We start from the raw sequence: 72,089 nt of genomic DNA, 5'->3' as shown, positions 1-72,089 counted from the left end.
ATTTATTCATTCCAAAGTATTTATTGAGCACCTAATATAAAACCATGCACTGTGCCAATTTCTGGGTTTCCACAGCTAAGGAGATAGATAAGGTCCCTACTGCCCAGAGGGCTTGAAAACGGATTCTGAATGCAATTTCAAAAGGGGTTCCTGATGACAGGTAAGTTTGTTAGTTTTAGTTAGACTCCGCCTGTGCCTTGCTTTGCTCTCTTCTCTGTATTAAGTTGTTTTAGATTTGTGCATCCAAGTTGTAGGAGGACGCAGCAGGACTAGGTTTACACCTAAGACCCAGAGCAAATTTCGTTCTTTCTCTTTGTTCCTTTCTCCTTCTTTCCTTCCTTCCTTTCTTCCTCCCTTTCTCTCTCTTTCTTTTTAAAGATTTTATTCATTTATTTGAGAGAGAGAGAGCGCGAGTGAGACAGCACAGCAGAGACAGAGGGAGAAGCAGGCTCCCCACTGAGCAGGGAGCCCGAGGAGGGGCTCTGTCCCAGGCCCCTGAGATCATGACCCAGCGGAAGGCAGCCGCTTACCTGAACCACCCCGCTGCCCCACGACCCAGAGAAAACCTCTATTACCCTCAGGAAATGATAATGACTTACAGTGTGCTTTCAGGGACCAACTATCTGAAGAATACTGTCACTGCCTTGTGTCCAAACTTTTCAGTGATAAGGAATCACCTCAGCCGTCGGGTAAGCCGAAGAACAATATTGACAGCAGCTTCTTCCTCCTTAGCCAAACCATGAAACGATGTATGCAACAAAAAGCAAAGTAGTTGCCTTGCATTTACTCCTCTTGGTTTTAAGCAACAACACTCCAGTTTTCTTCTAGGGACATACCGCCTCTCCTCTGCTACATGATTCTGGTGGGGCGGGGCGGGGGGGGTGTCCCTTCTCCAATCCAGGAATAGGCCCCAGACTCGGGCTGGCCAATCAGGGGACCAACCGCCCTCAGTCAGTCTCCATAGTTGGCTGCCGGTGGTGAACCAGAACTCCAGATTCTCTGGGTCAGGTGGTTGGCGGAAGCAAGAGAATGGGTTGCGTCTCTGTAGTCAGAGTGAACTCCCACACTTGAGTGTAATGTTTTCTTCTGCGGGGTTGCCGGGAGGAGCGTGTGTTTCTGGACTGCTGGTAGCCTGACAGAGCAGGCCTGAAAATAGAGACTTTCAGAGGAAAGCCACCATGAGAGATGGAAAGAAACCACATCCTGAGGAAGTTGTTTGTGTTACTTGATTCATCTGGGCCTGAAACCAGACTAGCCCTGAAGTTTTTTAGTTACACAAGGAAATAAATCCCTGCCTCTATCTTTTGGTCCTAACTCATTATCCAGTTTGAGTTTTTCTTTATAAATCATCAGATACTGAGAAAGTTTGAACTAATACCATACCCTAAACATTCATTCCAAAAATACTTATTGATAGACAAGTATATAAGGCACAGCACTATGACTGGGATAAAATGGATGTGCGAACAGGAATATATTTATGTAAAATGGGTGATTCTGACCTGTGGTTGTATGTCATCTGTGTTTGTTTGGTTCCTTAAAAGGTACAGTGGCTTAACATGGGATGGCCTCCAATCTGTGGATGCTTTGTGGGTCACAAAGTTTAGATTAATTATATAGGTATGCAGAGAGACATTTTGTTAGCGGCTGTTTTAAATACTTGCACATTGGTTTGACTCTTGAGGTCTTGGTTTTTAATAGATCATATCATATGAAAGTTTCACATTATCATTTGGAGGAAATTCAGATATTTTGAGATGGAGTGATATCCAAAGACATTCTCCATTTCTGGGAATTTTGGTTTCTATATCCTGTGTCGGTTTGCAAGATATGTGCAGGAAGCTCTCTTCAGGACAGACCTGCTGTACTGCACAAAACTGGCTCACAAACACTAGTTTTTAAAAAAAAATCCGAAATGACAGGCAGAAATAGCTGCTCACGTGAGCACCATTCAAAGCTCTGGAGACGTTTGAGTTCATGGCTGGTTCACTGATAACTGCCGTGGACGTGATCTCCTTTCTGAGTGCTCTCAGCTTGCTGAATTGGACCATGAATTTGTACTGGACCAACTGTATCTCATCCCAAAGTAACATAATTCCTCCCGAAGTGTTCCCTGGTGTTTCCTATCATAGACTATGGAACTTTGTCCTGTTATGTTTTGTCACATTGTGTTACATTTTTCAGCATTAGCTGATACTTCATAAAGGACGGAAACAGGATGTAGGACAACATAGATGAATAAAAAACATACATTAGCATGAGTTTGCTTGTATATTTTAAAATGAGTTCCATATTATTTAATCAAAATGCTGTTTTTGTTTTAACATAATCACAAGATCATTGTCACACCCACCACAATAAACAATGTCCTCTAAATATCATGGGTACACACTTTCTTTTAAAATTTCCTTATTTGTCTCCGAAATGTCATTTTACAGTTGATTCATTCAATGAAGATCCACACAAGGTCCACACATTGCATTTAGTTATGTCTTACGTCTTCTTCTACACCAGTCCCCCCCACCCCCTCTTTTCTTGAACCTGCATCCCCCGTGTGGTTTATTTGTTGAAGGAACTGGGCACTTTTGGTCTGCAGAATGTCTCACATTCTAAATTTGGCTGATTGCTTACTTTTGGTATTCTTTAATTTATTATTTTATTTCTTTATTTTCCTATAAACTGGTAGAGAGGTCTAGGATTAACTAGATTCATTGTTCATTTTATTTAGGCAAGACTGAAAGGTGCAGTTGTTTTTCTTTTAGTGGAACCAAGATTGAGCAATGGGTTTGTGTCAGCTGCATCCATTCATTATGACATTCACTATCACCCATTTAATTAATTGTCTTAAGTTGTTGCCTGCATTCATTCTTTCATTAAGAGGCTTCAAAATGGAGCTTTATTAGCTGGACATCTTCCATAAAGAACTTCCCTTCTGTCATGGATGCTGTACCTATATACCAGGAAAAGGGAAATAGTGAAACATTTCAAGTCCTGATTGACTTTGTACCTGGGGACCCAAAGCACCATGATAGCCTGCTTTTGGAGTAAGGACACATAGGGGCTCAGTAATAAGTGGGGTCCTATCCCAGATTTTGTTCACAGTGGGTCCACTGGGACCGTGAACACACCTGGATAAACTTAGTAGTTGGCACAACCTACACATTGGTTCCTTGGCTTCTGGGATAAGAGCTCTTGTAGTGGAGAAAAACAAGTGGAAGCCCATGAAACTGTTCACTCCCTCCAGCCAAGATAGTAAATCAAAAATTATATTGCCTCTCAGGGGAATGAGAGAGAGTACTTCCACCTCTCAAGGTCTGACACATGAAAAGGTGGTGGTCCTATTATGTCTGCATTTAATTTCATCAGTCTGACCCTTACAAAAACCAGATGATCACGGAAGATGACAGATCCCCACACACCTAAACCAATTAGAAGCCCCTACTGAGGTTGTTCTTCCAGATGTGGTGTCTTTGCTAAAGTGGATTGACCTGGACTCAGGTATATGGTATGAGGCAACTGATCTAGTGATCTGGAAAATATTTTTTCCCCCACTTATATCAGAAAGGAGGATTGAAAACAGTTGGTATTCGCTTGGAATGGACAGTGGGGCACATTCACGGTCTTTCTCAGGGCTATGGTACCTATTCTGTCCTCTTCCACAATATAGTTGAAAGAAATCTAGGCCATCAGAACATTCGGAGCCTAACCCTGATATACTCCACTGAAGATGACAGGCTAATTAGACCAGATGATTAAGAAGTAGAAAGTATATTATTGTTAAGATATGTGGCCCCAGAGGGTAAGAGTTAAACCCTAGAAAATTCAAGGGGCTGCCCTATCGGTGAAACCTCTAGAGGTCCAATGGTCTAGAACAGGTCAAGACATCCTCTTCAAAACAGAAGACAACTTACTGCATCTGGCACTTGAACATAATGTATTTCACACTTAAGAATTCTACTCCCATGATGCAAACAACACTGCTGAAAACATTGCAAGGATTTGGCAACTGGTCAGATCTACTATGTGTATTGACATGGAGACAAAGATGATGCTGAAGTTTCCAGTCTGAGAGACAGAGATGATGGTGAGGCTAGAAACAGTTTTTGCAAGAAAGATAATGAGTTCAGTTTTAGGCCAATTAAGTTTGAGTTGCCTGCAGATAGTCTAGCAGACAATTGGACACATCAAGCTAGAGCTTATAAGAGATGTGAGGGCTAGAAATAACATGACTCCACAAGTCCTTTAATAATTATTTACTGGAAACCAATAATGTGTTTAAAGCTGGAGCTAAGACTCAGCTTTGTGGCACCAGAAAATGAACAAATGCCATATTAGGAGACTAAATTTTTATCCAGGTGGGGAGGAAGTTATATTTTATTTGACATGGGTATCATCAGCATATTAATATTAATTAATTTAAATTAAGGAGTTAACTTAAAAACCAACACTAAATATTAACATTTGAAGCTATCATTCCTTCACTTACTCATTTATTTATTCATTTACTTGAGTTCTTAGGTAGAGAGAGAGCAGAATAGTGGTTTTCATCTTAGACGTACAGATGGTCCCAAACTTACAATGGTTTGACTTGTGGTTTTTTGACCTTATGATGTGCAAACATGATACACGTTCAGTAGAAACTGTGCTTTGAATTTTGAATTTGGATCTTTTCCAGGCCAGTAATATATGGTACCACCTTCTCTCATGATGCTGGGCAGAGGCAGCCACAGTTCCTGGTACAGCAGGCGATCGTGAGGGTAAACAACTGATACACTCACACCCATTCTATTTTTCACTTTCAGTATTTAAAAAATTACATGAGAGTCAACACTTTATTATAAGATAAGATTTATGTCAGGTGATTCTTTCTTTTTAAGGTTTTATTTATTTATTTAGCAGAGAGAGAAATCTCAAGTAGGCAGAGGCAGACAGAGTGGTGGGGGGTGGAGGAAGCAGGCTCCCCGCTGAGCAGAGACCCTGATGCGGGGCTCAATCCCAGGACACTGAGATCATGACCTGAGCCAAAGGCAGAAGCTTAACCCACTGAGCCACCTGGGTGTCCCATGTCAGATGGGACAACTATAGGCTAATATAAATGTTCTGAGTGCCTTTAAGATAGGCTAGGCTAAGCTATGATGTTTGGTAGCTTAGGTCTATTAAATGCATTTTTAACTTATGATATTTTCCCTCTATGATGGGTTTATCAGGACTTAACCTTATCATAAGTTGAGGAAGATCTGTATATTAAAATCAACTGGGAGCTTTAAAAAAAATGGCTGCTCTCCATTTCACACATACTGAGTCAGAAACTCCAAGGGCTGGACTTGACACATATTTCTTTTCAAAGCTCCACAGGTAATTCTTACGTTCAGAAAGAGTTGAAAGCCACCAAGGGAGTAAAAAATACACCCTTGGTGAACAGCTCATTTAAGAAGGAAGAAGAGCTGGAGAAGGAGTAGAAGGGAATCAGCAAAATACAAAGTGGTTTAAAAGAGGATAACATTATGGAAACCAGAGGAATACTCTGAGCGCGCGCGTGCGCACTCACGTGTGTGTGTGTTTGTGTGTAGGGGATGGGTGGAGGGTAAAGTGAACATAAAATTAACATTAGTAGGGAGATGTTGTGGAGGAAGGAAAGAGCAGCATCGGTGTGGTGTGTGTTGGGAGAGAAAAGGGCAGAGGAGTGGCGGCAAGGAGGCTCTGTGGAAAGCAGGGTGAGTATTATTTTATAGGGACACAATGCCTCTTTCATCATATGAAATTGTACTTCTGGCCTCGGACATGGACTCCCAGTGGACAGGTGTACCATGGTCTGGAAAAGAGGTATGGCCTCTGACTCCAAACTAGAACCCCAAAGCAAGACCCTAGGTAAGTATGGGAGGGCATTCAGCATCCCTTGATGTTCCTGAACTCAAGCCATCCCAAGGGAGCTTAGGATGGCCTCAAGATGATGCCTGACATCAAGATGATGCCTTCATATAGCTAAGGCATCTGGGTTGGTGGAAAGTTGTGGTAGGATCCGTACCCTGCCCCATTCCCTGATGGTTTATCTGAGTTCTGTGTGTTTTTCTCTTGTCATAAAGGAAAGTCTCTTTTGACAGCTGTAGTCTCTTGGCTGCAGAAAGGAAGAAGGAAAAGCATTTTGTTCTCTTGATTCAGAAGATGAAGCACAGGGTGCCAGCGCGGTGGTAGCATTACGTGATGCAGCTTCCCTTCCCCTCCAGGAGGGTCTTCTATCAGACTTTAACCCTGAGGGTTCTGAACAATGTTTTGAGTAGGAAGGCAGTATGTACTGATAGGGACCCCCTAAGTCAGGGTATTCAGTAATGGGGCTCACTCATTTCACTATGATTTCTTTCTGTCTGTATTTCTTTTTGGTTTCTTTTACGGGAAGGTCTCGCAAGAAGACGTCAGAACTAGGCCGCTATTTTTTTTTTTTTTTATCTCCAACATTCTACTGCAAAAAAAATTTCAGAAAACTTGAAAGAGCAGTATAATTATCAAGCATATTATTACCACCGGTACTCAAAAACTGTTAGCATTTGCCCAATATCTGCTTTATCTATCAGTTGAAAATTTTTTTCAGAAGAAATTGAAGAAACTGAAAGTTGTTGATATCATATCTCATCCTGAAAATAATTCATAATTCATCTCTCAAAAATATGGACAATTTCCCACATAATCACAATACCACTATTATACTTAAGAAAATTGACATTATTTTCTGATTTCATTAAATGTCAAATTTGTATTTAAATCCCCATTGTCTCTAAAATTTTTTTTGGCTGCGTTATTTAAAAAAAAAAAATCAGGATCCAGTTAAAGTCTAGGCATTACTTTCAGCTGTTGTATCTCTTCATTCTCTTTTAATCTAACACAAATCTCCATGGTATGGGTCACTAGCTTTTTGAAACAAGGACCATACCGTAATACTTTTAATCTCCAGTCTTGAACCTGACCAATAATAGGTATAATGGTAGATTACTGCTTTTGTAGCTGCCCTTGAATCTGGGCTGGCTCTCCAACTTCTTTGACCAAGAGAATGTGAGAGAGGTGATGTTCCTGAACTTCTGAGACAAGCCTTAAGAAGCTTTCCCGCCCTCTTCCCAACCATCTCTTTGCTCTTCACATCCTGACCTCAGCAGGCTTTTGCAAGCTCTATTCCCACAGCTGCCTCCCTGCAGGCCACATCCTTGCCCATCCTGGACTTCCCAGGGCATCTGATGGTTCTCTTCTCCTTTGCACGCTGGCCACCCCACACCTTCTCTGGGTCTGCCGCACGTCAGTGCTGCCCTCTCTGGAGCCAGTCTGCTGGTCTTTCTCTACACTCCTGCATTGGTTTGTCTGTATTTCTCCTGTCACATCTGTCATGTTCTGTGTGTGCTGCAGAGACTTTGCTCGTAGCTCATCAGAAAATGGAGAGTACGAACCGTGGCCTCTCATCATTCTGTTCCTCTCACCGCTCTGCTTACAATGCCTGGCACGGGCTAGGTACCCAAGACAAGGAAGATGTGTGGCTCTTCCAGTGGCTAAGTGTGGGCTTGGAGTCAGATTGCCAAGTGTCCGTCCCGCGCCTGCTCCCATCAGCTTTGTGCTACCGAGCAGGATCCCAGCCTCTCTGTTCCTTGATTTCATCACCTGTAAAATGAGGATGGTAACAGTATCTGCCTTATAAGGATGCTTTCAAAGTTAATGAGACGCTTGGCTTGCAATAAGGCTTGCTGCACAGAAAAAAAAAAAAAGGGTTTTAATCAAGGAAGTTCACTGAATTGAATTAACATTTCTTTTCCACACTGTACACCCTTCTTTTTTTTCAACCCCTCAACTTGTTTGAGGTTGTATAATTTTCTACAGGAAGTAGAATCTTATTGGATTTAGAGGGAGTGAGAAAGGGTCAACCCTCAGGGCAGGAGGCTCTTATGATGTGAATCATATGCTACACAAACTTCTGGAAAGACTGGTATCTTAAATGCCTAGAACTCTCTTTAACAATTTTTTTTTGAAGATTTTATTTATTTATTTAACAGACAGAGATCACAAGTAGACAGAGAGGCAGGCAGAGAGAGAAGGGGAGGCTACGCTCCCTGCTGAGCAGAGAGCCCAATGCAGGGCTCGATCCCAGGACCCTAAGATCATGACCTGAACTGAAGGCAGAGGCTTTAACCCACTGAGCCACCCAGGCGCCCCCCCCCCCCAGCTTTAACAATTAAAAAAAAAATTATTTATTTATTAGAGAGAACATTAGCTGGAAGAGAGGGAGAGGGAGAAGCAGACTCCCCACTGAAGGGAGAGACCAATGGAGGGCCTGATCCCAGGACCCTGAGATCATGACTTGAGCCAAAGTCAGGTCCTTAAACAACAGAGCCCCTGTATTTTTCAAAATAGATGGACTTCAGGCTGAAAAGGTATTCATGGATGGATGGGGAAGAAGAAGAGGATAGGATTAAGGAAGAGTAGAGTTCTCAGGTTTGGGCCTAGAGTGACGATAACCACTCTGAAAGGCGAAGAAAGGAAGCTGGTTCCTCTCTGCCCATAGTGGAAGTCCTCGATTGGGCTGGATTCAGCGGGGCCTCCCCCTTGTGACAGACCCAGCTGTTTATTTCTGGCTTCTTTTAGGAACCACATTAGAGAGGACACACCCTTTGGACCCCCTTGAAAGATCCTGTAAAAATGAAGGCACTCCCTTGTAAGTAAAATATTCCTGAATGCAACAATATTTGGATAATTATAGTCTCCCATGAGCATAATCCTTAAATGGCCATGATAATTATAGCATCCCAGGCCTGTGGCATTTCTCTTTTAAGAACCTAATCCCATGGGCAGAGAGAAGTGGGGACCCCAGGATGCTTCTTCTGCTGAGTCTCCCTAGCCCACACCCTATGATGGATCATTCTAGAAAGCAAGCCCAGCGAGTCTTGCAACCAAGACTTTCTTGCTCATGCTGGGGTATGACAAAGAGCCCAGCACCAAGCCATGTGTGCGAAGGAGTGCAGTTATTTCTGACAAATTGAAGTCAATCCTGTGCATAAACAAATGAGGTGAGAAATGATTCTTTGGAACTGTACCTCTGATAATTATGAGAACACTGATGATTCTTTCTGGGACATTTTTGGCCAAGGAATTGAGTCAAAGTTTTTGGTTGTTGGTGTAGCTTTTATGTTTATCTTCTAATCTACTCTGGGAAGCTAGCTGGGGGGAGTGTGGTATTTTGGCCGTGACTAAGCTTGATCTTTAAAAAAGTTCGGATAGACATACAAATGGCTAGCAGACACATGAAAAAATGTTCATCATCATTAGCCATCAGGGAGATTCAAATCAAAACCACATTGAAATACCACTTTATACCAGTTAGAATGGCCAAAATTAACAAGACAGTAAACAACGCGTGTTGGAGAGGCTGTGGAGAAAGGGGAACCCTCTTACACTGTCAGTGGGAATACAAGTTGGTGCAGCCACTTTGGAAAACAGTGTTCCTCAAAAAATTAAAAATAGAGCTACCCTATGACCCAGGAATTGCACTATTGAGACATCTACCCCAAAGATACAGATGGAGTGAAAAGAAGGGCCATCTGTACCCCAATGTTCATAGCAGCAATGTCCACAATAGCGAAACTGTGGAAAGAGGAGATGCCCTTCAACAGACCAATGGATAAGGAAGATGTGGCCCATATACCCTATGGAGTATTATGCCTCCATCAGAAAGGATGAATACCCAACTTCTGCATCAACATGGATGGGACTGGAGGAGATTATGCTGGTAAAATACTCAAGCAGAGAGAGTCAATTATCACATGGTTTAAGGAACCATAAGGAATAATACGGAGGAATTAAGAGAAGGAAAGGAAAAGTGAACTGGGAGAAATCGGAGGAGGAGACAAAGCATGAGAGATTGTGGACTCTGAGAAACAAACTGAGGGTCTTGGAAGGGAGGGGGGTGGGGGGTTAGGTGAGCCTGGTGGTGGGTATTATGGAGGGCACGTATTGCATGGAGCAACTGGGTGTGGTGCATAAACAATGAATCTTGGAACACTGCATCAAAAACTAATAATGTATTTTATGGTGACTAATATTACACAATAAAAATTTTAAAGAAAAGTTCTGATAGATGTGCAGAAAGACAAATGTGGCTGGCTCTGGGCTGTACCTCTAACACCGGTCAAGATATAAGCCAATGCTCACAGGACAGAGGTAAGGGAGTGGGGATGGTTTGGTAGGACCCATTATCCTTGATGGGAAAATAAGCCAAAATGAGTCTTTAAGAGGTGAGCAGTCAGAGGGGTCCAGCTTGTTCATGCATCCAAAGGGGGGGGCCCGACATTGCTTGATTCTAGGATGCCTCCTTCTTCATAGCCTATAGTCTATTAATTTGCTTTCGATGCACAGCAGCTCTCTGCGTGATTTAAAACCATTGCAAAGACTGTATATTTTGTTTTATTAACTAGATTATAGCCTCCCCAAGGATAGGTACCACTGTCCATAAGAGAGAGAATACTCTCAAACGTGTGACACACCATCTCCAGGACTTACCCTTGGTTCATGGGTTATGCACTTGGTATCCAGTTATGCATTTCCTTTTACAGCCTGCCACTGTTTGTTTCCCACAATTAGAAGGAGTTGTTATGACTCACTTTGCTCACAGGGCTCTTTTCTTTTGAGGCTTGGCAAGGACATTTTCTCTACATTGATTAACTTCTATGGGCCTCGAGATGATTTTTACAGATAAGAATAAGAAAACCCTCTACTGACCTCTATTTCCTAAGGGGGAAGGGACAGATCTCTTTCTCCATTCCCTTGAATTCTATAGGGTTGTTTGTTTTTGCCTCCTTACTCTTTGTAACATTCGTTCACTAGCAACTACTTGTTTCATTCCACTTTGAAGATATGTGCTGGCTTCTGGAAGAGGGAAAAAACCGAAGATATGTATCTTACCCTTTCAGAGCCTATTCTGCACAGAAGATACCTAATACATGAGCCCGGGTGTCATAAAACACAACCATACATCTGGTTGCATTCGTGTGCCTTGCCTCACAGCCCCCAATAGATTTAACATCGGCTTTCTTACGCCAGACGTATTTCCCCCCACTGGCATCTTTTTGTCACTTTCCTGCTAAGGGGATTCAGACAAGTGGGTTGATGGGGTCCTGCTTTTCCAACTTGCTTTATTTCTGGCTATCTTCTCTTTGAAGAATAGAGGCGTCACACTGGGTAGAGTTCCCAGGACTCATCTGTTGTCAGGGTGCCTGTTGCAGTCTTTTTGTGGGTTGTGTGAAGAGGCAGAGGTTGTGGCAAACAATAGCAAGACTGGAAGAAGCCCTACCAATACCCAGAACAACCCTCCAAGAAGCCTTTGGACAGCAGCAAAGACATGAATGCATGAAGAGCATTTCAACAGTATTTCACGAAGGAGCATGTCTACCGGCTAATAGACATCAAGTCAAGTTCTCCCTTAGGTTCCCTGCAAATCTGAAGGAGTCAGGAAGTTAAAAAAAAGTTTTTTTTCTGAAGATTTCTATGTGTATGTGGGTGTACATACACATACACAAACACACACACCACACTTAACACAAGATTTATCCTTTTAATCTGTAAGTACACAACACGGTATCATGAACTACAGGAGTGTTATACAGCAGATTTCTAGAACTTACCCATCTTGTATAACCAAAGCTTTGTACCTGTTTAATAGCAACTTCCCACTTCTCCCTCACCCGCCCCTGACAACTGCCATTCTCCTCTCTGCTTTTATGAGTTTGACTGTTTTAGATACTTCATCCACGTGGACTCATGCAGTATTTGTCCTCTTGTGACTGGCTTGTTCCACTTAGCATAATGTCCTCAAGGCCCATCCATGTTATTGCACTTGGCAGGACTTCCCCTTTTAGGTCTGAGTGATACCCCACTGTATGCAATAGGTCCCGTTTCTTTGGCAGTGGTCATTTAGGTTTTTATGCATCTACATTTTTACATAAAATTTTACCATCTAGAAGAGGAGTTAGTTGTTCTTCATGTGACATATTGTATTCTTATCAACACCGAGCTTAAAGTGCTTTGAAATTCCCAGAGAAAAATCACAGAGTCCCTAACAAAGTATACAAGGTCCACCAAAATTGGGCTCTGTCTGCATCTCCAGCCTCATTTCTCATCTTTGCTTTCCCCTCCCTTTTTGTTCCAACTTCACTGAACTCCGTCAGATTTCCACACATAAGTTGTTTCCTGCTGTTTGCCTCAACGTATCTTCCTCTCTCCCAGGACTCTCTTTTTCTTCCCCCAGCCTCTCACCTAGATGATTTCTATGCAAATGTGAAGACTCAGCTCATGTGTCACCTCCTCCAGGAAGCCTTCCCAGAACTTTTGTCTCCTATACCCCACCCCTCCCCCTGCTCTGTTTGTAGCACTATTATTTGATTTCCTGTAACATATTATAACTATCAGTTTCTATGTCTGTAACTCCCACCAGACCTTGAGTACCTTGACAGTGACATTTCATCTTTGTGTCTCAGGGCCTAGCAAAATGTCCAGCAGAGTGCAAAGCTCTCAACACATATTTGTGGACTGAATTAATGAGAGTTAATTTTTCTGAGCCTCAGCTACGTCGTCTGCAAAGTGCGGACAACAATATTTCTTTGCGGGATTTCTGTGGGGACCAAGAACATACCGGTAAAGTGCCTCTTCCAGAACCTGCAAATGAAAGGAGCTCAGTGGCAGGTGGGCCTCGTTCTTATGAGTGAAAGCACAGTGGACTCGCTGGGGAGAAAGCCATGGTTCAGACTGTAGCCTGGCAACCAGTGAGAGAGAGGATGTGGCTTGTTGGGGCAATGTGTCGTCAGCTGCACTCTCAAAGCCACTCACTGGGATGACACAGTGACTCTCACTGACAGGTGGTTGCCCGTGATTGGGGCTCAGAGATTCTCTCTTCCTAGAATAGAGATGAACTTTATGCTCATTTTAGAGACCCCTCACGTGACCCACAAAGGCTGTGCAACACAGTAGAGTTAGGTCAAATGTATTTACTTTCTCCCTCCCATAAGACCTGTGCCTCTCTTGAAGGTGTTGCAAATGGTCCTGGGTGATGCCGTGCCAAATGGTCTTCTAGAAATCAGGTTCGTTTTTCTGACTCACTCTACGTGCTTGGGCAATTGTCCAACGTCTCCACGTCCATCTCTGAACCTCAGCGTGCCTTTCCTCACTTTTGCCGCACACACAAAATAAGTTTAATTTGAATGGTGCTTCCCCAAGTGTAGGCTCTGAGGGGACCGTCACAGGTGTCCAGACGCTTTTTGTTCTGTGTGACAGAAAACCTACCCCCAAATGGCTTACACAATAAAGGGGAATTTTTATCTCAGCAAAGGTCCAGAGTAGGTTGGGTTTCACAAGTGGATGCCTAATCATGGCCCCACCTCTGTTGCTCTGTGATTTTGCTGTTTCTGCTGCCTCTCATTTCCTGTTGTGACTCGCAGGCTGACTGACCTCATGGTGACAGAAGTGACAGCAGTGCTTTGGGACTTCAGTATTGGCAAGGATGCGTCCCAAGATTCACTCTGGTTCAGTGAATGTCACATACACCACATGAGTCAATGAGGATGGCCGGGGAAATAGAATGTACGGGTTGCACAAGCCCATCAGACTGGAGTTGGTGGGAGGAAGGAGGAAAGGTCAGCTTCTAGCATGGACACCTGGGTAGGGGAGAGGAAATTACAGGAATGAAAATCTTAGAGGGATGAATGGATATTTATTATCACAATAAAGAGCCACTATAGCCATGAGGGAAGTTGTTATTGTTTGAAAGAAGGTATGATTTTGGATGGCTAGTTGAATTAGGCCACTTCTATCTCTTTAACCATATCCCCAAAACATGGGGAAAAAAAAATCACAGAAAGTTTCATTAATGCCAAAATAACTGTGAGATAGAGAATCACAAGCTTCAGGAGATTGTGTCCCTTCAATAAAAGTTATTATTATATTCTTTGGTTGTGGGATTATATAGAAAAAAAGAAAAACTTGGCTTCCCAACCATACCTCATGGTTTTTAAAAGAGATTGCGCCCTCATGCATCAAGTTCCAACAGAAGGTTAGTGATTAATGGTTGAGTTGTAAAATACTCACAAACCCCGGGCTGGTTCATAATGTGTGTGAATCTCTAAAAACTTTAAGTGTACAATCTTCTGCCCAGCTGCACCTCAACCCTTCCTCTCTGTTTTAAAAATAAAGCTACCAGTTTATAAACAACTTTCATACCAAAGGCTTGACCCTCTGGGTGATAAGTGACAAGAGAAGTGTACTAATGGACATTTTAAGAGTCCCGCATCAGCAGACTTACCCTGTCTCAAACTGGCTTGGGGTTATCAGTGTAATCTTTTAAAAATTACTTTCTAAACAAACTTAACAACGAAGATGATTGGTATAAGGGAAGGAAAGTTAAAGTCAAAAATATTTCAAATGTAGCTTTAGAAAGAATGATGGCACATACATTGCTGATCAGTTTCAGAGCTCTGGACATTTTCCTGTTTTCTTTGTAGAGCAGAAGAGTTTTCATCTGCCCTTGTGCCTTTGACCTCCTGCCACACATCACAATCTTAACAAAAAAAATGTGGATGTGAATTACTCCTGCACACTGTACCACACTGCTTTAGGTGTGATGGTAAACAAGAAGAACCGTTATCTCCCATGAAGCAGCCTTTATTTTAAATGAAACTTTTTGTAAAAAAAGATTATTTATTTATTTGACAGACAGAGATCACAAGTAGGTAGAGAGGCAGGCAGAGTGGGTGGGGGAAGAAGGATCCCCGCTGAGCAGAGAGCTTGATGTGGGGCTCGATCCCAGGACCCTGGGATCATTACCTGAGCTGAAGGCAGAGGCTTTAACTCACTGAGCCAGCCAGGTGCCCCTTAAACAAAAGTCGTAACGAGTCTCCTAGTTAAATTGATACATTGACTTCATGTGTTTTCCTCTTCTACCTCTACCTCCTGAGACCCCAAAAAGGAAGGAGGAAATATTAAAGGATGAGAAATTTAAACCAATTCTGAAAGATTGAAAGTAAAACAAGGACTTGTACCTGACATAGTAGCAAAGAGGAGATCATAACCTCAAGTACTCTTGAGAGAGATGCTGATGAAGGACAGAGTAGGATATTGATGGCTGGCCAATCACTTGCTCCCTGTAGCCTTCCTCCTGTAATGTTTAAGAATATAAGAATATAATATAAGAATATAATGTTTAAGAATATAAGAATATAAGGAAAACCCCAAAGGCGAACATGAGGTGTTGAACTAAAACCAGGAGACTTGTGGAATTGAAATTCTGTAAAGGAAACAAACCCCTGATGCTTTTTTTTTTTTTTTGCTGTAATCAAAGTAGAGTTAACATACAATGTTACATTACCAGGTATAGCAGGTATACAACCAGGTATACAACACAATGGTACCAGGTATACAACATAATGATTAGATGAGTCTATACCTTATGCTCTAGTATTGCACCGTTATTTACAATAGCCAAAAATGGAAGAAACCCAAGTGTCCATCAACAGATGGATAAAGAAGATGTGACATATATATGGAATATTATTTAGCCATAAAAAGAATGAGATCTTGCCATTTGCATCAACATGGATGGACCTAGAGGGTATTATGCTAAGTAAATAAGTCAGAGAAAGACAAATACCACATGACTTCACTCCTAGGTGGTATCTAAAAAAACTAAATAAATGAAGAAACAAAAAGCAGAAACACTCCCTGATGCTGTTTAAGCAGGGGATGTTAACCCTGAGAACGACACTGGAAGTTCATTCTCTGGAATTATTCAGGGCTACCAGATATAGGGAGGGCAGGGAGAGTGCTGAACTGAAGGAGTGAATTAAATAAAAACCTCCATTGTGAAATGTGTCACCCTTAGGCTGCTTCCTTCCTTTCTCCTCTAAAAATGTATATAGCCAGGGAGAAACTCCTCAGCAGGACACTGGAAAACTGATCTTTGGAGACACTGAACTAGTGCAAAGAAAATACTTTCACATACTGATAATTGGGAGTTCCCTGACAAAGAGCTGTCTGCTGACCCTTTTGCCATAGTGGAGTGTACCGGTTTATAAGTCCTGATCACTGATGGAATTTCCAAATAGCTTAATTAAAAATCTTGTACTATAGAAAATGTCAAACTTACAAAAGAAGAGAGAGTAGTAAAATAAACTCTCACACACCTGTTGCTCAATGTCAACAATTAGCAATCTACGGCCAATCTTGTATTATCCATACTGTTACTCACTTTCACTCTCTTGTCTTATTTTGAAACAAGTCCCAGATATTATATCATTTAACCCTTTGATATTTTAGGTTGTATCTCATGTGTTTCTAAAAGATACTGACTCTTCCAAGGAAACTGTTATCCTATCATCAACACTGACATAAATGGACAGTAATTTCTTAATATCATCCCAAATCAGGTCAGTGTTCAAATTTTCAGTTGTCTTATAAATGTCATAGTTTTATTGTACAGTTTGTTTGGAACAGTCTCCAAATTAGTTTCACTCCTTGCTATTAGTTGATATGTCTTTTAATCTCTTTACGTCCATGGGCTTCTTAACTATCTTTCTCTTTTTGTTTGCAATTTAGTTGTTAAAGAAACCGGAGTTTCCTTTCTGGAGTTTCTATGTGGTAGGATTTGCTGGTTTCATCTATGTGGGGTAGTTTAATAAGTTCTTTTGTTGTCTTTATTTCCTATAAATTGGATCTAATGGCTAGATCAAATATAGGCTTGATTTTTTTGTAAAGAAAAATTCCCAGGTGCTATTATATTCTTTCCTTTGGAGGTACATAATATCTGACTGTCTTTCTCTTTCTGGATGTTAGCAGTTATTAATGATCATCCATTATTATTAAGGGATGCAAAGTGTTGATATTCTAATTCTACCAATCCTTCACTTATGAGTTGGAATGTTTCCACAAAATGAAACTTCCCCTCATTTGATATTTGCTTATATACAGTGAAGATAAAATAAGTGCTTGATTCTTTCTCTTTATTTGCAGTTTTCTAAATAATGACTTGACTCACTGATACCTTCAATGATGACCAATTGAATTTTGTTTTGCCTCATTGTACTTATGAACTTGTGGATTTAAACATATTTAATGTGTTCCAAACTATTGATAATATTATTCCATGAAGCTTAATTTGTCCCATTTTTGGCTAGTGAGTTTGGCTACTGAATTGTGATAGAACATTAGTATCATCAATAACTTCTGTGCTATCAATAGAAAGGAATGACATGATGATCCAGACCTACTTTGACTTTTTTTTCTTTAAATCACAGTCATTAGAGAAAAGTGTATGTAACATGAAAACAAGATGTCAAAAGAGAAACCCGAAGGAAGCAAAGACAGTGCAGAAGACCGTAGAAATCTTCAAAAATAACTCAGAAGTTGCTAGAATGGAAGGTAAAGCCAAGTGTCGGAGGCACGCCCCTGGCCAGGGCGGCCTCCGCCATTAAAATATGGCGCTTGGTGAGCTGCCAAGAAAAGTTGCCTCATAAGACTAAGCAGAACTCCCTAAGAGGAAGCGTATAGCATTGGTTGCTGGCGCAATCATCTTGCTTAGGCTCCCCCTGTGATTCACCCCCTTCTGTACCCTATGCGCTCATTGGCTGTGTGAGGATATATAAGCATGTCGCTGGAAAAATAAAGAGAGGAAAAAGAGCACAAGATAACGAGGCTGATTGTCGTCCTTGCGGGTCGAGGGCGATAGCCAAGGTAATTCCTCAGGGGAAAAAGAATAAAAGAATAAATAAATAAAAATGATCAGCTTGAGGTCCAATGTTCAACCAGTTCTAAGACCAGAAGAAAAGAATAGAGAAAAATCAAAGAAAGAGAATTACTGGGGAAAAAACCCCAAAACTCAAAATCCCAAGCCCAAACCAAATAAACACAAAACAAAACCAACTCTGTTCTCCTTCTTTAAACTCTCCCAAGGCTAAAACTATGAATCTTGAGACTGAGAGGATCCACTAAGAACCGAAGACAATGAACGAATATTGACCCATATTAAATGCACCATCATGAAATTTCATGAAGTTTCAGAACACCAGAAATAAAGAGATCCTCTAAAACTAATTACATACAAAGAAACAAAAATGAGTAAAGCTTTCAACCTTTCAACAGTAAACACACTAAAATACAATGGAGAGACTTTTGCTTTCATCTAAAATAGCATAATGGGGCCTGGGCTCATCCTCCTGCCTGAAACAATTAAAAAACCAGGCACAATATGCAAAACAATGTTTTCCAGACATTAGACACTAGGCAACAAAGTACGGTGATCCCTTAGGAATGGGAGACAAACAAGGTTGCCTCAGCTTGCTGCCTTGAGAATTTTCAGGCCACAGAACTGAACTCAGGGAGATTAAGTTAAGGGTTAAGGAGATTAAACAAACAGTGTGGCAGCTGGAGTTCACAGGCAGAGCCTGGGAGAGAACAGAGCCATGCAGAGAGATATCCAGACACCTGTGGATGAGTTCCTTCAGGTATTCGGCAAAGCAGCGATCAGGGACCTCACTGAAGCTGAGCAAAGAACCAGCCTAGAAAAGAACTGGTGGGAACAGTACCTTGAGCTCACACAGGTCTGGGAATAGTTCCTGTATCCACAATCCAGACTGGAAAACCTCGTTAGTTAGCATAGTCAGAAGGATCTCTCTGGTTAGAAGAAAAGAATTAGTTGTAAATGAAATGCTACTCTGTTTTTGCATAGTAAATATTAAAAACAACATCCAAACGGATCAAACTATTTCTAAGTCACTTCTAGAATGACACTCAAGAGTATTTATATGGATGCAAAAATACCTAGTGGTAGAGTAATATTTTAAAAAATAATGCAAGTTTCAACCCAGACTTTAAGACCCAAAGTGCTACAAACTAAATGTGCCCCCTCCACATTTCTATGTTGAAAGCTTCACCCCAATGTGATAGTATTAGAATGTGGGGGCTTTGGGAGGTAATGTAGTCATGAGGACAGAGCCTTCATGAAGGGCTTAATGGGATTATAAAAAGAGACCCCAGAGAGCTTCCTTGCCCCTTCTGTCACATGAGGGCACTTCTCTTCCAGAAGTGGACTACGAACTAGCAGGTGGGTCCTCACTAGACACTGCGTCTGCAAGTGCCTTGATCTTGGACTTTCCAGGCTCCAGAATGATGAGAAATGAACTTCTGTTCTTTATAAACCACCCAGTCTGTTGTATTCTATTACAGTGGCTCGAACAGAATAAGATACAACAATATCTAAGTGGAAACTGAAGTTGAATTACAGAACTTTTCAGACATATAAAAGCTAAAAAAAAAATCTATCACCCACAGACCCACATTATAGGAAATGTTAAAGGAAGCCCTTGAAGCAGAAGGAAAATTATGGGGATGGAAATATGGATCTAACTATGGTAATGATGAGCATCTGAAACGGCATCTATGTGGGTAAATATATGACCTAAAAATTATTTACATCTCTTTAAAAGATAATTTACTACTTAGACAAAATGACAACTATGCAGTGTGGAGTCTATAATGTATGTAGAAAGTAACATGTATGACTACAACAGAATAAAGGCGGAGGAGTGAGAAACAGGAGTAATACTGTTAATAAAGTAATAATAAAAATAATTAATAAAGTAATAAAGTTTATTAGTAAAGTTAATAAAGTAATAAAGATGTATACTGTAAACCAAAAGTAGCCCCTGAGATAGCAAAACAAAAAAGTTGTAGCTAAAAAAAAGATAAAATGGAATCATAAAAAATATTCAGCTCCCCTCTACCTCCCAAAAAGGTAGAAAAATGAGGAAAAAAAATGAACACATAGGAAACAATTTGTTTGTTAGGACAAATAGAAAACAAATAGCATGATAACAAATTTAAACTCAACTGTATCAATAAATATGTAAATATGTAAATGTAAATGGTATAAACATCTTAATTGGGGTGCTTGGGTGGCTTAGTGGGTTAAGGGTCCTGGGATCAAGCGAGCATCGGACTCTCTGCTCAGCAGGGAGTCTGTTTCCCCCTCCTTCTCTCTGCCTGCCTCTCTGCCTACTTGTGATCTCTGTCTGTCAAATAAATAAATAAAATTTTTAAAAGGCAGATATAAGCAGGTTGGAGAAACAAGCAAGACCCCAATTAATATGTTGTCCACAAGAAACCCATTGTAAATATAAAGACATAATTAGGTTAAAAGCCAAAGGAAGGGAGAAGATCTACTATTCTAAAACTAATCAAAGGAAATCTGCAGAAGCTATCTTCATATCAGAAAAAGTAAACTTCAGAGCAAAAAGCATTATTAGAAATAAAGAAGGTCTTAGTGATAAAGGAGTCAATAAATCAAGAAATCAGAGCAATCCTAAGTGTTCCTGTACCTAATAACACAGCTTCAAAATACATGAGGCAAAAACTGATATAACTGCAATGAGAAACAGAAATATCCGTGGTTTTAGTCCTAGATTTCAATATCCCTCTTTCAACTGCTGGAACAAAGAGACAGAAAATCAGAACAAAATGTGTAAAGACAACTTGAACAATACAGTCGACCAACTTGACCTAACTGACAATTATAGAACGCTCCCCCAACAACAGCAGAGTATACTCTCTTTATGTACACAGAGAACAAGTCTGTCAAGTACCAAGTTCGCATGGAACAAGTCAACACACAGTCTACCAAGGTAGACCATAAAATAGGTCTCGATAAATTTGAAGGAATTCAAGTCATACCAAGTGTGTTTTCTGACCACAGTGGAACTAAATTAGAAATCAACAACACAGGGAAATCTGAGAAATTCACAAATAAGTGGAATTACACGACATACTAAAATATTTACTTTCCATTCACTTTTTGGAGAAGGCTTAAAAGATGTGCTCCAAAGAAATTAGAGAATAAAACAAGGAAGGGAAAAACCTGTGCTTTGGGATATAGGAAATTCCACACAAGATCTTGCCACAAGAAAGTTCAGAATGAGAGTTATCCATAGACCCCAGGTCGAAATTAGGAAAGAAGAAGAAGAATTTCTCAAGGAAAAAAAATAAGAGTGCTACATCATCTGGTATGTTTAAACACAGGCACATGATACAGGAAGAGATTTGAGATATCTAAGGATATGTGTATAGATAATTATGAGATAAAAAGAGGTAATAAGGTAATACCAGTAAAAATTAAAAGCTGTGTGAGAAGCATAATTATATCATACTATTTGGCTGTGCAGAGAACAATATTTGTGTTGTTATAATAATGGAAATGATGGTTACTGTTTTTTTTTTTTAAAAAAAAAAAACAAAACTATGTGATAGCTGCATTGGGAAGCTAAAAGTCTGTTAGTGTAGGAGAATTTATTATCTATCATAACATCAGTAAATAATGCATCTACTTGATACATCAAGAGGTAGCACCAAACTGTCTCATTTAAAATAATGGAGGTTAATATCAGAATAAACAGTTTTTAAAAGTTAAAATTGTTGCCTCTGGATGTTAAACTAGGAAAGCAGAATGGGAAAGAGTGGATCAGGTGATTGCTAATCTCCACTAGATGCTCTCCTCATTCTTCGGTTAAGACAAAATTCTATAGAGGTATTTTTTGACAAAATATTTGATATGAAAAGTTAAAGCTATTAAGCAGGAAATAGCCATATCTCTAATGACCTTCTAGTTTGAGGGCAGAATAAGGAAAATTTCTTAGAATCACTCATTGGCATCTGAGCTGTAGAAGATAAAGCAGAATATGACCAAAGTGTAAAATGTAGACATAGTATTTAACTAAGTGTACTTGTTAGTAATATTGAATTGTATGGGTAATGACATTTAAAAAGTAATGATATTGGGGCACCTGGCTGGCTCAGTGGGTTAAGCCTCTGCCTTTGGCCAGGTCATGATCTCAGGGTCCTGGGATTGAGCACCGCATCGGGCTCTCTGCTCAGCAGGGAGCCTGCTTCCCCCACTGTCTCTGCCTGTCTCTCTGCCTACTTGTGCTCTCTCTCTGTGTCAAATAAATAAAAAAATCTTAAAAAAAAAGTAATGATATTGCAATGAATAATCAATGGATCGGGGAGGATGTACCCAAAAAACCCTCAGTAATCAAAATAACTTTTTATTTTATTTTATTTATTTATTTTTAAATATTTTATTTATTTATCTGAGAGAGAGAGACACACACACACAGGGAGAGAGGTAATACAAGCAGGGGAAGTGGAGAAGGAGAAGCAGGCTTTCCTCAGAGCAAGGAGCCCAATGCGGGGCTCGATCCCAGAACCCTGGGATCATGACCTGAGCCGAGGGCAGACACTTAACAACTGAGCCACCCAGGCACCCCCAAAATAACATTTTAATGTAATATTTAAAAAAAATCAAGATTAATGTGCAAAATGTACAATGGGAAAAATATCAAAAGTTTTCATGAAAAGACAAAACTATAGTACTTATTTTTTTCAGTGTGTTAGGCTCCAGTATGGCTCAGCATGGTACCATTTAACAGATAAGTGTTCTAGGTACTGGAAGAACAATAATCACGTCTGCTTTCTTATCCTAAAATTCTGTATGAAGATGAGCTGTTGGCATGAGGGAAAGTTTCCTGAAAACACACTGTATAAATGTCAGTTGCTTCAAATAATCTCCATCATACTTTATTATGTGTTAAATCATTAACTCTAATCAAAGATATATTGACTTCTAGCAAAGTCATCAATCCCCTGTTTTCTTCAATGCTCTTAGCAAAGTGAGCAATTCTTAGGGATACCATTTTCTTTGGTATTTTATTATTAACCATCTGTTCCATTTCCCTTACTCTTCACGAGAGAGGGGGAATTTGTCCAAATCTCCCCAGTTGTTTTTTTTTTTTTTCCTGTGTTCATAGCTTAAACTGTAACAGGAGGGAAAGGACTAATGTTTTTTGCTGGGAGACAGTGCGCCCATGAGAGCGTGAGCTCCAAGGTTTGGCAAGTAATTGGGAACTTGGAAGCTAGTGGGTAGCTGGTAGAAGAAACGGAGTTCATGCTTCTGGATAGGCACCTTTCTCAAAGACCTGTTTCTCTCAAGGTCCATCTTTTTAATTGCTGACTTTGCACAGACTCCAAAAAACCTGCATACCATAATCTGAAAGGGAAGGTCAACCTAAAGGTCATGGGTTTTAAGGGTGGTACTTCAAAGACATTTATCTCCTTTACAAGGCCATTAGTCTTGGGTAATGGTCTATTGTCTTTCATCATCCCAACCTCTTCACCTGTCTGTTTACTTTGAGTCCAACCACAGAATTCAAGGCCCAGCATGAACGGGTGCTTTTTTGCTACTTCACTCTGGCCCAGTGGAAGCTTGCTCACAGTCTGCAAAAGCAGTTGTCAACTGTAGGCAGGAAATGCAGTTACTAGGGGAAGGATATGCTTTAGCTTTCAGCTAAAACATGGGAAAGACCTTTTTGGAGGAGTAGTTAACAATGAAGAAAAGAGCCTTTTGCATTAAGATGGTATTATAGTTTTATGCCTAAATCTAAACAGGTATCAGAGGCATAAATATCCAACAATAAACATAGATAGCAACATTGGTATAGCACTGACCTACACATTTTATATCAGATGCCTCACTGAATCCTCATTGTGACTCTATGAAATAGGTATTCTTATTAGTCGCCTTTACAGATGAGTCGTTTTTTAAGGCCCTAGTAAGCAGCAGAATTGGTATTGGAATCCAGGCAGTATGGCTACAAAGTATAGGCTTTTAATGTCTCTGCTATCCTGTCCTACATGTAATTGAATAGTATAGCCATTTGGTGATGAATTATTACTCAGCCTTTAAAATGGCATAAAGTCTGTGTGATAACATAAAGATGAAATACAAATTTCATGACCTTGGGTTTAAGCTGTATAAAATATATGCAGTGTAGGTAAAGATAATCAGAAGCCAAGGAGTCCAGATGGTCAAAATTAAAAAAAAAAAACAAAAATCACAGAGTCAAAATATGGCCAAGAAAAGCCATAGTAGAATTTGTAGTATGTATATAGTAGAATTTGTCTTGGAGTATGTAGTAGAATTTGTGCATTGATACTAAGAACTCTGTTCCTGGTTCATTTCCATTTCCCAAACTCAGGTTTGTCTCCAGATTTTGACTTTTTGCAGTCTTCTGGAAAGGTTCTTAGGGAAATCACTTGCTGGTGCATGGTCTCTATCTTTCTTTGACTACTTGGGTCACATACCAGTTCACTCCTGCATAGCTGATACTCACCACATACTCCCCAGTCTCTGCCCTTGTATAGCCCCCCATCCCACAAACCACAATAATGGGAATAGTTCTTGTGGTATGCTGGTGAGATTATGTTGATCATTTTCTCCTATTAGAAATAAGAACAAAATGTCTTGAACTCAGTCTTAAGAATGATTGTGACATAGAGATTTATTTCCTTAAAAAAACCTGCCTTGATGGTGAGCACTGAATAATATATAGATTTGTCAAATCAATATTTTATACACCTGAAACTAAGATTACATTGTCAATTATACTTCAATAATAAAAAATTAGAGGACAAAAATCAAAAATAAGATAAAAAAACATACTTTGATGGATCAAATGGGTTATGTTTGATTAATACCTATAGCAAACCCAAATAGCTGGGTATGAGCCTACAAGTAAAAAAACAAAAACCTCTCACAGTTATGAATGAGATGACACTTGGAGGAACAGGTTGTATTGGGAGAAAAAGGAAAGGATGGATTCCAGACACAGTCAGTGATCAGTCTATATCAATCCATTCATCTACTCAACAAGTATTTATTGAGTACACACCATGTGCCAGGCACTGTGTTAGGTTCTGGGTATTCGGTGGTGATCACCATGGATAATGTCCCAATACTGGTAGATTTTACCATATAATTAGTAGTGGAAACAGATTTTAAACAATTAAATATAAGCCCATAATTACTAACTGTTGAGTGCCATGAAGAAAAAAGCAGAGAGTCATGAGAGAATAACCTGGGGATCTACTTAAGACTGAACACTCACAGAAGGTCCCTGAAAAGACAAGGCTTAAGATATGATTCAAAGGATGAGAAAGGACAAGCCATACTAGAAGTTACTGTGAGGACACTTCAGGTGTTGGGAACAAAAGAACCTCATAAGGATCCTGAGGTGACAGAGTAAAGTCCGAAGAGGCTAGAGTGTAGCTACCAAAGAGGGGAAAAAGCAGATGAGGGCTGAGGTTTGGGTCATGAGAGAGTAGTGGATTTAATTACAAGTACAATGGGAAACGAGTGAAGATTACTACTTGGAGAGTAAACTTGAGAGCAACAAGAATGAAAATGAAGTGCTTACTGCAGATGTCCAAGCAAGAGACAGTGGACCTTTGGATGAAGGTGTTGGTAATGAAGATGGGGAGGAGAGAAAGAGATGAAGATGAATTCAATGAAAGAATTCTTGGAATTTGGATAAGGGACTGGATGTGGGAACGAAAAGGAGAGAACACAATGTTGTATTTGTCAGGTGGTAATTGCTGTGACAGACAGCCCCTCCCAAGTCTCAGTGACTAAACCGCTAAAAGCTATTGTCTTGCTCCTATCACAGTCCGTTGTGGGTCAGCAGGAGAGTGAGGGAGGTCTGCTTCCCACATTGAGGTTCTTACGTCTTATGGAGCCTCCATTGTCCACAGGTGGCCTCCCAAATCACCAGGAACAGAGAGAGCATGGAAGACCCTGTGGAATATTTCGGGGGCCCCTCCAGATAGGGGCTGCATCACTTCTATCCACATTCCATTGGCCAGAGCTCAATAGCAGAACCACTCTTAACTGCAGGGGTTTGGGGCTGCTGGCTAATATAGTCTGGCTGCCTGTTCAGGAAGAATAGGAAAGAGGTTTGTAACATTATCTCTACCCCAAATGACTGCCTGTTTTTGACTTGAGTAATTGGATGGATGGTGCTGGCACTATTTGTGTACCAAGCTGGGGAAGACCAGAGGAGGAGGAAGTTTACAGGAAAAGATCAAGTAATTGGTTTTAGACTGGCTAAGCCTGATATGCCTAGTTCCCATCCGGGTGGAGACATCAGGTAGGCGGTTTGATACTCAAGCCCCGAGTTCAGGTTTTGGCCAGATATAGGAACCATTAGGAAGTGTCTGGATAATTTGGGTAAGTCCATGTGTATCGATTATGTATTTGGTCTGGCTATTTATTGACTTTACTTACTTACTTATTATTTATTTATTTGTTTAGTAGACAGTGTCAAATTGATGGATGTCATATCTAATGGAAGGTAAGAGGATTAAAATCAGAGAATATTTTGGGAAGGAGTTTTCATGACAAAATCCTCACCCTATACATTCCTATTAAAAAACACTTATGAGAACTTCCAATCTTCAATGTTCACATAACATCCTGGAATTAAAAAAATTGATCTAGATCTCATATTACAGATGAGAAAACAGACCTGTAGAGATTCAGTGACTCGCACAACACCAAAAAGCCAAAGAGTGGCCTTGTAAGGACCCAGTACCATAGGATGTTCAAGCCAGCGCTGTCCCAAGGGCTTTAGGAGCAAATATACCTTTTGTTCCATGTTGTTTGTTTGTTTGTTTGTTTTGACCACTTGGAATATATACCTCTTTGACCCTACGTGTATTTCCAAATTTTACTTGAGACTTTGACATGGTTCCTAAACTCTCCACAAATTCATTTTCAAACACCTGTTAGAATTGGCCTTACTACTTTCCGCTTCAAGGATTGCACCCGCCCACACTGTTCTGTAGAACTTTCTCCAGGAAACACAGCCTCTGTTGGTTCTACTTAATTTTGGGTTTTGTTCTGCTACTCTTCCTCTCTTGGTCTTAGAGAACACAGAGAACTTAAGAGGTTAGTTTAGGGCAGATATGCTAAAAGTTGAAACTAATGTTTTCTCTTTGCAAGAAACACCCCTGGGGCAGAGAACGCAGGAAATTGTGTGTCACTGTGATGAGAAACAAATGAAAGCCTTTACAGCAGAATTGTCAGTCTCCAGTCCCCTCACACATCCATTGCTGTGTGCCAGGGCAGACGCGTTGTACGGTCAACAGCCAACTGAGCATCTAGAATACGAAGTCCCGCCATTTCCTTCTTCACTAGGTTCTCCACAGTGATTCCCAGGGATCATAAGGAGGCAGTGGTTGTGCTCAGGAAAATAATGTGGGCGCTTGTGTGCCTTGTAAGATAATTAGAATAGGATGTAACGTACGACTCTTATAGGAATTAACTCCCTCAAAACTGTAGATTGTTCCTTTTGTTGCGGGAAGGCTGTGGTTATTTTATTCTACTCAGATATGGTTATCCTGATGAGATCATTCCTGTTTCAGTTACCTGGAGAAAAGGATATCCTTAGGCCAGTAACAGAAATTGAGATGGAAGACTCCATCTCCAGGGAATGTAGGCTGGAGAAAGAACTCTTGGTTTAGTCTCTGAGGACGCCTTGTGTCTGGGAAGATTTCCCTTTGGCAAAGGCCAAAGGTAGTGTCCATCATGAAAAAGCAATCGGAAGGTAGGAAGAAACCTCAAATACGGTGTCTTCCTATGCTTCGGTTAGCTGCAGCTTGTAAACCAGATTATTTAGATTCATGCTTCTCTCTTAATTTATTTTCTTTTTGTTATACCCCAGAAGCGAGGTAGATGGGGCACACTTGGCCAGTTTTAAATGAGTGAATGGCTTTTTCCTGGGGCCAGAGATAATCAAGGAGAGACCCTGATGTAGTGGTTCCATCTGGAGTCAATTTTGCTTCCCTGATGACATTTCTCAATCTGGAGATGTTTTTGATCATCACATGGGGTGCTGTTGGTGCTGGTGGTGGTGGGGTTCTACCGGCATCTAGTTATTTGATCTGTTAAACATCCAGCAATGCACAGAACAATTTCTATTGCAAAGAATTATACAGCCCCAAATGTCCACAGTGTCAAGATCGAGAAGCCCTGCCGAAAAATAAAGATAAGCTTCATGGCAACAGAGTTGGTGCCATGTGGTCCGGTTGTTGCCAACCTTCAGATTTTCCTTCCAATGCTCCCGTTGGACATTCTGGGTTTTTACTGCTACTGACACAAGTAACATTTCCTTGCTCCAGTCTTAGGGAACATGCTTCTCCTATTCCCAAACCAGAGAAAGCTCCCCGTTTCCTCCCTTCTCCAAGTCATTAATACCAAATATTTATTGAGCTTAAGCTAGTCCTATAAACTAAATTATGCACTGTGGAGACAAAGAAATTTGAGATGTCCCTTCCCAGAAATTATTAAAGACTCAGTTGCGAATTCTGAGCTGTCACTGTCTTCACAAAAGTCCTTTTATAAGGAACTTGAGGATTTGGGACAATGGGCATTATCTCCTGCAGTGATCAGGCAGACTTCTATCTTCTCCTGGGTTATTCCTAGACTCAGAAAGTCATTCTCCAGGTTTATAACAAATACCTGGGACATTAAGACATTTGTAGTCCTCTTGATCTAACCAATCATGGGATCTAAAAATAGTGGTATTAATTGTGCCCAATTCTTAGATTGTGTTCTGTGTTCATTTCTTGGTGGGATCATTTTCATCTCTCAACTACATCTTATTCATTGTTTTCTCCCTTGAGAGGCTGAGGATTGACTTATTTCTTATGGAAGATCCGCTTTAAGAGTGTTATTTCTGAATCTTATTTTCTTTAAAGGAGAAAGGCAGGGTTGGAGGAGGTCAAACGTTCCTGGGGACATTATTTGCCAATTATGAACGGACCTAGATTTTTCAGTGTGTATTTCTATTATTACCCCTCTTCACATATACACATAAGAGCAGAAAATGCTGGGCGCCTTCACATGGGGAGTGGAGTGGGAGGGCAAAGGCAAATCTATAATCCAACAATTTGTATAAATTATGAAAGACATAAGAAGAAAATATAATTTAGCATAAAATTAATATATTAAGTGACATGTTAGTATTTTAGAACTATCTGTGGGTTTTCTACAAATATATTACTTATCTCTGATTTCTACATATTCATTATTTTGCTTTACTATTTATTTATTTATGTTTATGGAGTGGAATTCCTCACTTTGTGTTACTGGCCCTGTGTAAAGTTTGAAATTTAAACTTTGATTCTGACTAATTTACTCACAAGAATGCCAAAAGCTATTATTTCTACAAGGTAAATTGTAGTATGTTAAAGACCTTATTCAGCCAAGATCTCATGAATAAAGAAGAAAATTAGACTAAAGGCACTCTTTTCCCAGAAAAGAGTTTTAAATGTGGAAAATAATCTTTTTCTTTCTTTTTAAAGAAGATTTTATTTATTTATTTGACAGAAAGAGAACAGGAACACAAGCAGGGGGCATGGGAGAGGGAGAAGCAAGGTTCCCACTGAGCAGGGAGCCTGATGCAGGGCTCGATCCCAGGACCCTGGGATCATGACCTGAGCCAAAGGCAGAGGCTTTAACCCACTGAGCCACCCAGGTGCCCCCAAAGTGGAAAATAATCAATGCTTATATGATTTTCATAGATCTAATATACTTTTTTATGTAACTTTCCCCTCTAAAATATAAACAAATACCACTTATCTTTTTCCGCAGTTGGGCCTTCTGTGTAATAACAAAATATAAAATAGAGAATTCAACAAAGAAAAAAACAAGGCTATAACATATATCCATATGCAGTAAGGAATGAGACATTTGGAGATTGGAAAGTTAGTTTGAAAATCTGATCACGTAAGATAATTCAGTTAAGATGACTTCCTCAAATATTTGAGTGCCTATTACATATATAGAATTAAAATAAAATACAATTTAATCCAAGAAATCAGTGCAATGATTTGGCTCCATTAAAAAATTCAGTTTAAATTTAATAACTCTGTCATGAGGGTGCCTGATAACATTTCCTGGTATCAGTACATCAATAAATTAAAATTAAATTAACAAACATGTAACTAACAAACTAAAATCAAGTTAAATAGCTACTATGCATAAGCAACTGCTGTAATCACAACTGAGGTAGAGTGGGGTTAGGAGGAGAAATAAAGATGGGTAGCAACAGCTCTTAATCTCAAGTATTTTACAAATTAGGTCATTTTGGAGTTAATTCAGTCCCATTATTGTAAACTAGTGTGTGTGTGTGTGTGCATGCACACGCGCTATGTACGTGTATACTTTGTGTGTGTGTGTATATGTGTGTGGTGTGTGTGTATGTTGGTGTATGTTGGTATATGTGTGTGTGGCATGTGTGTGGGGTAGGATATGTGTGTATATATGTGTGGTGATTGTGTGTGTTGGTATGTGTTGGGGTGTGCGTGTGGTATGTATCTGTGTGGATGTTGGTGCATATTGATATATGTGGTGTATCTGTGTGTTGGGTGGGGTATGTGTGTGTAGTGTGTATGTATATATGTGCGTGGTGTCTGTGTATGTATGTTGGTTCATGTTGGTATATGTGTGTGTATAGGCATGCAGGTGTGTGTGTGTGGTGGGATATGTATGTATAGATGTGTGGTGTCTGTGTGTTTTAGGATGTGTATGTTGGTATGTGTTATTGTATGTGTGTGGCAGGTGTGTGTTGGTGTGTCTGGTGAGGTATGGGTGCGTGGGTGTGTGTGTGTGTTTTTACAATGTCATTGTCATACTCACCCGTGAAATGAGTCCAGCTGAGGAAGAGATGGACAAAAGAGTAATACCAACTTTTCCTTGTAAATTCTTCCTTTAAACTATTAATAGAAGTGACAGAGAAGGTTAAAGGTCTCTGGTAAAAAAAAAATTGAGATTTGTTTATAAACCATAAACAGTTACAGATATCTGAAGAGCTGTTGAAACAAAGGCCAGAGCAAGACAGACATCCACTATTACGTATCAGGCGATAGTAAATTGCCGCAGAGGATTACTTGTTTCCTCACGGCACCCTGCGCACCCCCGTCCCCTGCCCCCCCCCCGGAAGTATGAATACTGAGAGAGAGAAGGAAGGTATCTGGCTATTTATGTGAAAAATGACTCTCGCCTACAATCACCTTCTGTCAATAAAATGCTTATTTTCTGACATGTCAATTAGGTGATTCATAATCCAGATGACCATCCCCTTCCATTTAGTACTGTTGGGCTGGGTTAAATGTCTCAAGTGTTTACCCTTTATGACCAGTGGCTTGGATCTGTTCTCAGTCAAACTGGGCCACTCTGACATGTTTGCCTGTAGGATTTCTCTTGAGGTAAAGTAACCATTATTATCAGATTTTAAACTGAACGGCAGATTAGGACAGTGGCTTTACCATCGGCAGCGAACAATGCTTGTTTTACTGTACCGTGGATCCAAAATAGGGAGTTTGGAGGAAGAGTTCAATGCAAAATAAGCCTGTAATTTACAGAACTGCGTGAAGGAGGCTTAAGAGGCAGAGCTCTGTGCTTCAAAGGGATCATCTGTTTTTCAAAAGCCAGTTATTGGCGGGGCGGGGGGAGGGGGATGATTTGTCCCAGCATCTAAAACTAATTTTAAAAGATCTGACTGATAATAAAGTGATCATTTTTAAAAAATTGAGATGCAATTCACATACCACAAAATTTACCATTTTAAAGTATACAATTCAGTGATTTCCAGCACGTGAAGTAACCATTTTTTAAAAAAACTGATGGGGATTGGTGTAGGATAGCCATGCTGCATGTTTCATTCATAAATATATCCAGTTATCCCTAACAAATATTAAATGATTGCAGTGTTAACCTACCAGAATGCTCCTTTGTATTTCTCCAAAGCAATCTACAAACAAAGAATACATTTCTATTCTTCTGTAAAATTATTAACCAATTTTACAGTTAAAGTTAATGCATTTGATGATTTAATGCTGAGGAAAGGCAGATGGAGTTTAAAACACCCTCTTTTCAAATTTCTTTACGGAGATGATGTTTGGAGAACATTTGAATGGAAATTTTTTAAATTGTTCTAGAAACTAGAGAACATAGTTTTTGATAGATAAAAATAAAGTTGTGGAAAAACATTTTTTTGCAAATAGGCTGAATTTCAAAGACTGCTTTTCATTATTTTGGAAAAGATGTATGAATAACAGGGAAATTTCAACTTTAAATTGTCAGAATGCTCTATGAGGAAAACAGGCTACACAAATGAGCTGATGAGACTTCTGGGTAAGTTAGTACCACACAGAAGATAAAATTTATTAGAAAACAGAAGATAAAAAATGGTTTTGTCTGAAAGTAGATCTTCTTAACCAGTGACTCTCAGCTAGAGGAGGAGGCTTGTTCCCAAAGAGAAAACTACAATTTCACTGAGGCTGTTTCACATTATAAGCTCCCTGCACACCCTTCATGTGTCTTCCTGGTCCACGGTGAGAAACAGCCTCCTCTCCATTGGAGACTAGACAAAGGAGGATAACCAATGTTTATCTTCTTTCTTTTCCTTTTTTACAGAAATAACTTTTAATGTTTTTTGATATTTACAGCAGTGTGATTCCTTTTTTCTTAAAGTTTAAAGGAGTAGGATAAGAGTTTTATTTTTTATTTTTGAAACATTTCTATTTATTTGTTTGTTTATTTTTTCTTTTAATTTAAATCACAGTCAAGATATGTAATTATTCAATGGGAAGTTAAGAATCACCTCTGCATTATCTGTGAAGAAAAAGGTTCTACTAAGTAACTACAGGAAACGTTTTAGAGAAAGTATTTTTATTTAACCTACTGAAGAGCCTCACTCGTTTACAAGCACATTGGAACTATCATTTACCTAGGAAAAATGCTGTCCATTAAAATAGAACTGCTGTGGACCTCTGCTTAGTCCTTCTTTTCCCACTACAGCTAAAGCACCTGGGGTGGGGGAGAATTTGATAAATAAATTTGGGACACATCAAGTTCGATGGTTGGAAAGTATTTTATGTTCTGCATGATTTCTCAGATATTTTAATTTACTGTTGACACACCAAAAGCGGCATGTCTGATGAGCCAACTTTGCCATTTCTCTGGTGTTTTATTTGTAAAGTTGTGGGACATCTTTTCATCTTGCAGTGTTTTTCTGTATGTTGCCTGTTCATCCTCCTTACCTATAATCTCTATCGTATCGTTGGTCTTCTCACTGCCTTTTTTTTTAAGCAGTTCATTCCTTTCTATGACACATGTTGCAAAAATTTTCATTCTGTCATTTGTCCTTTAACTTTAGTGTTTTTTTTTTTTAAACACAAGTTTTTATTTTTGAGTAGTTAAACTGACAGTCTTCCTTCTTGTGACTGCTGGGTTTTCACTTTCGAAAAGCCTGCCCCCTCCCCAAGATTATAAAGATATTTTTCTATATTTTCCTCTAACAATGATATAATACAGTATTTAAAATATTTCAGTGCCCACAGAGATTTCTTCAGTGATAGAAATGCTCAATATTTGGGGCATCTGGGTGGCTCAGTCGGTTAAGCGTCTGCCTTGATCTCAGGTCATGATTCCAGGGTCCCAGGATCTAGTCTTGCATGGGGGTCCCTGCTTCTCCCTCTGTCTGCCACTCCCCCCCTGCTTGTGCTCTCTCCCCCTCTCTCTGACAAATAAACAAACAAAATATATATATATTTTTAAAGATTTTTATTTATTTATTTGACAGAGATCACAAGCGGGCAGAGAGGCAGGCAGAGAGAGAGAGGAGGAAGCAGGCTCCCTGCTGAGCAGAGATCCTGATGCGGGGCTCGATCCCAGGAGCTGGGATCATGACCTGAACCGAAGGCAGAGGCTTTAACCCACTGAGCCACCCAGGCGTCCCTAAACAAACAAAATATTAAAAAAAAAAAAAAAAGAAATGCTCGATATTTCCCTGTCTAATATGGTGATAACTAGCAACATTTCACTATGGAACGCTTGACATGTGGTTAGGGGGGAATGAAAAACTAAAGTTTTATTTTTATTTAGTTTTAATTAATGAGAATTTAACTTTAAATTCCCACATGTAAGGTACAGGCTATATATTGAACAGTTATCTGAAATTTGTTTTCATGTGCACCACGGGGTAGGGAGTTTTTCATTATGAATGTCCAATTATTCTGATACTATTTGTGGAATCACTCTTACTTCAAATCAATCAGGCAATGCATATTGATTTGGAAAGTCAGTTATATCAGATGTCAAATTCCCGTGTAGGGCGCCTGGGTGGCTCAGTGGGTTAAGCCGCTGCCTTCGGCTCAGGTCATGATCTCAGAGTCCTGGAATCGAGTCCCGCATCGGGCTCTCTGCTCAGCAGGGAGCCTGCTTCCTCCTCTCTCTCTGCCTGCCTCTCTGCCTACTTGTGATCTCTCTGTCAAGTCAAATTCCTGTGTACATATAGATCTATTTCTGGACTCTAATTTGTTTCATTTATCTACTTGACCATCCTCAACCCAATATATCATGTTTAAAAGTACTCTTTATCGAGCTAGTAAAGCAGATCTTGTATCATTTTTTTTCTTTTTCAAAATTTATTAGCACTTCTTGCTTATTTCTTTTCCAGGTAAAGTTTAGAATTGGCTTGCCAACTTCTGTAAAATAGTCTCTTAGAATTTTGATGTGGATTTCAATGAATTTACAGATCCATTTGGAAAATAACTGACATATAAATGATATTAAGCTTTCCCTCTAGCTATTCTCTTTTTAGCCTATAATTCTACTCCTATGTTTATATTTTTGTTAGATCATTCCTAGCTATTTTATAGTTTTTGTTGCTGGTGCAAAGAGTCTCTTTTTTGAATTAAATTTGGAGTATAAACAAGCTAGATTTTTGCACATTGATATCATACTGACTACTTTGCCGGACTGTCTTAGTTTTAGTCTTTATTATCCTTGAGTTTCTAGATAACCATTATACTGTCTTCAAATAATGCCCATGTTATTTCTTAATTTCCAAATTTATACTTCCTCTCTCTATATATTTATCTTATTGCACTGGCTAGGAGATTGAGAACAATGTTCTTAAAGTACCAACAACTGAGAATATTATTTTCTGTTTTTCTTTTTGGAACGACTTTAAATGTTTAATTATTATATGGGTAGCTTGCTTATCTCCCTGCTTCAGTAAATGGCACCTATAAATTTTTAATTCTGGCTAAAAGCCTTGGGTATCATTCTTGACTCTAGTCTTTCTCTCAAATCTTACACCCATATCCATATAAAAGTCCCGCTGGCTCTACCTTCAAAATATGTGCAGGAGCTGGCATCTGTGCATTGATTCAAGCCATTGTCATCTCTTGCCTGGATTGTCGCCTTAGCCTCCTGTTTGGTCTCCTTAGTTCTGCCTTTGTCTTAACACAGCATGCAGGAAAATTCCTTAAGTTTACAATTCAAATCATGACCTTGCTCAGATCCTTCTAAACATTTCGCGGCTCATTCAGAGCAAAAGCCAAAGTCCATACAATGTCCTATAAGGTCCCATATGGTCAGACTTCATCATCTCTTTGACTCAAGTTTCTCATTTTTATTCTCCCTCCTTCCCTCATCCCTTAAATGTCCCTCCTTCATCCCTTAAATGCTTAAATGTCAGCTTTTCAATAAACCCTTCTCCGGCGACTTCATTAAAATGTTCACAACACCCTATTCCTCCCTATCCTGCTTCTCTGCTTAGTTTTTTCCAACAGCTCTTGTTGCCATCTGCCACAATCTCTATTTTATTTATTTGTTTGTTGTCCCTCTTCCCCCACTAAAATGTAAGCTCCGTGACGTTTTTCTTTTTTTTTGTTGTTGACTACATGACCACAACGACATCGCCTAGAAGAGTCCTTGGTGCATACTAATGGCTCAGTGTATATATGATATCTCTCCTTAATTCTGCTAATATTAATTCAGATTCAAATGGATGTTTAGCCATAATTGTGATCCTGGACCAAACTCTTATTGGTCTTGAATATTTTCTATATTCTGCTGATTTTGAGTTGATACTGCTTGATTTATGTTTTTCCCTTTTTTCTCTTAAGGGAGAGCACTTGATAGTTTTCTGTTTGGTTTATAATTATTCGGTTTTTATATCAAGATTATACTTGTCTCATCAAATAAATTGGGGAGGAGTTTTTTTTCTACATTTATTCTATGCCTATAACCATATATATAATAATCTTTTCATTAGATGTTTTGTAAAATTTGTGTATAAAAACCAGCTAGACCTATTATGAAACTTAGAGTCTTTCTATGGAGGCTGATTTATTCAAATTTTCAAACTCTTGATTTAATTTTGATAAAATCTTCCATCTAATTACATTTTTAAAAAGATTTTGTTTATTTATTTGAGAGAGAGAGAGAGAGAGAGAGAGAAAGGCAGCATAAGCAGGGGAAGTCACAGAAGGAGAGGGAGAAGCAGGCTTCCCACTGAGCAGGGACTATGTGGGGCTCCATCCCAGGACCCTAGGATCATGACTTCAGCAAACTGAGCCACCCAGGTGCCCCTTCATCGAATTACATTTTAAAATTTATATATATAATTGCTGTCTTGCTGTCTTTTTATTTCTAATGATATTTGAGTTTTTTCTACTTTTTTTTTTTTTTTTTGCCTACAAAAGCTTATTTATTACATGGACCTTATCGAAACTTTGGCTTTATTTTATTTACTTATTTTCTCTCTTTTTATTAATCTTTTCTTTCACCTTAATTTGTCTCTACTCTAGTGTTGAATGTGTATACCTTTATTTTTATTTTTTCTTTCTTATTTTTAAAATGAGTATATTTAAGCATATAGAAAGCATTGAGCTGCATCATAAGATTCTGATGGCTTGTTCTCATTGTCATACATTTCTGCATAATCTATAGTCTCCATTTTGATTAACTTTTTTCACTCAATAATTATCCAGAAGAGTATTTTAAAATTTCCAAATCACATGGATAGATATTATTTTTTATCTTTTTGTTATGTTTATTTATTTATTAAAAAAAGATTTTATTTATTTATTTGACAGAGAGAGATCACAAGTAGGCAGAGAGGCAGACAGAGAGAGTTGGTGGGGAGGAAGCAGGCTCCCTGGGGCTGGATCCCAGGACCTGGGATCATGACACAAGCCAAAGGCAGAGGCTTTAATCCACTGAGCTACTCAGGTGCCCCGGTTATGTTTATTTTTATTTTACTAGGCTCAGAATCAGCACCCTGCATGCTTTTGTATGTAAAACATTTAATGGAATTTAGCCTTATGGCTTGATGAAGAATTTTTTCCAAGTATGTCATGGGTATTTAAGAATATATATTTTCTTCCTTTGTTGTGTACAAGGTTTTGTGGTTATCACTTAGGAACTGCATGATAGCTTGTTATTGAGAACCTCTGAATGGTTTACTGATTTCAGAGCCAAGAGTTTTAGGATCTCCTTGCAGGACTGTGATTTGCATTTCCCATCATTTCTATTCTTTATGTATCAAAACTATGCTGTTACGTGTATGGCCATTGACATGATGAAGACCTACTATTCTTGATCTCTACACTTTCTCTGTGGAGTATTACTTTTATTAAAAGCCAAAATAATATTTTTTGCCTGTTTATTTTTACTTTGTCTTGAATTCCATTTTGAATAAATTATCAGACTGCTATGACTGGCTTAGTTTCGGTAGATGCCCACTCTGGACATTGATTATGGCTGGAGTAAGATTAGGTAAGGCTATGTGACATCCAGAGTAGCCATAGGGGCTAGGGTTTTGGGCAAAGGGAGCAAGGGATTAGATCTCAGGAGAACACAGAGGGGGCTGCTGCCCAGACAGTGTCACAGATGCTCACCAAATTTTACTCTACCATAATGTAAAGTGAGGAAAATAATGTAAGACATCAGATACAGGAATGCATGAATTAACTTCACTGTTCACTTTTCTCTAATAAACATTCCCATTTAAAAAGCTTTCTCGATTTCAAAGGGAATCAAGCCAGGTACATGTCTTGCAATCCTTAGATGACTGGGTAAATACAAAACCCGAGGTGTTAATTACTTCTAAAATCATTAGGGAAAATGGAAGCACATGTAGCAACTCTCAGAAGGGAGTTGATCGGGTCTACAGAATAGAATTCTAAATTCTTAAAAAGAGAAGCTCATAAAAATGTCGCCTTGTAAGCTCAGGTTCTTTAGTAGTACTGAAGTGAAGGGGAATTTCAGATTGTTCATTCATCAGGCTTTCCACTTAGACCTGTGTGGTGTATTTTGCAGTGTGGCTCAAATGGCCATACTTTTCTTAATAAGTACTCCTGCAAAGCAAACCTTGACTCATGCAGAATAAAAGGCAAAGGGGAATCACAGAACCATGTAATTTAAAGCTAGAAGAAAGGGAAGAAAGAGGAGAGTTCTTTTTTAGTTAACAACCTGAATTATGGAAGATATTTAAATACATGTAATTTTATAAACCCTAAGTACATGTTGTGAAGTAAGATACAAATAGACCTCAGTAAGAAAAGTGGGGCAGGGAAGAATGACAATTTACCTGGGTTTCACATCACAAAATGAGATGGTGTAATTAGAGATGCAGCAGCCTCCCTCAAGAATGTTAACTAGTCTTAGATGCCCTCTTGGGGAATATGTGCTTCTGGCATTTGAATATATTGCATTGTAATTAGTTTGTCTCATGGATCTCACCTATTAGCACATAGACTTTGAAGGGAGGTGTGCGTTATTCCTTTTTGTGGCTGCCTTGCCTAGAGCGCCGCTAAGTTCCTAAATTGTAATTGATGCTCAACCAAAGTTCGCTGAAAGACTAAATGAATAATTAAATAGAGAGGATTTATATAGACTGGTCGAAATCCATCATGCCTCTGTCTCCAAATATTCCAAGATGTTGGTGGATGAAGTGATCAAATTAGGTATGAAAGTTATCTAAAGTGTCTGTGTTTGGCACAAACTCAGAGACAGTAGGGTCTGGGTTGAGAACTTTCTGTGTTACACATCAGCACAGGACTGCATGAGAACAGAGTTGTATGTAGAAACACTCCCAAGTCCTCCCTTAATCCTTTCTGTCCAGCCTGGGTAAGCTTAAGTCTTGGTGTGCCTGGGACAGTGCCAGTTTATGCTTTTGTCTCAGTGTAATTATTATTAGTGTCTCATTTCAAAAATGTCTCATTTGGAAAAAAAGTTATACAGTCATTCTATTTAGAGTATTTTTACAACCCTATGTTCCTGAACCTTAATGACCTTCAAATATTGGAGATTCTGTTATATTAGAATAGGACTTTTTTTTTGGACCAAGGTGAACTCTTTTCCTGTGCACTTCTACAGAAATATCTTGGAACCATGGGAGAGTCGAATTTGTACAGCTTTGGGAGATGACATCTTTGGTTGCCTCAACATGCTAGGACAGCTTTGGCTTGAGCAAGACTCCAAGGGGCCAAAATATTTTGGTGCAGCTTTTATGAATCTGAGCCACTCCTGCTCACTGCTTGACATTTGACCCATTTGAAAAGGAAGAAGTATCAGGTTTCTCCGAAGCTTTGAACGTGGAATTCTCCCACACTCAGGCAAAACCCATTGCCACGAGAACTGACATACGAGTGACAAAGGCAATGATGACAATTTAGAGCTTCAGATGATTTCAGCTCCCGAGTATCAGGTATGTGGTAAAGGTAGTTTAGAGGCCTGTAATGATGGCTGCTTTGCACCCTGACCTTTTGTACCCACTTTTCTTCCTCCCCTACCCCCACCCAGTCATCCAGCCCGTCCCTACTCTTGTCTGCTTGAGTGTGGTACATTCTTATTAACCTGAGTCATAACTGTAGTTACTAAGTCAGATATTTGTTCAAAACAGATTTATCAAATACTTGTCATGTACTAAAACTAGGATCGTAGAGATTTTCAAAAGGTCTCTGCATTCTGGAAACTCACATTCTAGAAATCGAGACTGAAACCTTGGTAGATCATTAAATTGTCCTATGATAAGGAGCATAATGGTGGTCTATCCAAAGGGTTATGGAAACTTTAAGGCAAGAATGATTGATTTCATGTTAAATTTGAGGTGTTCTGTCAGATATTCAAGCACAAACGCCTTGTAGGCAGTTAAGAATATGGACACAGGGCTCAAGAAAGAGGCTGGAGCTAGAGCTAAAGAATTTTGTCATTTATAAAGAGGTCCTTATTGGAGTCTACCAGCATGGTCCACAGTGTAGCATAGAGTTTAAAGATGAAAGGCTCTGGAGAAAAATCCTGTTCTGGTAAGATACTAAAAAGAGTTTTTTGCTTCTCTTTTTGATTTCTATTAAATGTAGTTTATGTTAAATCATTTTTGTTTGGCGGTATATAGATGTCACGTCATATGTCAACTTGACAAATGTGTCAAGATGACAAACTCACATTTTCCTTTCATTGGGGAAGGGAAATTACTTGATTTCTGTTAAAATGGCTGAAAATGGATTTATTCCATTATATAACATTAATGCTTCTTTAATGAGATTCCATCTATCTATCTATCTGGAACAACTGAATGTGTTATTTTCCTAAATGGGGATGATGGAGATAAGATTCTGGGGGTGAGGAAAAAAAAATCTGTCATGTAAATGAATACATTATGGAACTAGCTCCAAAACATCTATTGTTCTATAAATATTCCCTCTTATCTCAAGGTGTGTGAGATAAGGCAATCTAGATTTTATCTTGGAAATGACTCAGGAAAGCTAATCCTGATTGGAGACACATGGCCAAAGAATGCTTATCTCCCCCTACTCCTTTTTACCCTGAAGGCACAAAAAATAAGAATGATACTAAGTCTTCGGCCCAGCATCTCTCAAACAAAGACCTAAATCTCTGGACGGTTCTTCAGTCTCTAATCACCATCCAACTGTCCCACCACGGGCAGGGATCATGAAGTTTTCTGGTGGAAGAAGGAAGACTGGAGACATTACTTGATTGAAATGACACAGGAAGGCAGTGTGCGACCTGGAACAGTATGCAAGACTTGCTCTGAGATCGTTCTTCGATTATGTTTTTGTTTAGGATGGTTGAAGATACAGAAATGATTTACTTTAAATAGCCTTGAAAGAGAAAAGAGTCTGGAGGAGTTGTATGTGTTTGTATGTCCTGAGTAGGTCTGCATGCAGAAAGTAACTATTAAAATTTTTAGAGATATATAGTACTGTTATTATAACAACAACAAATAGTAACAACAACTAGAAGGATACTAATAGAGGAGAGTTACATAGCAAGTACTGTGGGCCACATATCCTTCCAACCACTTATTTAATCCCCACAATCAAAATGTTATAAGGTAGGGATATTATTATCTCCAATTGCCATATAATAAATCAGAGGTAATGTACTAAGGGTGTTCTTGAGCAAATTTGGGATCCTAACTTGATTAAAATAATTCTATCTCAGGGCCAGTCCAGATTTTCTTACAGGTACATGAGAAATGATAATGAGAATTATCAGGAAAATTCCATAACATAGAATTTGTTTAAAGCTTACTTTTTATGGCGTATTAATATATGCATTTGAGATTTTTTTTCAGTTCTTGACATAGAGTTGTATTTGACTTATGAATGGCACAAAGAAACACATTCTAATTAAGTTGTGAGTCCCTTTCTGGATCACTTTGTCTTGGGTTCAACCAAACACATGCTTTTTCTGTACCAACCTGGGACTTAAGCAGGAGGAGGACCCTCAGGTAATCTCTTCAGTAATAAATCACCCCAGATACTCAAGAACTTGGTATATTCCAAGTAATATTTGTCAAGGGATTGAAGAAAATATTCATTTTTAGAAATCCTCAGAGAGTTTGAAACTTGGTAGTATATTTAAAATTGAGTCCTGGGAACTTTAAAGTGTGTTTTTGCTTCTGTTTATGGTTTTGGAAGGGAAAAGAAAAGGCACATAATACATTTTCCTTACCTTTTCAGAGAGGAATGAACAATTCTGTGTTTGTAATTTAGGCATTTTTTTCTGCACAGTCTTGATGACTGGGTCAAGCAGGTCTGATGAATCAAGCTACAGGTTGAATGGGCAGGAAGTGGCTGCCATAGTACGCCAGCTTGCTGGATGCTCTGTACTGAAGCGTGAGTGTCAGAATGACAGAGCTCATGCTCTGTGGGTGACTGATAAGAGGTCAAGGTGTATAGGAAAATGAACACCAGGGCTGAAGCCAGAAGCTCAGGGTTGGAACACCAGTTCTCTAAGATAGTGGAAGGAGCTGTGAAAAAATGGCCTGAGGTGTTGGGTTTTTTATTAAGAAATGGCAAGAATATCTAGCTTACCATGCAAATATTTTCAAGCTATTAACTGATAAATTAATATTTTATTGATGGTAAAAGTAGTAACAAACTATCTGTTCTGCAAGTATCTGTTGAGGGAATTACTGTGTGCTAGGCGAAGTTCTAGGCATTGATGATACAACGAGTGAGTGAGTGAGTGAGTCTTTCTAGTAGGAAAGACAACATCTGAGGGTCAGGAATCCAGGAATGACTTAACTGGCGATTCTGGCTCAGGGTCTCTCAGGAGACTGTGGTCAAGGTCTCCCCTCCAGCTTTGGTCATCTCAAGGCTTGACTGGCCTGAAGACCAACTCTCAAGCTCCTCTGTGTGACTGTTGGCAGCAGGCTTTGATACTATAGTACATGGGACTCTCTCTACATGGCACCTGGCTTCCCCCAAAGCAAGTTACCCAAGAGAGGAGAGAAAGAGAAAGGATGGAAGCTGCAGGGTCTTTTATAACCTTGTCTCAGAGGAGTGACACATCATCACTTCAGATCAACCCTGCTATCCACAGTGGGGTGGAACTACAGAGGTTGGGAATAGCAAGACCTTAGAATCACTGGGGGCCATCTTAGATGCTGGTTATCACAATATCGTAATACGTGCAGTAAAAAGTGCTGCAAAAGTAGTAAAGTGCTGTGATAAAGAATGGCAGAGGGTCTGATTTAGATAGCCTTTCTAAGGAGGTGACTCCTAAATTGGGATCTCCCAGTAGATAAGGAGCCAGGTACAGGAAGGTCCAGGGAAGAGGCATGGCAGGCAACAGCAGGAAGGTGAAAGAGGTGTTTTCTGGGAATTGTTAGGACCATAGCGTGAATGAGTTATGGTGAGGGGAGAGAGTGTGGCTTGAGGTACCACTGGAGGGTCAGGCAGGGGCCAGATCACATAGGCCATGTTGGCAGAGTAAGAGTTTGCATTTTTTTTTTCAAAGAGCGATAGGAAGTTACTCAAAGGCATTAGGGGAGACCTAGGCATGACCTGCATTTAAAAAAAAAAAAAAAATCTTTCTGACCCTTTCTGGAGACTAGACAGAGGAGAACAAGAGTGGAAGTGGGGAGACTAGTTTTGAAGTTATTTTAATAGTTCACAGACAAGGTAAGAGGGGGTGGTGCCAGGTGTAAGCTAGTGACAATGAAAGTGAGGAGTGCTGGGCAGTGAGGGCTACCGTTTGGAAGAGGAGCTTTCAGGATGTGCTGATGGGTGAAAATTACTCTTTATGTGTGTGTGGAAGGGGTGGGAGGTAAGGACAGGATTAAGAATGAATCCCAAGTTTCTGTTGGTGCCAAATTCTCAAACAGAGAACAGTGGGTTGGAAGGGATTGGTTGGGATGGGGGTTAGTGGATGGACGTTGGGAGAGGGTCAAGAGCACCTTTGTCTGTAATGTCTTAGAAATGGCTATGAAATACAATAAACAAGAAGGCAGTGGCACATATGACCCTGGGGCTTTGAAAACAGATCTATGAATTTGGGAACCACTAACAGAGATGTTTTTAAAGCCACAGAATAAACGAAACCCTCTAAAGAGGGTGTCGATGGAGAAGCAAAGAGCCCAGAGAAACCTAACTTCATCCTGGGGATAAATAGATGACTCCAGCCATCACCACTGTTACTCCAGGCTCTCCTGTGAGTGCCAAGAATATGGATTAAAGCAAGAAGGAATGAAAGACCCAGAGGAAAGGAAGGGAAAGGAAGAAAAGGAAAGAAAGATCTGTCAAAGGAGGAGCCAGTTGAGAGAGTGGAAAGGCATATCTGTGAACTGAGCAGGAAAAAAGATGAGGTTGACCCCCAGGATAAAGAAGAGGAGAGAGTGTTCAACGTGTCCTAAGCTCTTGAAACACAGGAGAGTTCTTTGGATTTGTTGACAAGGAGATGGTTGGTGACTTTGCCAAACGGGGGTTTTGGGAATTAATAGGTGAAATCGTAGTGGACAAAAGAGTAGGTGGGAAATGGGGAAGAAAAGACTGGATAAGCAGCAACTCTTCCAGAACTTTTGCTGCAAAGGGAAAAGGGTATACGGTGGGAGCTGAAGGACAATGTGAGAATGAGGGTATGTGTGTGTGTGTGTGTGTGTGTTTCAGGATGCTTTCCACTGGAAAGAAGAGAGAGAGAGACTTTTGATGCATGAAAGAGAGCAAGAGTGGGAGAGTAAGAGAGACAGAATGAAAGAGGATAACATCGAGATAAAACACGAAACAAAATAAACAAAGAAAAAGTTAGTTTAAACTTTTAAATTCGTTCCTTCTCTCTGCTCCTACCCTCCTTGACTAAAAAGGATTTTAAAAGTTGATTTTTGCCAGATCCATTTAGGATGTGGTAGTATTTTCTTCTTTCAGTCTTTTGAGTAATTTTTTTTTTTTTGCCCAGAAGGCTGAGTTACTCATCCTGAGTCTGACTCATGCCTGGATGGAGGATCTTAAAAAATAACCCCAGCTGGGTGCGGAATAATATTTTCTATACAACATAAAGGTCTTGTGATGCTCCATGTGGTATAGGAAAGGAACCACCTGAATGGAAAAGAAATAGAATTTTCTTGGTTTGATGCCAGCCTGTTGCCCGAAGGTAAAAGGCAACAAGAAGGGAGAGAGAACCTGCGATAGTGTCCTGGAGATCCCCAGTGTTCCTGGTTCCCAGGGTCCTTGCTTCTCTGTAGGATGTGTTATGAAAATACCAGTCAAGCTACTAGGAGAATTAGCTTGTGTAGTAGCGTATCCGACAAACTAGTTTTACTCTTCTTTCCCTCCCTTCTCCTCTCCTTTCTCTCCTTCTTTAATTCTTTCTTTTGTTCTTTCTTTCTTTGATACATGTTCTTGGCACTCTCGGGGAGGATTGGAGTGACAGTGCTGACGGCTGAAGTCATCTATTTATCCCCAGAATAAGCACAGAATAGGCAAGAGATTACGCAAATTGACATGGATTGTGCATCCAAAAATACTTTGGCCTTAATCTAGAAGGAGGGCGGTTGTCCTGAGCATTGACCTTTCCTGCGACTGCCTGGACACCACCCCCCACCTCCAACCCCCGTCAGTGAGAATGATGGTAACTTCTACTGAGGACCAGGCACCATGCTGGGCATGCATTATCTCACTTAGTCCTCCTCAGAGGACTAAGAATTATCATTCTCATCTCCCTGAGACATATTTAGTCATTTGGCTTAGCCTGGATTTTATTTATTTATTTTTAAATCCCTTTTTTCTTTCCATGAAGCATGTAGGATAGTGTTAACTAACAGGTGGATAAAAAAGTGCATGGAAAGTCAGTATGGTCTTTGGTGACTCATTCACTCAGGACCAAAGCCTATTAGTTATCAGCATATTTGAGTCCCTTGAGATGTTCTATTCTATGGTATCCTGCTTCACCACCGAGACCATAATAGGCTAGTGTCAAAGAGAACTGCTTAACCTCAGGCAAAGGAGGAATTTGGGTGAAGTTTCTGCATCCCTGGCTTCTACCTTCTTCCCCTAGTCTGTCCTTATGCCCTTCCTCATTTGTAGATGCCTCCCGTGCCGTCCCCTCTTATAACAGCCTACTTCATTCCAGAGAAAGGAACAGATAAACTGATTCTCAGTGAGGTGCAAATTACTAATCAGTAGTAAACAGCCTCTCTTACAGGAATTTTCTGTTTTTAAGAGTGGGGGGAATGAAAAGTTCTCAGAGTAGAACTTTTATAATCAGTGGACCGTTGGGCAATTGAGATTTCCACCTGGGGAACTTTCCTGTGGCTCTGGAGAGTGTCCTACACCCTCTGAGTTGGCTGCTCTTAGAAGAGAGAGGACAGCTTGGCTGTGACAGGACACACCTACTGAAGACTGCTCTTGCCCTCCTCCTTTGGCTTGCTCATCTCCTGATTTTCAGGTTAATTAATATGCCCTCAGGTTTTGTATGGAGGAGAGGAATTTGGTTAGCAGTCATTGATAACCCAGAACAAGAAAACTAGAGGGTCCTCTAAAGTATAATTTAAGGGAATTGAACTATATTTTGAAGGTAAGTTAAGGTAAAACGACCTAAACATTTTCTAATTTCTAGCACTTAAAAAAACTATCTGGGACTGTACACCTTTATTTAAAGGGGTTTGGGTAAGGATTGTCAGTGTTCTTTCTTCATTCTCTTTATTAGATTAAAAAAATCACAAATATGTGCTCATTAAAGCAAGTCATGGAATTCAGTGGCTTATAAGGAAAATGTGTCTACTCTCTTTGCCTCTTTCCTGAAGATATTAGTTTGGTTTGTACCTTTCCACAAATTTCTATGTGTTCTTACAAATGTATCTATAAAATAAATGTATATAATAAATGCATCTGTATATAATAATTTGTAATAAATATAATGTATATATACATGATGTATAGATATGTATATGCATATATATACACGTACATTAATGCATATCGTAGAGTTTATTTGCTAATTTTTGTAAAATGGTATCATACTAAATAAATTCCCTACAGTTTTCACCTCTTCACTAATAACAAATCCCAGACAGTCCTCTGGGTCAGCACAAACAGATCAAGCCCTTCTTTTTTAGTAATATAATATTCCATAGTATGGTAGTGTCATAATTCATCTGACCACTGCCCTGTTGATGTACATTTTATTATTTCCATGGGGTGGAATGGGGGTGTAGATTATAAGCTCTAAGTATAAAGAACATCCTCAAATTGGTAAGAAGAATAAAGTCCAATAAAAATCTTAAAAACGGGAAATAGATTCACAAACTGAAAATGTCCAAACATGTAGGAAAAGAAGTTCCACTCTCTAGAGCCATAGACACGCAAATGCAAACCATTCACTACGTTTTTTACTCAGTAGATTAACAAAAATAATAAAAAAAAAAGTCTGTCAACACCAATTGGTGGCAAAGATAAGGCAAATCTTGTATCTTGGTGGGAATATGTATTGTGACCCAGTCGTGTCTTTCAAAAGCAAGGCCTCTTATCCTCAATACTGCAATCCCACATTTAAAATTCTAGCTGGCATCATAAGGGCATCATTATGTAAGAACCTATGTTCAAAGATGTTTACCTCCTGTTCAGTCTTCAGCTCTAGTAATTTTATTCCTGATGTTCACAAAGGAGATGTCCACAAATTGATTTTAGAAACCTCAGAACAGAGGCAGTTGAACACTAAGTACAGCTATTATTATTGAAAGACTAGAGATAAAATAAGAGTAAAAACAAAACAAAACAAAAAACAACAACCAAAGGGGAGAAAAGCAAGCCAGAAAAGCTGACCAACTATGAAATGACATCGCTTAATGTTTGTGGAATATTTGTGAGCACGTATTCCATATCGATGTCTCCCACTCTCCTAAGGAACAGAAGCCCCAGGAAGGTGGGGGAGTCCCATCCTGTATGTGTTCTGGCTACCAGGCAGCATACTGCGATTATGTAGGGAAGGTTAAAAGAAAACTCCCCTGAACAATGGCTCTAACTATTTTCTCAAATTACGTATATGAGACTTAATTCTGATTTTGTCCATGGAAAGCAAGGCAAACGTTTAACCTTTTCCTTACTTTACTTAAACTACTGAACCACTGCTCAAATTGTAATTTCAGAACACTGTGAATCCCAACAGCCTCTTTTGAGGCTCTGGACAAATCATATAAACCTTACAGCCTCACTCAGAAAATATGGATCGTGAACCCATTACAGTTGCAAAATGGATGAAATGAGGCACAAGGTAGGGTCGGCACTGGAGGGGGTAGCAGCCCCGTCTGAGGCATGGCGGATGGCAGGGTAGGAAGTTGTGCAGAAGAGAAGATTGTTTGTTATCATACTGTAATAAGATCAAGTACTAAAAACAAAAGGAATGAATTTCCTTAAGAGGAGGTGCCATTTGAGTCTGGAAGGATGAGTGGACTTACTTCTTGGTGGATGAGCATTTCATATGGGGGAACAAAATATGCAAGTGCACATGGAGGTTGGAAAGTTTTAAAATGATGCTTGGTATATGGTGTATTACAAATAAGTGTTGAGAAAAAATTAATAAATCTCAGTAAGAGGTACTGAATGTCAAGACTAATTGGCAATAAGAATAGAAAGGAAGAGCTGGAATAATGAGAAATATTTATTTTTGAGGAACAATTTAGATAGTTTTGGTGACCAGTTGGATGTGGGAGATGAGGAAACAGGAAGCATTTACAACATAGTGGTGCACAGCTACCCTGTAGAGTAACACAACCCTGGGCCCTGTGAGTAGGTGACTTAAGATCACTCTAAACTTCATTTCCCCCCCTCTATGAAATCAGACTCTAATGCATTACAACCTCATAGAGCTGTTTTAATGCTTAAATCATAAAATGCATATAAAATGCTTAACACAGTGGCCAACAGCTAGTACGTTCTCCATAAATGCTCCTTATATTATTATGACTCAAACAGTAAGGATAAGAGAGAGAGAAAGAGAGGGAGAGGCAGAGAGACAGACAAAATGGTTTATGGTGTTATTCATCAAGATGGTATACATGATGTTGAAGGGATGGAGGAAAGACAGCAAGTTCCATTTTGAATCAAGTTTGAGACACCTGCAGGATATCATGAGAGATACCTAGTTGGGAAATGGCTCTGGATCTCCTGTGAGAAATATTGAGATGGTTGGTGCTTAAGTCATGAGACCAGATAAGATCCTCCACAGAGAACAGAAGAAGAGGTGATCAAGATAGAAACTCTGCAGACCCTAACATTCAAGGGTCAGCTTGCTGGAGGAGGAACCAGCAAGGGAAACCAAGAAAATAATCACGTTCCTGAAACAAATACAGTGATAGATGTGTCCTGTAATACTATGAAAGCTGGATATCTATCCATAAGAATGGTCTTGTGTCTTAAGTGTTATTTACAGTACTTGCACATACATTATCTATTTTAATGTTCTAGCAATCATCTAATGGCTTCCTTAGTTATCGTAAATTGAAGCTCAGGTTTCAAATGGCAGAGCTGACTTGAAACCATATCTTCCTGCTTCAAATCCACTGTTCCTTCCAGTTGTTGTTGTTTAAAAAAAAAAAAAAAGCCAAGTGAAATATAGATTTGTGCTACCTTGTTCCTAGAGACTAGATGACCTGTTGAGATACTGTGATGATCCACTTATCAGTCTCTTCAATCCTATCAATGACTGGAAATTTCTCTTGACACCTGATCTTTGGCACGGCCCCCAGATGACCCAGTAGAGCAACCCTGCAGGGCCTCAGGGATGAGGAATAGGCCCGTTTTTCCCAGGCAGGAGTGGGGAGAAGGATGGAGCACAGAAGTTCTTGCAGGTTATCCCAGTGGGGTTGGGATTATTTTGCCCTCATGTTGCTCCAGGAGTCTTCAGCATTTCTGTTCATTTCTCCTTCACTGGATGAGAGGGCATGGGCTTTAAAGTTGGGCTAATCTGGTTTCAAATACTGGTGTGGCCACTTGCCAGTTATGTGACTTTGGGCATGTCATTTAACTCTCAAAAGATTCCGTTTTCTTTCCCAGGAAATGGGTCTAGCAAGGAAAGAATTATTAATGTTTGGCAAACAACCGATGATCAAGGAAAATTGATTGAGTCTTGATTGAGATCAAAACTCATTGTTGGCTCTCCGTTGCTCTGGGATAAGAACTTCTTTATCTTAACTGGGCTAAAAAGCCTTGTGAGGTCAGTCTCTACTTCTCTCTCCAGCTTCCCGTTGAGCACGGATTTCTTATGCTCTTAGCTCCAGCCATACTGGCCTTCTTTCTGTCCCTCCTCGCCATGTACTTTCTTACCATACAGCCTTTGCAGATGCTGCTCCCTGTGTCTAAAATGTGCCCTTCTTTCCCTCCTTTTCCAACTTAACACTTATTCACCTTTTGGATCTCAGTTTAACGTCTCTAACTCCCTAGAAGCCTTTTCTAGTTTCTAGACCAAGTTGACCTCTGTATACTTTCCCTAATTGCAGTTATTATAGGTAAATTTTCTTATTGATTTTTTTGGTTTGCAGCACCTGTCTAGGAAGGTTAAGACCTTGTCTGTTTTTGTTATCTTTGAATTCTTAATGGCTGGTACACTGCCTGTCACATAGTAGATTCTGAATATTTGTCAACTAAGTAAGTAAATGATATAATATATGCAGATTACCAGACAGTTACAAATGCTCAATAAACGTCTGTGGGTTCCATAGCTCTTAGAAGTGTGTCAGCAATCTCTTGTGGTTACAAAGCTCTGGATCCCTTTGGAAGACAATATTGTTTTAGAAATTTTATGGCACTTATATTTGCACTGAAACTGAGTTTGAACGCCAGCTTTGCCTACTAACTGAACAAATTGGAAACTTCTCTGACCCTCAGTTTCCTCATCTACAGAATGGGACAATCATCCTTTATAGGGACATTATTGATGTACATTCAGATATTTAGAGTACCTTCTGTGTGGTGGGCATTGTTCTTGTCCCTGGGGCAGAGGGTGATGGGAGTAGTAATCAGTGAGGTCTGAAAGGTGACAGGGTCCAGATCATGTAGGGTTTTATGTGTCATTATGAGGACCTTTATTCTGATTGAGATGGGGAGGGTTTTGGATAAAGGAGTGATATGCATTTTAACAGGGTTACTCTGGCCAGTGAGTTCAGAATAGATTGGAGGGATGCTGGGGGAGGACCAGGGAGACAAGTTAGATGAGAGACACTGGTGGCTTGAATCAGAGAGGTAGCAGTGAAAGTGGCAAATAGTAGTTGGATTCTGTATATATTTTTAAGGTAGAGCTGACTTTCTAGTGGCTTGGATGTGGGGTAGTAAGGAAAGAGAGGACTCAAAGGTGAATTGTGGATAACAGGAATAATGGGGTTGCTGTTTACTAAGATGGGAAAGATTTCGAGAGAAGTCAGTTTGGTACCTGCAGTGGGAATCAGGATTTTGTTTTTGGACATCATAAATTTAAGATGCCAAGTAGAGATATCCAATGGCAGTTGGATATATAAGTTTGGAAAACTCCAAAGAGTTTTCCTCAAAACTCAAAAGAGGTCTGGAATGGAGACGTAAGTTTGGGAATTGCCTGCAAAAAGATGCTATTTAAAGCCATGAGACTGGATGAGAACAACATCCAGTCTAATGTTGATAAACACAGATATAAAAATAGGACATTAGATCCAAGGACAAACATTTAGAGGTTGAGATGGTAGGGAATGCCAGCAAAGGAGTCTGATAAGCTAGGGAGGTAGGGGGAAAAACCGAGTGAGTGTGGTATTCTGAAAGTCAAAAATGAGGAAAGTGTTCAAGGAGGAAGGAGTAATCTGTTAGTGTTAAATGCTATTGAAAAGTCAAGCAGAATGAGATCTGAGAACTGACCATTGGATTTAGGAGTGTGAAGGCTAAGGTTTTTGTTATATGCATTTACATATATAATGGAGGAAGAAAATAATTAAAGCCATAGTGACCTTCTAGGAAAGATGTCTTTCACTGAAGGAAAATCTCTTTGGGTCAGCAGAGTTTAGATTAATATGAGGAGGGGTATTCCTAGAGCCGTAGATGGTAGTATCTGAGGTAAGCTGGACCCTTTTCATAAAGGACTTAAAAGGATCTGTATTGGGGGTTAGACTGGGTGGCTTGGAAGGAAAGAGATGAGGAGGAGGGATGAAGTCAGAATGAGCGCAGAAGGTTACTGAGACGATCTGAGCCTGGGGTTGTGGAGCACTGACAAATGCTTGATGATTAAGGCCAAAGAACCCTGAAGAACTGGAATGATTATGTTCAAATTAAGTAGTGAATTGAGAGGATGAAACCATCTCACCTGTGGCTAAATCTTTGATGAAATCTATCACTCAGACTGACATCTTCTAAGAGTGTGATTTTGGGGGGTACCTGAGTGGCTCAGTTGGTTTGACTGAGGTCATGCTCTCAGGGCTCTGGGATCAAGTCCTGCTTTGGGGGGGGGGTGTCTCTGCTCAGTGGGGAGTCTGCTCGTCCCTCTCCACTTACCCTTTGGCCTGCTCGTGCTCTCTCTGTCAAATAAATAAATAACACCTTTTTTTTTTTTTTTTTTTTTTGTAGAAACTGAGGGCGGGGTCGAACTTCATGCATCTGTTAATGTGAAGTGGACCATACACAAGATGTGTGAGATAGAAAGATAATCCATCAATCAGCAAGCAGCAGGGGCAGGAATTCAGAGCTGTGGATGACCAGGGGGAGTGTTAGCCTCACTGGAAATTGCAGGACATTTTGCAGAGAAGGCTCTGGACTTCTCCAGAGTGTGGAATGGGAGGTTTACAGTGGTCCTCCCTAGGTGACAATATCCAGGGACTTCTGAGCTTCAACTTATAAGGCACCAGGCATAAGGTAGTTTATATAAATGTTATTTTCCTTCCTCCATCTCAGCTCCTTTCTAACCAAATTTAAGCAGGTTCTCCAGGCATTTTATCAGTAGCCTCCATGATTAACGACTGACAATGGCATCAGTTGCAGTAGGTACTCTAGAGTAGAAGGTAGACAAGGTCTTGGTTTCCCAGGTGCTTGTAGTTGGGATAGGGAGGCAAAACTAAGGCAAGGTAGGATGAACTCAAAGGTGAAGTGGCATGGCTCAGGCTACTCAGGCTGTGGAATTCCTTGGTCAGTATTGTATTGTTTTGGCCTTCCAAGCACTGACCTGTTCTCTTAAAAAAGCGATGAATTCCTCAATGAAAGTCATGCTAAAACAAGCAGCCCCCATATTTCAGTGACTTAATCTAATGATTCAGTTCTTAGTTATTTCCCAGGTCAATGTGGATCAGTTGGAGTTGGAAGGGTAGGGTGCTCTACCACACACTGTTGTTCAGAAACCCAGGCCCTTTCTTTCCAGTGGCTCCTCTGTCCCTTCAGGCCTCAGAGTCCTCTGCATTTGTCTAGTCACCCAATGGAGGAAGAGTGTGTCAGGGACTCCTTGACCTTAGTTGCCTGCATGGGATACGTTGTCCCCACGATGCAAGGGAGGCTGGAAAATGTGCTTTAGCTGAGTATCCATGAAGAGGCCCTGGCTCTAGTAAGCATCCAAATTTTTAAAATAATCCCTGCCATACGCCCAGAGTGGGGAAATAACATCATTCTACAGTGGAGGGAACTAACAGAGAGTGTGTTGAGGTCTGGATGCAAGAACAAAAATTTGAGTCCATCTTACTTCATAAGAGACAAATTAAGAACACAAATGAGATGGTAAGGGCATTAAATCTGCTTTATAGCTCAGCACCTGATGCGAAGGGATCCCATCAAGCCTCTTTCATTAAGATTTTAGCATTTGTTTATAGACATAATTGTGTGCCTGTTTAGGTGGTAAAAGCCGTCTCTTCTAAATAGGCTTCTGGACCAAGTCAAGTTCTAAACCACTTTTATCGCTGGCCTAACATTGGGGAAGGTATAGTTCCTTAAGCCAAATTTGGGAGCTTTAAGGACATCTTTAGCAAAAACCTTTGGAAGGAAAATGGAACCTAAGCAGGGGAAAGTGTGGAGTGAGGGTAAGAGCATGATGTGCTTTGTTTCTTCGTTTTAGGGGATCAGTCAGGTATTCAATCCAATGGATAATTTTCAGGCACAAACCTAGTATTGGTTACTGTGGATATAAAAATGAACAACTCTTATTTCTAATTCCCACGAGAGGATTTTGAATAACATACAGATAGGAGACTTTAGAGTTGACTAAAATAGCACAGTTAGCCAAATCTTATCATCCTCAAACAAAATGTTAAGACAGGCATCTTTCTTCTCTCTTGTGGCCCAGCTGGAGAATTTGAAGAGAAGCATAAGCAGGCACTGTGAGAAGGGAGGTGAGCAAGAGAGGAATTCCACAGATGGTTTGTAAACTCTACATACCATTTTCAAAAGAACACTGACATCTTGGGGTAAAACCTTATATTTCTGTTGTGTACTAGTCATATATTGTTGCTTGAAAGTGTATCACCCATACAGCCCTTGAAATATGAGATTTCTTTTAATTAACATTCTCATGAACCTTATCACCAAGCTCAATGTGATTTTTTTCTTGATATACTCGCTCTTTTGCCTGAGGCTGCCTACAGGAGGCCATGTCCCTACTTTCCCATAAAAATGACTTCCACATTCCACATCCCAATTACTCTGACGGACCTGCCCAAGATGCCTATAAAACTCTACTACAGTCTACACCACCTTCTAACTAATATTCGACATATGTTTTTGATCATTGAATCAGATTTTCAAAAGTCAGAATGGTTTTCCACGTGGAGTTTGAGTAAACATATAAACCTTTGTTATTTATATACATGGTTCAAAAAATAATATATGAGGCCAAGGTTGTGGAAAGAGCATTGGACTTGGAGTCGGCTGAGCTCAGTGCTCAGGTCAGCCACTTATTCTCAGAGTGACATTGGGAAGGTTAGCTAATCTTTTTGACTCTCAATTTCCTGATTTGTGGTTACCTCCAGGGTTACTGTGAGACTTACGTGAGCTAATGCATGCCAAGGACTCACATAGTGAGGGCTTATCGTAGATGCTTAGAAGATAAACTTGCCTTTGCCTTTATTCGGTGCTTTTAGGTGCCAAGGAAGAAACACATTCAGGTTAAACCTTACTGGAAGTGCTTTTGGTTACAGTTGACAGAGAACTTACACCAAATGATTTAAACAGTATAATAAATGTATTGGCTCGTTTATGTGAAAATTCCAGATGTGGGACACCAGGCATGGTTTGATCCAGAAGTTCAGAATGTTATCAGGATTGCAGCACTATTTTCCCATGACTCTCCATCACATTTGGCTTCATCCTTAGGATAACTTTTCTTGTGTCACTTGACTGCTTGCTGCCCCAGGGCTATTGTTTCCTTCTTCACATCCAGGGGGGAAAATAGCTTCTCCTGCCCCAAACATCAAACAATAGTTATGAACTCCCTCTGGTTAGGTTAATAGGCCCATCCCTGAACCTACCTATTACTGCGACTGGGGAAATATGATTCCTTATTGGCTTAGATGAGTCAGGGCTAACTTCTGAAGCTGGGGGTAGAGTTAAAACTTCTCAAAGCACAAAGTTGGGAAATTTCTTTTCTTCTTAAGAATGAGAGAGAGTAATAGATATTGAGGAGATGATACATTGGTAAATCCACTCCTTTGGTTCCCCCTTTCTTTCCATACCTACACCTTCAAAAGTTCCTGCCTATGTGAGCCACACCCATCTCTTCCACAAAAGGAAAGACCTCAAGTCTCATCTTGAGGTCCAGATCTGGGATCTGCTGATGTACTTTCTTCTAGGTCAGTTTTTGGATGAACTCTTCATAGTCTGGTAATTTATGACTAAACAATATTGTCCACTCTTGTGGAAGAGCCTGCAAATAGACTCTACCATCCAGTCTCCTAGTATTCTCTCTACTCTCAAGTTTTGATGGGGATCATGGCTCCCCAGCAAGATGCTATCTTTCACAGCTTTCTTTGCACTCTGTGTGGCCATGTGTCCCAATTCTCAACAGTGGAATGTGGCCAAAAGTCACAGGTGCAACTTCCCCACTACATGCTTCAAATATATTATTTGCCCTCTATTTCCTCTCAGTCTCCCTTCCTGATAGCAAGAATGCCATGTGGTGGGCAGGAGTCATGCACAGGAGCATCACCACCTAGAGAGCATTCTCAAAGAGCATCAGCGTCATCTGGAAGAGCATGAGAAATGTATATTTTGGGGTCCCACTCAGACCTACAAATTCAGAAACTATGGGACTGAGGCCCAGAAATCCCTAGTTTATAAAAAGCTACTAGTTTTATAAAGATAATTTGAGGATGCTAATTTAGCTGGGGAAGGAATAAAGTGGTTTTTAAATAACCTGGAATTATTTGTGAGATGGGGAAGCAGTGAATATGGCTGGAGACAAGACCCTGCTCCTAAAATCATCTCCTAACATTGCCAAATTCATTCACACTTACAGCAGAGCAAGAATTTTGCATTCTAGTAAGGAAAGGTAACAGAAACTTCTGTCTTAGTCTGCTATAATGAAAGAGCCTGTAGCAGAATGAAATTGCTACCAAGAAAATCTTGAAAAGTTAGATAAGATTTAAAAACAAACAAACAAACAACACCTGTCTGAAAGCATCAAGGAGTTACTAGGGCAGGGATCAAGAACGCTGTTTTAACAAGCTCTCCTAAATCCCCATTTCAGTTTCACCCATTTCCTCCCCCCTACCCCATCCCACCTCCCCTCTGGTAACCATCAGTTTGTTCTCTGTAGTTAAGAGTCTGTTTCTTAGCTTGCCACTCTTCTTTTTTTTTTTTTTTTTCCTTTGCTCATTTGCTTTGTTACTTAAATTCCACACATGAGTGAAATCATATGGTATTTGTCTTACTCTGACTTATTTCACTTAGGATTATAGTCTCTAGCTCCATCCTTGTTGTTGCAAATGGCAAGATTTCATTCTTTTTTATGGCTGAATAATATTCCATTAGAGCTAGCTAACTAGATACCATATTCATCTATCCATGGACACTTGGACTGCTTCCATAATTTAGCTATTGGAAATAATGCTGCTATATAAACACAGGAGTGTTTATATGTGAATATGTGTGTAATGTATATGTGTATAATGATACATACTTAAGTTTGAGAACCACTGCTGGGGTGACTGGTGCTCCTAACCTTCAGCATTTGGTGGTATTTTTGATTGTCATAAAATGGATGGAGGAGAGGTCGTGCTACTATCACCCAGTGGGTAGCGGACAGGAACACAGTGGTTGTGGGTAGGAATACAGTGCAGGTGACAGCCCTCCACAACAAAGACTTATACGGTCTCAAATAGCAACAGTGCTGAAGTACAGAAACTCCACCCTAGGGATGGTGGAATAATGAAATAGAAGAACTCTAGGTCACTGGCTAACTTTGTAGAGCAGGTCTGTCTACTTGCTCTCAATGCCATTGTACCTCTACCTCTGCACTGCCCAACATGGTAGCCACTAGCCACAAGTGGCTACTGAACACTTGAGTTATAGTGAGGCTGAACTGAGATGGGACATAAATAAGTACAAAAGAAAAAGAACGTAAAATATCTCAATAATGTCTTATGTTGACTACGTGTTGAAATTTAGATAGCTTAGGTTAAACAAAATTAGGTTAAATGAAGTATATTTTTAAAATTAACTTCACCTGTTTCTTTTCTTCTTCATGGCTGCTAGAGAGTTTTAAATGACAAATGTGACCTGCATTATGTTTCTAAGGGGTGATGCTGCTCTAGACTGCTGTATGAAAGGGAAATGAACTTCTGTCTTCTTTGAGCCACTGAATTTTTAGGTTTTCTTGCAACAGCTAAGCCTAAACTCCTCTCTAATACAACAGGTTAAATATAAAATGGTGGTGGAGTAAATACAAAATTTTCAAAACCACAAGAAAAACTTGTATTGGAAGAAGTAGACAATGAGAAGGCAATACCTAGTGGTCGCTGGTTTATTGCCTAGATTACCACCTGCTTGACAGGGACAATGCGTGACTTGGCCCTGCAGTGAGTCACTTGGTCGGCTGATCTGGCAAATGCTGGCTAGGTTTTCTGGGAGGATCCTCCTTGTCCATTGTCCTCCTTGGTTCATCTAAGATGGATACTGGTGCGTATGCCCTTTCTGGATCTGTACCTCTTTGGAGCCCATTACTTTTTGGTGCAAATTTGGGGGGCCTGGGAATTGCCTTAGGAGCTGAGTAATTACAGGCCGTTGTCAGGCAAGCTTGGGTTTCTTGGTTGAACCGAATTGCTTAAAACCTTAGGCTTCCTGTCTATTTGCCTCCCATCAATTCCATAAGCTGGTAATCAAAGCCAGAGTTCTTGTCTAGCCATCTCTGAGTCTGGGAATTCCTGTCTCCCAGCAACAGACTTCTGTACTCTGCCCTGTCAAGATGGCCGGGGATGATGACTTAGACAAATTTTGGCCAACCATGATTGTCCAGCAGGCTGTGAGGCAACCAGCCAGAGGGTGCCATCCCACAGGGCTACCTGGTACTGCATAGGGAGTGGACAAATTGTAGGGATCCTGTATTAAGTCAGTTTCAGTTCAAGGCATATTGGAAGAGTCAGTTGGTCAGCAGTGGCCAAAGCAGAGGCAGCAGATGCAGAGAGGGTCCCTGCAGTGACTGAGTACTTCAAGAGGAAACAGTAGCTCCTGCTGCTGAGGAGTGACAAGATCAAATAGGCACAAGAACTGTTTATATCCTGAATACAGCTCTAGCTTCTGAATACCATTCTGGGCCTCATAAAGCCTGGCAATGTGGCCAGCGTGGTGGACTTCATGATCGAGAGCAGAAGGACCTATCGATATAAGAAATCCTTTAAAAGACCCCTTTCTTGGGCTGCACAATGCACCCTAAGTGAGTCTCCCAGCTCTGGATCCCCGCCACGTGTCTGAAATGTGTCCCATTCCTAGTGGGTATTTGTCAGGCGCTCTGGGTCCCCTCTCTTTGCAATGGACAGAATAAAACTCCTCTCTTAGATTTGAGAGTAGATTTTTCTGGCAGAATAACGAGCCCCTCTTGCCATTAATCTTAATAGGCTTTGGGGCCAACAAAATCCATGTTCCCAAGGTCGAAATTATTCTTAAGTGGACTTTGGGAAACATTTTAACCTTTTTGTCACTCAGGCTAAAGAATTAAAACGCATATCTGGAATTTTTTTCTGGGGTTACTAGAAAGCCAGAGTGAGGCGTGGCTACCTTTGTGTATTTTTCTTTACAGAAATCTTGACATCAGGGGACATTGGCCCTTTTTAGTTCTGGTTCATGTTTGTATTTCCATGTATGGTACACATTCCCATAGATATTTCTAAAAAAAAAGAAGTGGCATAATGATAGCCAAGGAAAGTAAAAAATATTTTTTTTTATGAAACAAATAGGCCAAAACTTAAAAAAAAAAAAGAATAATCATGACACTGATATACCACCCTGGTTATAACCCAGGCAGCGGGGTCACCGGCTTTGCATTAGAGGCTCAGACTAAATTCTTCTAATGCAAAACAGTGCATGGCAACCAACTCCCCATTTTCTCCCAGGTAGAGTGACATAGTTAGGGGATGTCACTTTGAATACTCCCAAATGAGAAAGAAAGATGACAGATTCAGCTGCTGCATGGTTCAAAGATGCAGGAAATGGATACGATCCATGGGGTCGTTTAGATTTAAAATAAGGGTCCTCGAGTGTTCAGTGTTACTTGCAATAAATATATTAGATTTAAACCTCAGTTTGAACCTAACCATAACTGGACTCTTAACTATCTGGTTTAAATGACTGGTAACATGAGGCATTTCATAATTTCTGGTCCATTAGTTGCGATCAGGTCCCAATTAACATTCCAGGACCTGGCTTTAGCCAGCCTATGTGGAAAATTGGAAGTGGGAGCACATTTTTGGACAGCCTGTGCCTTCAGTTGGTGTTTGTCATGTAGTTTGTATTGCTTTTTTTTTTTTTCTTTCTCTCTGTGTGTGTGTGTGTGTGTGTGTGTGTGTGTGTGGTTGGACTGGTGAAGGTCATCAATATTTTCTTTCTTTAATATTAACCTGAGCTGTATGTACTTCCTGGTCCAAAGATGCTCTCTGTATAGAATGCAAGGGAAAACCCTTTTCCAGGGTGGTGAGGTTATCTACTGATCAGGCCACGCTAAAAGCTAAAATCCACTTCTCTGCTTAATTCCATGCATGACTGAGAAGTTAACTGTTGCCCCATATTAGCAGATTCATGTAAGAACACCATTTCATGCACACCTTACGCCTCCAACATGAATCCAGCTTGCTCCTGTGAGGCCTACTGTCCCTCTCAGGGAAACTTTGCAGGTTTTTCTTAAACTCCAAACATTACCAAGAGGTGATATGTCCAAATTATTTGCAGGAAAAACATTAAAAGGATTCTAATGCTCCACCCAGAGGGTCTGACAGGCAGGTCATCCCAGGTGGGCTTTCCCTGAGCTTCAGTCACTTAAGTGGCCCACGCTAGGCTTGAGGAAAGGTAAATATTGCGAGTTTGACATCACCTCAGTACCTGTAACCCTGTCAGGCTGTAGAGAGTGATCTGGATGCAACCAAAAATAGTATCTTTTTAACATTAAAAAAATTTTTTTAGAGAGAGAGAGAAAGTGTGCGCACGCATGCTCATGCAGGGGTAGGGAGGGGCAGAGGGAGAGGGAAAGAATCGTAAGCAAGCTCCACGCCCAGCATGGAGTCTGATATGGGGCTTGATTTCATGACCCTGAGACCATGACCTGAGCTGAAATCAAGAGTGAGATGCTTAGCCGACTGAGCCAGCCAGGTGCTCCCCAAAACACAAAACAGCATTTTTTTTTTTTTTTTTTTAAAGAATAGCTCCCTCTCTTTAGTTTATAGGTTTACTGGGAGTTGTGTATCTGGGGGCGGATGCATTGTGGGTAGCATCTGAGAGCTCAGGGTTTTGCACTGATGATAGGCTCATCTAATGGCACTATATTCCTGTGTTTCCAACTTCCACTGAAAACACTCCTTGTTGAAGAGTCGATCATGAATTCCCATGGGGCTCCTTGAGTTCCTGGATTCTGTTTGGCTGGAAAGAGTGTATTGAAGAGGTGCAGTACTTCTATGCAAGTTTTACTGGCGCTGGGCTAGGCTTTGCCAGTGTTTCTGAGAGTTAGAATACATGGGCATTCAGACCTCTGCACTTGATAGTCAATGCCACCATAAATCGATCCACTTCTTTCTATCTCTGGACACTCTGCCTGTTGAAGACCTCTCCACCTCTCACCTGGACAGCTATGATCCTCGCACCAGGCCTCCTAGCAGCCACTCTTGAACCTCTCCACATCCTTTCTCTGGCTGTTGACAGATGATCTTTCTAGATCGCAAATTTGACCATCTAACTTCCTTCCACAATACCCTTCCATAGCTTCCCACAGCCTTCAGGATAAAAGCCTCAGACTTCTGAGGTGGCCCATAATAACTCCTCTCTCCTTCCCCAGCCCCCTCAGGACACTTTGTTCAATGATCGTCTTTTTCCCTCAGACTGCAACATCATGAGGGCAGACTGGAAATAAGTTGCTTATTGATAGGTCCTCACTGTTGGCATGGTACTGCACTGAGCAGGTGTTCAATATTTTCTGAGTAAATGAACAAATGAAGGAATGAAAGAATGCCTCTAGGGCCAAAAGCTAGGGATTATGTAATGACTAAACCAACTGCAGACCTGGGTTCACCCAATATATTAGCTGTATGTTAAAAGATAGCTAAAACCAAGAAGGTCAAAGATTTCAGCTTTTTAGGGATGAATGGAGGTAGAAGGAGTTGCTATGTCTGCCTGGTCATGGAACAATGCATTAAATAGGATTACAGTAAAATTGCAAATGAAATGTCCAGTAGTACTTATTTTTATTCTGGTCCAAAATGGGATAGGAGTAGGCTGGTAGTTTGCATCTCATCTCTGGATGTGGTTGGACAATCTGCAAATACTTTCAGCCTTAGCAGGATGGCTGCCTATGTTCTCATGCATGCCTTTGCACGTTTGTGTGGCTTTTGCATTTGTCACTAGAAAGCTTCTCCATAGATTAATGTGTCTCTCTGGTTCTACTCCCCTGCTATTTTTGAAAGACTAGAGATGAAGAGCCTTGTTTGGCTACATGAGACGTCTTCTTTAGAGGAGTCAAGGCAAATTTTCCTGATAATCCAACTAGCTACTTACCATCTCCAATGGGAACAAGAGGTGGAGGATGTAGGCATAGGGCTACAGGCAGACATTTGCATGCCCAAACAAAGCTTTCTGAATGGAACTCATATAATATACAGATCTCCAATAGCCACAGAGTCTAGCTGAAGAATATTAAAAAAGAGGAGGATCTCCCCACCCATCCATTTTCCAGCATTAGTTAGATTCATATCTCACTTTTATCAAAGTAGGTAATTAATACTATTGTATTTGGGCAAATGCATCTAGAGAGACAAGAACTTCCATCTCCTTCCAACATAATAGATGTAATGACCATAAGTGATTGTCACTCTCTTTTGAACAATGACCAGAACATTAATGAGGTGTTTTATATGCTCATCCCAGAAGTAGATAGAGCTCCCTTTTGTTTGGTCCTCAATGGATATAGCAATTTAAATTACCTATAGATGCTAACTTCTCATCTTACTTATAGGGGATGAATGGGGAGAAGAGACCATTGAGCTGTAGTTAGAAAAAATAATATTTCCTTTTCTTTCTCTACTCTCTGATTAGTTACTTTACAGATATGAGGAAACACGTACCAGAAACTAGTAGCTGTGCATCCCTGCATCTATAGTCCTCCTCCTTAATAAAAGAATGTGATATTTAGTTAGGCACATTTTCTCCAAGATGAGGTGCGGTATTTTCAAGCCTCTTTTTGTAGATAAGTGTGCTCATATGATTAGTTTCTAGCCAATAAGATATAAGCACAATATTGCATGGAGTTCTAGGAACTCTCCTTAGAAGTCAGAGAGTGGCTTTTCTTTTCTATCCTTTTTCCATCCTGCTGACTGGAACTCATATGTCATGGCTGGAGCTCTAGCAGACACCTTGGACCATGAGGACAGAGGAGAGGGTAACTGGAAAAAGCCTGGGCCCTTGGTGTGGATTAGCTCTGGTTGATGTATTTCCAGTCTTCTTTTCCATGAGAGAGAAATAATGTTGCATAAGCCACTGTGTGTGTGATGTGTAGCCAGACCGAAGGCTAACTGTTATACTGTGAGCAGGGAAAGAATGGGTGGAATGAGTTCTTATTCTTGGCACCCAGTGTCTGCGTGCAGCAATAACATTTCCTTAGAGCACATTTCCCCCCCTAGGCAATATATGAGTTCTATATGAGGCACACACTCACTCCTCAGATTGGGGTCAAAGCAGCAAGTGGCAAGATTCATTTGACAGGGCTCTGTGCAAGGGTTCATGGGGATCTGGCTTTCTGTCCTAGCTTGGAGGCATAGTCTTGCCATCATTAAGAGAACACATGGAGAGAGGGGGTATATACTTTGGGAATTTTGATTTGACTCCAGGTATGGTGTTTTTATTAAAGATGCTGCTCTTTTGAAATTTAATCAGAACTAGTGGTATGGTGGATCTGACTTGTACCAACTTATGAGAGCATCTCTTCTCACTTCTATGGTCAGTATGTCATACTGACAGCTTGAAATTGGCCTTGGTGGGAGTATTTATGGTACGGAAACCAGCAAATGCTAAAAATCAGGTTTTTTTCACCCCCAGAAATCCTGCTCAGCAGACCACTGGCTCACACTGGACTAGTGTTCTAAAAAAATCTACCTCTTTCTCACTGAACTATCAGAGAAGAGTCTGGAGCATAATAATTAATTCTATAGTCCATAGCTTTAAGAGCTACAGAATGCTTTCCCTGACATTATATCATTTGAGCAATATAACAACCCATGAAATAGGCAGGGCAAGGGGCTGAGATTGAGAGGTCCATGCTGAATGAGGAGTGAAAGTGGGATCAGAAGCCAGTGCTGTTGTCTCTTATTCCTGCTAATTCCACAGGAACCAACTGCATTTCCTTAAGAATTTAGGATAGCAAAGAAGATTGGTAAGGTCTATCTCTGAAGGAAAAGATGAATCAAGGAAGATAGTAATTTTTTCCATTTCAATGTTATTTTTTCTAATATAGGCCTACTTGAGATGTAATACATAAGGAGTCAATGTGACAGGTTGCAAGATAGCATCATACTTTTCTTTGAGTCCTGTACTAATTACAGTCCTTTAAGAAGCTGTGGATGCTGTGCTGGAAACCAGCATGCTACTGAGGAAAGAGCATGAATTCTGGAATCACACCCCTGGTGCCTGAATTCTCATTTTACTGCTGTGTGACATTAGGCAAATCATGAAACTTCCACATGCATCAGTTTCCCAATCTGTAAAATGGGTATAGTAATGATCACTCAGAGCTGTTTTGGGGATTAGGTGATCATCAAAAGTCATGCCTCCCCACTTTGCTTTTAAATTTTGAGATGCCAATTATCATAAAGTAACTCACAAGCATCATACCTACATTTTCGTCAAAATAGGTCAAAATGTCTCTAACCTAAAACCATTTACATTCTAAATGTTCTGAAGGGACTCCGGGGTTTTCAAAGCCAGAACCAGCATTGTAAGTTAGTGGGAGATGGAGTTCAGAGGAGAATTTTGTGAGAAAAGGCCAGCAGTTTTTAATTTTGCTCTCTCTGTCTGTAGTACATTCCACGCTGGCTTTTGAGACCAAAACCAAATCTGGCAGCAGCAGGCAATCATAGAGTTTTCATGTAATTCAATAATTTATCACAAAAAATATTCATTTATAAACAATGACTTGTTTTGGAATGATAGCAGCTGTCAGTTTGGAGGTCTTATTTCTCCCCCCGGGGAGTGGAGTCTGGCTTCCCCTTTGCTAAATCATACAGGGTCGCTGGGTTTGGAATCTGAGGCTGAATGCACTTTACAATGTGTTTATGTTTTGGTATGTGCATTATTTCATTTTTACTTTGTGGTCATGAAATCCATGTTGCCAGATGCTGAAAGTGCCTCTGGATAGCCCCCCTGCTTGCGGAGAGGAAATAATCAAGCTCGGAACTGTGATTGCACCTGAGAACATTTGGATCAGAAGAGGTACAAACGTAACTCTCTAGCATGACAGACACACAACATCCTGGTGCTCCTCTGTGTCATCGTTTGGGTTTGCTTCAGCAAGAAAGAATCCTGGATCCTTTGCTTTTTGGAAACTCCATTGCCAGAATGATTTGTACGTCTGAAAGTTGTGATTATGTCTCTCCAGTGTCTTGGGAAATTCAGTGTTTTGAGTTCAAGAGATCAGACTGCCTGCCGGGAAGGAAGTGTTCAGCATCCTATGAAACCACTTGCACCTTGCATCACTTTTTCACAACTTCACATCCGTTTCACTAAGAGCCGAAGGGCCCTGACTTCTCTTAGAGCTCCCCGGGCTCTCTTGAGAGCTTGGAAAGCTGTAGAGTAAATGCAGAAGGGAACTTGCCCAGGAGCGGAGATCTTCCTCTCCCAGCATCCTCTTTCATTGCCTGCTGTGCCATTTTCCCTCCCAAGTTAGTCTTTCACAGTTCGATCAAGTTCACTCTCAGTGGCCACATACTAACCCTAACCAACTACAAGACCTAGGACAGAGTCTACTGCAGTGGGCAGGAGGGGGTTATTGAGGTTTTAATTTTGCCACCTCCACCCCTGTGCAACACACACCAAAAAATATGTTGAGGTCCTACCCCATAGTACTTGTGAATGTGATCTTGTTTGGAATTAGAGTCTCTGAAGATATAATCAAGTTAAGATGAGGTGATTAGGGTGGGCCCTATTCCAAGATGCCTGTTGTCCTCCTAAGAAGAAGGGCATCTGGGCACAGGCACACAGAGAGAACACCATGTGCCAAAGAGGCAGAGCCTGGAGTGAAGCAGCTGCAAGAATTACCAAGGATTGATGGTCACCTGGAGAAACTAAGAAGAGAAAAGCGCATCCCCAGCAGGTGTCAGAGGGAGCATGACTGACACCTTGATTTCACACTTTTATTCTCCAGAACTGTGAGACAATAAATTTCTATTGTTGTAAGCCACCCCATCTCAGGTACTGAAATCTGTATTAGTTTGCTAGGGCTATTATAACAGAAGTACCACAAGCTGGGTGGCTTACGTTTTCCCTGTGTGTCTTAAGAATCAGAAAAGTCCAATGGAATTCTGTGAATCACATTCTTCCATCTGTTTATCACAACTCCCCATTCCTTTTCTTCTTTTCCCAGAATCGTACAATGCTCCTCCCAATGCCTAGCTGTTGACACTGCTTAGTCATATCACACTCAGGAGACGCTCAGGCTCCTGACTGCCTGCCCCCACCAAAGCTTCTTGCCCTGTGTCCAATGTAACCACTCGTTGGCCTATGACAATGAGTAGCAATCATTTAATGGGACAAAATAACTTCCTAGTGGGGTGACTTCTCTGTGATATTCCTTTTTCTGACAGTTATGCTGATTTAACCCAAATCTCTTGAGAATTTCCCTAAGAAGCACAAATGAAGTCTTTCAAACCCCGTAATGGGTTAGTAGGGAAGATGGTATTAGGAGGACTTTTGTGGTACAAAAAGTGTTTTGTTTTGTACCTTTGTGGTACAAAAGGTGTTTTCATTCCCATCCTACAAAGGAAAAGATAAGGAAGAAAGGACCAGTAGTGATGCTTCAGCCAGGGCTATTTTTTGCCCAGATTTTTCTCAGGAGAAGGAATTTTCCATGTGCAGTCAAGAGACCATATGTGGTTTCTAGCTAACAGGCCTTTTAAACATTTTTATTTATTTATTTTTTTGGTTAACAACATACATCTTCTGGACTGGCACTTTTTCTTCAAGGAACTTCAACTGAGTTGTAAATTTGTGATGGCATTAAGACAGCTCCTCTCATCCACTTCTTTCCTCTAAGTTGGAGAGGACCGAGCCACCTTCATTTGGGTTGCTGGTGTGCCATGAATGGTCTGTAGGAACCACATGATGCAGCAGGACATTTGGTAAGTGTCCATTCCCCTTTACCCTTAAATATAAACTCTCAGCTGGTTTTTTCCCTCCTGAAGTTTTATTCAGCTTAATTTCAAATTGTTAGATTGCAGTAAGAAATATAAGGCACTTTAGAATGGGAAGGTAGAATGGGTGGCAGAGAGGGAGAGAGAAGGAGAAAGAGAGAGAGAGAGAGAGAGAGAGAGAAGGAGCATCTGGAAGTCTAGAAGAATGTGGTGCATTTGAAATCTGATAAGCTGCTGCTGGTGTTACCAGACCTCATGGTTTATAATAGGCATACAACATTTACAGCTGAAGGAATGTGTGCCCCTTACACAGGTTCAGCATACTCACACACAGGGCAGACCAGGGATGCAACACTTGGGATTTGAGCCTGGGACTGAGCCCTATACCTTGTGACTCTCTCTGATCAGGAACAGAACCTTGCACACTAGCCTGAGCCAAGCCCTGTATGTGAGGACACAGTTGGGACTTCACCAAAATCCATTTTAAGTAGCAGCCCAGGAGCTGTAGGATATCCAGGAATCATGACAAATTGGAATTAATACAGAAGAGGTCGAGGAATTCCTAAACTTCTCAGAAAGATAGTATATAATACTATCAGATGAGACCAGATGTTTTCCCATTAATGATAATAGCTATGATAGTGACTATTTATGAAAGTCTCCTATGCATCTGACATTGTGTTAAGCACTTGACATTGTATCTCATTTAATCCTTACAACAAGTCTATAAGATGTGTTTTACTATTAGTTCCTTTTTATAGATGAAGGAACTATCTTAGGGCTTAGCACAATGTCTGACATCTAGTTGACCCTTGATAAATACACACTGACTACACAATGAGAAGTAAAAAAAAAATGTGCTTAAGTTCATACAGTTAATAATTGATGGAGGTGACATTTATAGCTGCTCTATGTAGTATTTTCAGTTGTACTAACCCAAGGACTCTGAACAGAATTTCAGATTGAAATAGCAGAGCTGGAGGTAGGACTTGTTCATGTGCAAGTCAGCAATCCTGAAGAGTAGCATTGAAATACTTCTCTTTTTTCCCTCCAGAATAGAGAAAGGACGGTTGGAGTTGACTGAGGTAGTAGACGAAGGCAGTCAGACTAGGGCTGTGAAAAAAGCAGGAATCTTCCATAGGATAGACTTGAACCTATATAGGTCCCTTGCCTGTGGCTGAGGTAAGGGAGGGAAGGCTCTGAAACCTTACATGGTGTGAACAGAAGGAATGAATTAGCTGAATAAGGGCAACTCTGGACCAGCCAATGCCAAGGGATCAGTGATAACAATCTTGGTTCCTTTCTGCTTTTGCTTGGAGGAAACTGCTAAGTCTACATGTTTAAATGAATAGATCTTCAATTCCAGGTCCTGTTTTAGACTCACAAGGGCAGTCAGGGCAGCAGAAGTCAGATTCCAAAGAGGTGATATCACACTGGCCTATCTGAAGATGACCACTTCATAGCTCAGAAACAGTCTATGTCATCGTAAGTGAACATGGCCCTCCAAAAAGCAGCTGCTACTTGAGCCAGTGGAAAAAATATCGTGAGAAGGAAAATGTGAGCCATGTGCCTGTGTCCCACCCAGTTGCATCCCCATTTAAGGAATGGCCTGCCCTTTGAAATCCTAGGAGTGAGGAGTTTGCATGCAGAAGCCTGAGTACTTTGCGACATGGGAATGTAGTGTTGGCCACTTCTTCAGGAAGGGTGCTTAAGTTCAGACAAGCATTTAGGCCTGATTGTTATTTCATTATCGAACTGCTCCAGTGGGAGGGGAACTAACCCAAAGGACTGCAATACCTTTCAGATGTGGTCCCCATAGATCAAACAAAGCTGTCTGAATCCTCCATGATCCAAAAAGGCAATAAAATGGAGCTTCGCAGTTAATTATTTCTTATTCATTAGTTACATCAGTGTGTCATCTAAGCAGATAAAAGGAACCGATACAGAACTTAATATGGAAAATAGCCAATATCTCTAGTGGACATTGTTGACTTCTTATTCAGCATCCATTCTCTCTTTTCTTCACAGTGACATCCCAGTTTTCACATAATTTAGGGGGAAGTTACTCCATTTCCAGATTTAGAGGTGAGAACCAATTAATTTTGGCCATTAAAGGAATTGAATCCATTTGTCAGTGAATGCTTGGAGAATGGACATATGACCTCATTTTGGTTTAGGAGAAGGTTGTTGGAGGCCTCAAAGACAGTTCTTCCCTGTCTGTAATGACCCTAGGTGGAATGCTAATGAAGCCAGTGTCAAACTCTGTGTTCAGTCTGTATATTAAGACTATTCATCTATGTAATATCCCATAGCCACAGGATGGGGATCCCTTAATCCCCACGCCTACCCTAGCCTTCAGCCAGTATCTCCCAAATGCATGTCATAATTGCAACCTAGACCAAAAGACAAAGCTGTCTGTAAGATAGCAGGCCAGAACTTTTCCTTTCAAGGAGTCTGAATAAAGAATGATGTTCTATACCTCTTACTGCAGGATGCTAGAAGGGAGGTCAGATTCAGGACAAAGCTAACAGATGGAAGAGGGAAGAGACTCAAGGAGAAATGGAGTCTTGAATGTATGATCAACAGAAGTTCTCTACCTTTGGATTTCCAGCTAACACAATTCCTTGATGTTTTAGCCAGTAACAGTTACTAGCCAATTTCTGTTACCAGCACTTGAATAATTTTGGACTGGCAAATCATGAAACTGGTAATAACATGGGAGATAGAGAAGGAAGCAGTGGTTGGTGGTTAAGGTGAAGGGTAAGTATAAGAGGGAAGACTTGCCAGATGGGGTGCAGTGAAAGAGAAGGCGAAATTCACCTCAGATAACTGATTGGAGCATTTGGGACTTTTAGTCAATGTTTCCCTGTATTTTTCTTTATTAATTGTTGTAGGTGAAAGGAGCAATGATAGGTATCATAATTTCTATTGCCTAGCAGATCATGGCCAAGGATTTCTCCCAATCTAAAAGTACAGCCTCTATATCAAGGTCAGATAGTAGTAAAGAAGATAGGTGATGAGTGCATATTAGAAGAAGAAACAGATGGAGTGGCCCTGTCATTGGCCTGGAAAAACTGTATGATTCCTTCCTTCATCTGGGTGCATAGTGTACCCATGGTCAACAATGTGGATTTACACAGCTATCCAGAGACTGGGAATTTTTAAAATGCCATTACAGAGAGGGTAATGGAGTAGGTATTTTTAAAAAGATTTTATTTACTTATTTAAGAGAGAGAGAAAGAGAGGGAGGGAGAGCACAAGTATGAGCAGAGAGAGGGGCAGAGGGAGAAGCAGACTCTGCTCTCTGAGCAGGGAGCCCAATTCAGGACTTAATCCTAGGACCCTGGGATCATGAGCTGAGCCAAAGGCAAACACTTAACTGACTGAGCGACCTGGGCACCCTGGAGAAAGTTTTTTTTTTTTTTTTTTCTTTAAATTTCAGGTAGGAGTTTAAGGAGTATTGAGTTCTCAAAGATCCATACTGATTGTTATGCTTTGTCTTTTGGTCTAGGTTGCAATTATGACATGCATTTGGGAGATACTGGCTGAAGGCTAGGGTAGGCGTGGGGATTAAGGGACCCCCAGCCTGTGGCTATGGGATATTACAAAGATGAATAGTCTTAGTATACAGACTGAACATAGAGCTATGACATTGGCCTCATTAGCATTCCATCTAGGGTCATTTCTAAAGTGTATCATTTTTTACTTTTTCTTTTCTTTTTTTTTTTTAAGATTTTATTTATTTATTTGGCAGACAGAGATCACAAGTAAGCAGAGAGGCAGGCAGAGAGAGAGAGGAGGAAGCAGGCCCCCTGCTGAGCAGAGAGGCCAATGTGGGTCTCGATTCCAGGAACCTGGGATCATGACCTGAGCTCAAGGCAGAGGCTTTAACCCACTGAGCCACCCAGGCACCTGCATCATGTTTTTCTAGATCTTAGACATGGTTGTGTCCATGGTTCACAGAACCAGTAACTCTTTCTACACTAAACAACATTCATATGAGCGCATAAACACATGTGTACATCAACACACACAGAGGCAGGGTAGCAGAAAGAGAGAGAGGAAAATTGCATTGATGCCTGTGTTATTTACTAAGTGTGTTTTGCACAAAGATCATGCTGTCCAGGAATGCTGCTTTGGCCACTGAAACTCTTGAATATCCCTTTCTGGGTATGGGTTTGCCTAACATAATGTTCAGGGGGTACAAAAGAATAGAAAAATGGAATCCCTGTGTGTTAAAAATGACAAAGAGCCATATAATTCTGAGACGTTGGGTGTAGCACTTCCCAACTGTTTTCTGCCACAACATGCATGATGGATGATGTTGACAAGCAGGACACATTTCCAGGAGTGTACCCATTGTGTCTCCATGTATGATTCTAGGTGTCCTCAGGGTAACATGAACACTTTCTCTGCAACTCAATAAAGCATACTGGCAAAGGTGGGGATTTAAAATGACAGAGAGAATCTCAAGGCTGCTCCTAAGTTTTATTTAAAAGTGAATCATTCACAAATGTCAGTACTTTATTATTAGCAACAGATCACTTGCAACATATCTCACAACTGATTGTGATACACAAGTTTGACATTACACCACCGTTGAGAACTGTTACTCTCACACATGCCTCTTTTATTTCCAGAATGAAGGTTGTTTTCCTTATTTAACCCTGTGTCTGTTTATTAAGTTAGTAGACAGTCTTTGCCTGATTTCGAGAGGTCTTTCCTTAGGAACTTTAAATATAAATAACCCACATCACTCCACAAATGCAACTTTGTGTTAACTTTTCTATAGGATACAAGACTTACTGAAAAATATGGAAGAAATGAGATAACCAGAGTGTATAAAAAGGAATATTTAATATAGAAAACTGACCTGATAGATGCAGTTAGTGCCACCCCTTGAATAGCATGACAAGTAGCACTGTGACGAATAAGATTTCAATCGACATTTTTTTTCTAAAGCAAGTTTTAAGTTTGATAGAGGTTAGAAGTTGATGGCCCTCTCTGCTGAGGGACAAATAAGGGAAGGCATTTACCATTTGACATGGCAACTCTTACCTGGGCTGTGGGACAGCTTAAGGCAACCAGGTCTCTTTTGTAGCTTCCTATTTGAGGGAGGCTCTGGGGGAATTAGCATGATTCCAGTATCCAGCATAGCCAAGTGATAGTGATTGCTTCCCTCGTTAGTGCATGCTGAGAATGGATCTGCCCTGTGGTCATCGGTGTGCCCTCTCCCCATCTGGGAATAAAGCTGGGAATGCTGGGAGAACTTCCAGAACTTGAGTTCTTCCTCCTGTTACCGAAAGCTCTTGCTTCTCATTTTTTTGCTCCTGGTTGACAGGTGGATAAAACCCAGTGTAGTGGAAGTCATAGGAGGAATTCGGTCCAGTCGCATACTCTCCAAGTCAGCCAGTTGGTCTGATTACAGAGAAGCAAAGCCCACCCATAGTCTGAATTAACGCCACAAAACATGTTTAATCACAGCCAGTCAACGCACACACAGTCTCACAAACACATGCGAGCTCACTCACACACCATAACAATAACAGCTCAATCAAGCCGGTGCTGTGAATGAGAGGAGAC

The sequence above is a fragment of the Mustela erminea genome, chromosome 16, assembly GCF_009829155.1.
Source record: "Mustela erminea isolate mMusErm1 chromosome 16, mMusErm1.Pri, whole genome shotgun sequence".
NCBI lineage: Eukaryota > Metazoa > Chordata > Mammalia > Carnivora > Mustelidae > Mustela > Mustela erminea.
The sequence above is the reverse complement of the archived record's forward strand: the minus strand, read 5'-3'. Positions refer to the sequence as shown.